This window comes from Tachyglossus aculeatus, chromosome 1, assembly GCF_015852505.1.
Source record: "Tachyglossus aculeatus isolate mTacAcu1 chromosome 1, mTacAcu1.pri, whole genome shotgun sequence".
Classification (NCBI taxonomy): Eukaryota; Metazoa; Chordata; class Mammalia; order Monotremata; family Tachyglossidae; genus Tachyglossus; species Tachyglossus aculeatus.
Window position 1 is genome coordinate 107,380,856 of NC_052066.1, and position 72,089 is coordinate 107,452,944.

Genomic DNA, 72,089 nt, shown 5'->3' on the forward strand with positions numbered 1-72,089 from the left:
GATTGGATGAAGGAATGAATGAATGAATGAGGGGGGCTGGGGGTCCCCACGGGATGCCGGGGGCAGGGGGAGAGGGCAGGGGAGGGCAGAGGGGAAGGGGTCAGCCTCAGGAAGGCCCTTCGTGGGCTCCGGCCCCAACCTCGAGCTTCGAAGGCCTTGTCGGGTCCGGGGCTTGTCCTAGCCAACAGCGCCGCCCCGCGGCCAGCGTCGGTACCGCGCCGGCCAGCCGGGCCGCTCGACCTGAAGTCGGGTCGCTGTCGGTGGGCACGGGAGGGTCAGTCCTGGAGAATCCTAGCTAGAATCGCGGACCCTGGAATCCTACTACAGTACCCTCCCCGCAACCCGACCCAATCTCTGACCCTTTACTGACAGGCACACACTCTCAAGGACGCCCTTTACTATGACAGTGTGTGTGACTAGCATGAACATCAACTGTAATAAAGTTACACGCGCACTCACAAGTGCACACCTTACTCTGACAGTGTGTGTGTAACATGAACATATGTATATGGTCTTCTAGAACATAGTCTAGTCTAGTCTAGTTGGGTAGGGACCGTCTCTGTATGTTGCCAACTTGTACTTCCCAAGCGCTTAGCACAGTGTTCTGCAGACAGTAAGTGCTCAATAAATACGATTGAATGAATGAATGAATGTAATAAACAGTTACACTCCCATGCACACACACACACACATACTCGCAAGTGCACACCTTACTCTGACAGTGTGAATTCAAGGCCCTACTGAGAGCTCACCTCCTCCAGGAGGCCTTCCCAGACTGAGCCCCTTCCTTCCTCTCCCCCTCACCCCCCCTCCATCCCCCTCATCTTACCTCCTTCCCTTCCCCACAGCACCTGTATATATGTATATATGTTTGTACATATTTATTACTCTATTTATTTTACTTGTACATATCTATTCTATTTATTTTATTTTGTTAGTATGTTTGGTTTTGTTCTCTGTCTCCCCCTTTTAGACTGTGAGCCCACTGTTGGGTAGGGACTGTCTCTATATGTTGCCAACTTGTACTTCCCAAGCACTTAGTACAGTGCTCTGCACACAGTAAGCACTCAATAAATACGATTGATTGATTGACTGAATAACATGAACGTATGTAATAAACAGTTACATAGAAACATTCATTCATTCATTCAATCGTATTTATTGAGCACTTACTGTGTGCAGAACACTGTACTATGCACTTGGGAAGTACAAGTTGGCAACATGCATGCAGACAAGTCATGTAATCATCTTCCACACACACAAACTCTCACATGTGTTTGTTACTGTCTATATGACAGTGTATTTGTATAACATGAACATACATATAATCAACAGTTACATAGGAACATACATATCAACAAGTCATATAACAACCCACACATGTATACTATCATACACCTTCATGCACATTACCATGCATACATGGACACAGTCTGACTCAGATATCGTGGCTTGGTGGAAAGAGCACGGGCCTGGGAATCAAAGATTGTGGGTTCTAATCCCAGCTCTGCCACTTGTCAGCTGTGTGACTTTGGGCAAGTGACTTAACTTCTCTGTGCCTCAGTTACCTCATGTGTAAAATGGGGATTAAGACTGAGAGCTCACCTCCTCCAGGAGGCCTTCCCAGACTGAGCCCCTTCCTTCCTCTCCCCCTCGTCCCCCTCTCCATCCCCCCATCTTACCTCCTTCCCTTCCCCACAGCACCTGTATATATGTATATATGTTTGTACATATTTATTACTCTATTTATTTATTTATTTTACTTGTACATATCTATTCTATTTTATTTTGTAGTATGTTTGGTTTTGTCTCCCCCTTTTAGACTGTGAGCCCACTGTTGGGTAGGGGCTGTCTCTATATGTTGCCAATTTGTACTTCCCAAGTGCTTAGTACAGTGCTCTGCACACAGTAAGCTCTCAATAAATACAATTGATGATGATGATGATGATGATGATGTGGGACAACCTAATTGCCTTGTATCTGCCCCAGCGCTTAGAACAGTGCTGGGCACATAGTAAGCGCTTAACAAATACCAACATTATTATTATTATTATATACAAGCATGGTCAATCAATCCGTCATATTTACCAAAATCCACAGGCTGCAGAGCACTGTACTGAGCTCTTGGAAGAGTAAAACAGAATTAGTAATTACTAATTAGAATTAATAATGACCTCAAGGACAAGACACAAATATATTTTACAGGAAATGATAAGATATGAGAGATGCAAAGCATAAGTCACATGGGGGGTTGTGAGTACTTTAGAGTTTAGGTGACCTGGAAGTGCTGGAGGGGCAGGTGGAAGGATGTAAGGTAGGAAGAGTAGGCCTTCTTGGGAAAATATGATTTTAGTAGGGCTTTGAGGAGGGGAAGAGCTGTGGTCTGTCTGATACAAATGGAGATGGGGACTTCCAGGCAGGACTGAAGATATGAACAAGAGATCGGAAGCAGGACAGCCAAGAATGATACACATTGAGTTGGTTAACTTGAGAGGAATGAAGAGTGTGGGCTGGAGTACAGTGGGGAAAAGAGTGTATTAAGTAGGAGGGGAAAGTACTTGGTGCAGCTAAGCACTTATTATGTGACAGGCCCTGTACTAAGAGCTGGGGTAGATACAAAGCTAATCAGGTCAGACACAGTCCATCTCCCACATGGGGCTCACAATCTTAATCCCCATTTTACAGATGGAGTAACTGAGGCACAGAGAAGTTAAGTGGTTTTCCCAAGGTCACACAACAGACAAGAGGCAGAGCTGGTATTTATAACCCAAGTACTTCTGTCTCCCAGACCCATGCTCTATCCACCAGGCCACGTTGATTGAGAGCTTTAAAGCCAATGGTCAGTAATTTCTGCAGCACTTAGAACAGTGCTTAGCACATAGTAAGCGCTTAACAAATGTCATTGTTATAATTATTATTATTCTGCTTGACATGGAGAGGAATGGGCAACAGTTGGAGTTTTTTGAGGTGTGGGTAGATGGGCAAAATCAATCAATCAATCGTATTTATTGAGCGCTTACTGTGTGCAGAGCACTGTACTAAGCACTTGAAATGGTTTAGGGCAAAATGGTTTAGAAAGACAATCCAGGCAACAGAATAAAGTATAAACTGCAGAGAGGAGATCCTGGAGGCAGGGAGACTAGTGAGGAAGCTGATGAAATAGTCAAGATGGGTGCCTGGGTGTACCAGTGTGGTGAGCATTCAGGTGGAGAGGAAGGGGTAGATTCTGAAAATGCTGTGGAGAAAGAATGGACAAGGTTTGATTACACATTCATCATGGGGGTTGAAAGAGAAGGGGGAACTGAAGATAATTTAAGATTATGGTCTTGAAAGATGGGGAGGATGGTGGTGTTGTCAACTCTGAGGGGAAAGATAAATGAAGGAGAGAATTGGGGAGAAAAGATGAGCATCCAATTTCGGACGTGTTGAGTTTGAGGTGCTAGTGGACATCCACGTAGAGATGGTCCAGAGGCAGGAATCAATGTGAGATTGCAGAGAAGGAAAGAGATCAGGGAGTCATCCACATAGGGGTAGTAGTCGAAGTCATGGAGCAGAGGAGTTCTCCAAAGGAGAAAGTGTAGACTAAGAAGGGAAGGAAACTCAAATCAAAGTGTTGAGGGAGAAGCAGGCAGATGAAAAGCCAGTGAAAGAGACTAAGAAGGATCATCTAAGAAGGAAAGAGGAGAACCAGGAGAGAACTGTGTTAATAAATCATCATCATCATCAATTGTATTAATTGAGCACTTACTATGTGCAGAGCACTGTCTTAAGCGGTTGGAAGAGAACAATGCAACAGAGTTTGCAGACATGTTCCCTGCTCACAATGAGTTTACAGTCCCCAAGATTAACTTGTGTTTCCAGGAGAAGGGAAAGGTCCATGGTGTCAATGGCTGTTGAGTCGTTGAAGGGGATTGGAGCAAAGTTGATTCTTGTTACATTTAGCAAGAAGGGGACATTGGTGATTTTGGGGAAAGTGGTCTTAGTGGCGTGAAAGAGACAGAAATTGGATTGTAGAGGGTCAAGAAAGGATTGGAGAAGAGGAAGTGGAGGCAGTAAATATAATACAACCCATTTGAGGACTCTGAATAGAAATGGGAGGAGGAAGATGGGTAGGGTAGTATCTGGATGGGGCAGAGGGGTTCCAGGAAGGGTACTTAGAGACAGAGGAGATGTGCACATGTTTGAAAGCGAAGGGGAAATAGACAGAGTGAGCATTTGAAGATGGTGATAAATGAGAGAATATGAGTGGGACAAGTGGGTTTTTTAATGGTACTTATTAAGCACTTACTATGTGCCAGGCACTAAACTAAGCACTGGGGTAGATCCGAGCTAATCAGATTGCGTACAGTCCACATCCCACATGAGGTTCACAATCCTAAACCCCATTTTACAGATGAGGTAATTGAGGCATAGCAAAATCAAGTAACTTAAAGTAACAGCAGACAAGCGGCAGAGCTGGGATTAGAACCCAGGTCCACTAACTCCCAGACCCAAACTCTTTTCACTAGGCCCCACTACTTCCCATTTTTTTAGAAGACGAGACGGGATAGGGTCAGAGGTGCAAATGTAGGGGGTAGATTTTGAAAGAAGTTGGGATATTTTGATGGCCAAGAAGGCTAAGTGAATGGATATGGGGTTGGGCAGGAGCTAGAGTGGTGAGGGTTAGCTCACACGATGATTTCAATTTTTTCAACAAAGAGGTTGTTAAGGTTATCAGTGGCAAGAAGAGTGGAGGTAGGGACACAGGATTTCAGGAGGGTGTTATGGCTCTGGAATAGACTGAGAGAGGAGAAGTAATGTTTCTAAGTGGAAGTTATAACAAATAAAGCTGAATTTGAAATGGCTGAAATCGTCCTGGTGCCTGTGCCTCAATTGCCTCATCTGCAAAATGGGGATTGAGACTGTGAGCCTCATGTGGCATAGGGACTGTGTCCAACCCAATTTGCTTGTACCCACCCCAGTGCTTAGTACAGTGCCTGGCACACAGTAAACATTTAACAAACACTATTATTATTATTATTATTATTAATACTAAAATGTGGCAGGGCCCCAGGGCTAGAGTTGGTGAAGTGAGATTTATTCATTCATTCAATCATATTTGCTGAGTGCTTACTGTGTGCAGATCACTGTTCTAAGCTCTTGGAAAGTACAATTCAGCAACAAATAGAGACAATCCCTGCCCACAACAGGCTCACAGTCTAGAAGCGGGGAGACAGACCTTGAGGTGTTAGAGGGATGAGGGAGTGGAGTTAGGCAGAGGAGGCAGGGATGCATAGATCAGGAGAGGGACTGTTGATTAGGAAGTCCAAATAGATAAGTAGAGGACTTACTAGAGTATAAGCTCCTTGTGGGCAGGGATTGTGCCTACCAACTCTTTTGTATTGTACTCTCCCAAGTTCAGTGTTCTGCACACAGTAAGCACCCAGTAGATAAGGTTGATTAAGTGACTGCTTGAGGTATAGAGGTCCAAGGTCTTCTGGGTAGGGGAGGGAACAGTTTTGCAAAAAGGAGACTGGGACACAGAGCAAGTTAGTATTGACTGATTGATTGATTAGATGACTGTAGGGAATGGGGTGGGGCTAAAGCCGCAGGCCTCCTCCTCCTCCTCCCCCCAAGAGGCAGGGGAGTGGGAGAAGGGGAGATCATTCTCGAAAAAGATGCCATTGACAGTGGACTTCACCCATGGGTCCATAAATAGTTGAAGAGGTCAAACCGCACAGGGTAAGACAAAGACTTTCCCCTGCTGTGCACTTCTCTTTGTTATTTGCAGCACCTGGCCCTTTTTTTACTTTTGCTTTCTTGCCTTAGAAGCCTTACATTGTTTCTGCTCAAAAAAGCCACTCCTTTCTCGACTGCAGTATTCCATATTGGGCTGTCAGCAGCAACGGATTCCCAGTTTTGAGCTTGGCAGCTTTGTCTGAGACTTTATGTTACTCAGTCTTTAAATTGTTTCCTCTCTCCTACTTGCTTCCATTTCAGCTCACCCTACCGTAACACATACAAACACATACAAATACAAGATGGATGCATATACACACACTTTAACAGGCACACACAATATTGTTATGATACACACAATAATGACATACTAAAACACTTAAGCATGTTCTCACAATAGCCCAGTGTACACACTCACTCAACATGACAAGACAAGCACACAGACCTACACCCTCTCAGAAGCACAGGTTCACAATAACATTCTGTAAAAAAACAGACACACAAAATTCTGTATACACTTGAGTACTGTTTACAATGACAGACACAAGTAGACAGACAGATACAAAACAAATTCACACAGTTAGACACACAAATATACTGCCTCATTATGCACATTTACACATTTTTTTAATGGTATTTGTTAAATGCTTACTATGTGCCAGGTCCTTCACTAAGCCCTGGGGTAGTTACAAATTAATAGCGTTGGACATAGTCCCTGTCCCGCATGGGACTCACCTTCTTAATCCCCATTTTATGGATGAGGTACCTGAGACCCAGAGAAGTGAAGTGATTTGCCCAAAATCACACAGCAGACAAGTGGCAGAGCAGGAATTAGAACCAGGTCCTTCTGACTCCCAGGCTTGTGCTCTATCCTGAGAAGCAGCATGGCTCAGTGGAAAGAGCCCGGGCTTTGGAGTCAGAGGTCATGGGTTCAAATTCTGGCTCCGCCAGTTGTCAGCTGTGTGACTTTGGGCAAATCACTTAACTTCTCTGGGCCTCAGTTACCTCATCTGTAAAATGGGGATTAAGACTGTGAGCCCCCGTGGGACAACCTGATCACCTTGTAACCTTTCCAGTGCTTAGACAGTGCTTTGCACATAGTAAGCACTTAATAAATGCCATTATTATTATTATTACTATATGCTAGTCCATGTTGCTTCCCATGCACAGACACTCAAAATAGCAGACAATATGCATACTCACACACACACACACACACACACACACACACACACACACACACACACACACACACAATGTGTTCCTTATGGACAGCTTCAATGAAGGACTGAAACCAATCAGTAAATTCAAGTAATTGATTGAAGGGGAGAGCTAGGGCCTTTTCACCTTCTGCCTTGACTCAGCTTGGCCTGTCCCTTCTCCTTATTGACCTCCCCACCTCGATCCCTGCATACTTTGCCCTGGCCCAGCCCGGGAGCAGAGGAATGAGTTGATGCTCACACCCATCATCTCCTTCTTCTGGCAGTCTCTGAGTTTTTGAGAGCTGAAAACTGAGGCCTCAGGAGAAAGGACAGCAGACAAGGGGAGATATGGGACAGGGACTGTGTCCAATGTAATTAGCTTGTATCTAATTAGGGTTTAGTACTGGGCCTGGCAGAGAGTAAGTGCTTAACAAATACCATAAAAAATTTTTTTAAAAAAAAAGAGAAGTCAGTGGAGTGAGTAGCATCAGGAATATCCACTGGGTAAATGGGAATAAAGTAAACTGTGAATGTGACTAGTGTGTATGCAAAGTGAACAGAATGTGGATGGGAATAGTACTTAAACCTAGAGTGTGGAATGTGGGAATAGTGACTACACATACAGATATACACAGTGTGAGTGTGGGAATTGTGTGTGTGTGTGTGTGTGTGCATTATAGGGTATTTAGTATATATCTACACAAAATACACTAAATATAGTAATATAGTAGACTGTGAGCCCACTGTTGGGTAGGGACTGTCTCTATATGTTGCCAACTTGTACTTCCCAAATGCTTAGTACAGTGCTCTGCACACAGTAAGCGCTCAATAAATACGATTGATTGATTGATTGATAGTACTACTATACTTCTACTAGTAATATAGTAGTATAGTATAATATTATATACTAAATACATTATTTATATATATATATTTAGTATATATACTGACCCTATTCAGGATGTGGATGCCTAGATCAAAGATAAGGAAATGGAAGACTAGTACATCCTTTAAGGGACTATCAGGCCAATACGGTGGTAGCAGGGAATTGGACTCTGACCAAACCACAAGTAGGAATGCCCAACCTTCTCTGAAGCTGGGAAACTTGGAGCATCACACAACCTACCTCTGACTCTTGAGCAGTTCCAACGGCATCACTTACCGGAGATACTCAACATCAAATGTCAGACAGGATAGGACACAGACCAAGGTCTTAGAATGAGATCTGTCTCCCAGCATGGAAAATGGTATGCCCCACTCAGCCCAGGTATGCTGGGCTGGGCACTGAGAAGTATAGGAGTCAGTGGGATACTCAAACAGCTGTAGGCTGGTGAGATGAAATTCTCCTTACTTCTCAGACTGTGGGCTGTGATGGACTGGGCTGTGTGTGAGCTGATGATCTTGACAGTACTGCAGTATTTAACATGTAGTGAGTGCTTAATAAGTACCCTAAAGGTAACCATGATTATTAAGTTGGGCAACAGGAGCAAGGGGGATAGAAGAGAAGCTTTTTAAGGTTGCAGGAAAACATGTCCTCGGGCAATGCTGCCTCTCACATGGAAACTGGGAGACAGTCAGGAGAGACAGACTAGCATGATCCACTGCCATCCAGAAAAGAACAGCTCTTTTTTAAGCAGAAGAGGGTTGTGAGACAGAAGCTAAAACGAAAACAGCACCAGGCACTACAAACAACAGACAAAACAGCACAAGAAAGAGCAAGCTGTGTGTGGGCACAATGTGGTCTATCCTGAGAGTCCCCCATTGGCCTGTTCAGCCACACACACACACACACACACACACACACACACACAAACACACATATTAATTTCACTCATGATGATGCTATCTCTGAATATGAACAAGGAATACATACCTGCTGAGGTGAATAGTCTATATATGCCAAATACAATGTGAATGGGAATAGTGGGTGCACATACATTACTCAGATTGTGGGTGGAATAGTATTTTTACAGCTAATCAATTAATTCATTCAATCATATTTATTGTATTTACTGTGCAGAGGACTGTACTAAATGCTTGGGAGAGTACAATATAACAGTAAACAGATACATTCCCTGCCCACAACGAGCCTACAGTCTAGAGGGAGAGAAAAACATTAAAATAAATAAATATAAAGAAGTAAATTACAAATACGTACATAAGTGCTATGGGGCTGCAGGGGGGCAATGAAGAGAGGGAGCAAGTCACAGAAGGAAGTGGGAAAAGAGGAAAGGAGGGCTTAGTCAGGGAAGGCCTTTTGGAGAAGATGTGCGTATAATAAGCTTGTGATAAGGAATGGTGTGTGTGTGCCCACAAACACAGAATACATTTTTTGCTGGTATGTATTAAGGATTTACTATGTGCCAAGCACCATACTAAGCACTGGAATAGATACAAGATTACCAGATTAGACACAGTTCCTGTCCCACATGGGGCTCACTTCAAAGGGGAAGAGAGAAATACATGTTTAATCCCCATTTTGCAGATGAGAGTGACAGTATGTAACTCTCTACCTTTATGTAAAATTCGAAAGGTTGTGATTGCTGTCACTGTCTAGCTCCCAGATAGTTCCCCAACCTTTGATTGGCTAATTCGGCTGACTGTTGGGTGCACACTCACGACAAATCTGCCCATTTTGAGAGCGAGAGATATGTGTATCTATTTATCTTGGAAGCTGGGGGAAGGGAGCGGAAGTGAGCTGGCTGGGGCCATGGAAGAACTGGGCCCCTAAGCTGTCCCAACATTTCCTGCAGCCACCTGAGTCCAATGGAGCAGGTCAGCCCCAACTGAGGGGAATGGCAGGATGGGAGGTTGTCCTGGTGTGAAAAAAGAGAGGGAGAAGCATCCCTCTAGACTGTAAGCTCCCTGTTGGCAGGGAATGTGTCTATTTATTATTACACTGGATAAGACTTTTGCGAATACCATGGACTGCCCAAAAAATAGACAAATGGATTATGGAGCAAATTAAGCCAAAGTGGTCTTTGGAAGGCCAAATGACTCGACTTAGATTAGCATATTTTGGACACATTATCAGAAGGACTAATTTCCTGGAGAAGACACTAAGCTAGGAAAAGTCCAGGGAAAACGTGGAAGAGGCAGACCAGCAGCTAGATGGAGAGACCATAACAACGATAAAGGAAGAACCATTAGAAAGGTTTGCGGATTATGGCAGAGGACAGGACGTTCTGGAGAAAATATATCCATAGAGTCGCTATGAATCAAAAATGACTTGATGGCACTTGATAATAATACTCTCCTAAGTGCTTAGTAAAGTGCTCTGCAAACAGTAAGTGCTCTGTAAACATGATTGAATGAATGAATGGATCTTTGACCTAGGGGAAACTGGGACAGCCTCTGAGCTACAAACACGTGCATGTGTGGGTGTGTTTGTATAATAATAATAATGATGGTATTTGTTAAGGGCTTGCTATGTGCCGGACACTATACTAAGCACTTCAGTGATACAAGCAAATCAAACTGGACACTGTCCCTGTCCCAGGTGGGGCTCACAGTCTTAATCCCTTCTTGACAGATGAGGTAACTGAGGCAAAGAGAAGTGAAGTGTCTTGCCCAAGGTCACACAGCAGAAAAGTTTGTGAAGTCAGGATTAGTACTCACATCCTTCTGACTCTCAGGCCCATGCTCTATCCACTGGGCCATGATGCTTCTCTATGTTTATATATATATATATATATATATATATATATATATATATATATATATGTATATAATGCAGTGTGTGCAAGTGTGTATACCCAGAATGGAGTGGGCATGCCCTTTCACAATGTTTGTGTAATCATATAGTATGCATATATATTATATAGCAATTTAATATTATTGTGTGTGTAAATATGTGTACAGTATACAGAACGGAGGATGCGTGTCAAAGACAGAATTTATTTATCAATATAGAGTGCATGTTCAAATGGGTGAAATATGTGTACCCAAGCATGGGGTCTGTGTCTGTATATTCATATAGAATAAAGGATGTGCAAATGTATTTGTATATAATCATTATATAAATGCACAGTATACAATTATATAAACGTCTTCACACACTAAAAAGAGTGCATTATATATAATTACACAATGTTGGGCATGTGTAAATATGTATCGACAGTATATAGTGTGGGAATGTACGTACAATGCAGGTAAATTACGTTCACAGAATAAGAATACACAGAATTTAAGGTATCAATCAATCATATTTATTGAGCTCTTGGTTTGTGTGGAGCACTATACTTAGTGCTTGGGAGAGTACGATACAACAATAAGCAGACACATTACCTCCCCAAAGCCAGTTTACAGTCTAGAGAGAGCAAAAGAGAGAGAAATACAAGTATATGCACTGGATCATTCCCAGTGTCTCTGTCCTTTAAATACGATTGAATGAATGAATTCTCTTTTCCCTCCCTCCCTCCACCCCCATCCCCTACCACCTTGAAATTCTAGTCCTCTGAGGGTCAGGGATTGCGTTTGAGTTAATAATGATATTTGTTAAGTGTTTACTATGTGCCAGGCACTGTACAAAGCCCTGTCCCTGTATTCTTTCCCAGCACTTAATTAGGAGCTTTTGTGTAACACAAATACTCCCCTGTGGGTAGGGAGCATGTCCACTGTCTCCATCATACTGTACTCTCCCAAGTGCTTAATACAGTTCTCTCTAATCAATCAATCAATCAATCATATTTATTGAGCACTTACTGTGTGCAGAGCACTGTACTAAGCACTAGGAAGTACAAGTTGGCAACATATAGAGACAGTCCCTACCCAACAGTGGGCTCACAGTCTAGAAGCACAGTCTAGTGCTTACTCTACACAGTAAGCACTCAGTAAATATCATTGATTCATTGTTTCATTCATCAACATTGCTGCCTATTAACTATCTATATTCAGTGTATATGTACCTATACACTGGATATATGTATATGTACACACACTGGATATAGATTTACATTGAATATAGATGATAGATATACAAATTTATTCATTCATTCATTCAATCGTATTTATTGAGCACTTACTGTGTGCAGAGCACTGTACTAAGCGCTTGGAAAGTACAGTTCTGCAACAAATAATCTATCATCTATCTATCTAGTTGTCTACCTATCATCTATCTATATCTATCTATCTAATCTTATCTATCTATCTATCTATCTATCTATCTATCTATCTATCTATCCATCCATCCATCCATCCATCCATCCATCCATCCATCCATCCATCCATCTCCATGGCACACAGTGTCAGTTACATAACCACATTATACAACGAGTAAAACTACGTTGAAGGTGGGTAAATACGGGCCTGTAGTCTGTCACCTGTGACTCTTTTCACTGAGCATGGATAGACACAAACTGCCATCACCTCTTGGGCTGCCTCCTGCCCCCCTCCCACAGCAGCGCAGGAAGGGGGCAAAACCTCTGGGGAAGGAGATAATAATAATAATAATAATAATAATAATAATAATAATGGCATTTATTAAGCACTTACTGTGTGCAAAGCACTGTTTTAAGCGCTGGGGAAGTTACAAGGTGATCAGGTTGTCCCACGGGGGGCTCACAGTCTTAATCCCTATTTTACAGATGGGGTAACTGAGGCCCAGAGAATACTAATGATGGCATTTGTTAAGTGCTTACTATGTGCAAAGCAATGTTCTAAGCGCTGAAGTTAAGTTCAGAGAAGTTATGTGATTTGCCCAAAGTCACACAACTGACTAGTGGCGGAACCGACATTTGAACCCATGACCTCTGACTCCAAAGCCCGGGCTCTCTCCATTGAGCCACAATGGTAGCTACATGTTTCCTACAGAGAACAGTTTGCCAGCAATGGAGAGGAGGTGCCCCGCAACTGATCTCTCCGCAGTTTTTCCCTCCATTCATTCAATCGTATTTATTGAGCGCTTACTGCGCCTAAGCGCTTGGGAACGTACAATACAGCAATAAACAGTGACAATCCCTGCCTACAACAAGCTCACAGTCTGGGGGGCGGGGAGAGGACAGACAACAATAAAAATGAACAGGCATCAAAATAAATAAATAAAATGACAGGTATATACGTAAGTGCTGTAGGGCAGGGAGAGGGGGTGAAGAGCAAAGGGAACAAGTCAGGGAGACGCAGAAGGGAGTGGGAGATGAGGAAAAGTGGGGCTCAAGTCTGGGAAGTCTAGGGTTTCGATAGCTGAATTTTATTGTTGATTGGAATCTAGTCTCATTAGCACAAGCGTCTGTGCTCCCGCCCCGAGACTGTGACCCCTCCCCCCAGGGGCCAGGGCGACCGGGGGGGTCGTTGCGGGGGGCGGGGGTCCTGAAGGGGGTCCTGAGGGGGAGGGGTCGGGGATCATCATCATCATCATCACCAATCGTATTTATTGAGCGCTTACTATGTGCAGAGCACTGTACTAAGCGCTTGGGTAGTACAAATTGGCAACATATAGAGACAGTCCCTACCCAACAGTGGGCTCACAGTCTAAAAGGGGGAGACAGAGAACAAAACCAAACATACTAACAAAATAAAATAAATAGAATAGATATGTACAAGTAAAATAAATAAATAAATAAATAGAGTAATAAATATGTACAAACATATATACATATATACAGGTGCTGTGGGGAAGGGAAGGAGGTAAGATGGGGGAGGGAGAGGGGGACGAGGGGGAGAGGAAGGAAGGGGCTCAGAGGAAGGAGGGGTCGGGGATGGAGGGGACGAGGCCCAGGAGGGCCAGGTCTGCATTGTTAGCATCGCCTAGGACAGGGTATGGACTGGAGAGTCAGAAGATCTGGGTTCTAATCTGTGTGACCTTGGGCAAGTCTTTTTACTTCCCGGTGCCTCATTACCTCAATCTGCAAAATAGGGATTTTCCTTCCGTCTGTTCTCCCTTCTGCCTAAATTGTAAGCCCCATGCAGGGCCTGATTATCTTGTATTCATTCATTCAATAGTATTTATTGGGCGCTTACAGCGTGCAGAGACTGTACTAAGCGCTTGCAAAGTACAATTCGGCAACAGATAGAGACAATCCATACCCAACAACGGGCTCACTGTCTAGAAGGGGGAGACAGACAAAAAAACAAAACAAGTAGGCAAGCATCATCTGTCTACCGCATCACTTAGTAATCGCTTAACAAATACCACAAGTATTATTATTTATTTTATAATTATGCCGGGGCTTAACACAGTACCTGACACTTAGAACTGTGCTTTGCACATAGTAAGCGCTTAATAAATGCCATTAGTAGTAGTAGTAGTAGTAACGAGAATATTTACGATACACGAAGTGTGTCAATGATAGTCCGGTCTACGGCATGCGCAAGTACAGAGCGTACTTGCAGGAGTTTTCGGACTAAAGAGTATAATTTGGTGGATAATTATCGGATTTAAATATTGTAGAGTTTTAGGTTTCCAAACTGCTCGGTTTGGTCTTGGGTTCGTGTTCCGGTTCGGCAAGCAGCCTCGGGGGTCTGGGGCCTACTTTTCGGGGTTCGCAGGTGCCTCCCGTGACCTCGGCCTGGCCCGCGACGACCCCCGACCCCAGCCTCACCTCACCGGGGCCGGGGCGGAGGGGAGGGATTGGAATTGCAGAGGCGGGGGAGAGGGAAAGCGGGTGGGATCTGAACTGCAAGGTCGGGAGGAGGGAGGTCTGAATTGCAGGGGCTGGGGAGAGTAGGGATCTGAAATGGGGAGGGGGTGGGAATCTGAATTTGAGAGGCGTAATGGATAGAGGACAGGCCTCAGAGTCGGAAGGTCACGGGTTCTAATCCCGGAACCGCCGCATGTGTGCTGAATGACCTTGGGCAAGTCACTTCACTTCTCTGGGCCTCAGTTACCTCATCTGGAAAATGGGGATTGCGATTGTGAGCCCTACGTGGGACAGGGACTGTGTCCAACCCGATTTGCTTGTATGCACCCGATGCGTAGTACAGTGTTTGGCGCATAGTAAGCGCTTAACAAATGTAGAGTACGGGCCGGAGAATCAGAGGTCTTGGGTTCTAATCCCGGCTCCGCCACTTTCATTCATTCATTCAATCGTATTTACTGAGCACTTACTGTGTGCAGAGCACTGTACTAAGCGCTTGGGAAGTACAAATCGGCAACATATAGAGACGGGTCCTACCCAACAACGGGCTCACACTTGTCAGCTGTGTGACTTTGGGCAGTCACTTCTCTTCTCTGTGCCTCAGTTACTTCATCTGTAAAATGGGGATTAAGAATGTGAGCCCCACATGGGACAACCTGATTACCTTGTATCTACCCCAGTGCTTATACCAGTGCTAGGCTAGGCTAAGCACTTAACAAATAATATTGTTATTACTATTATTGACTGTTTGAATTTCAGGGGGCGGGAGGAGAGGGGGCCGGCCAGAGCCAATCTTTGCCGGGTGAATCGTGATCCGAACCGGTTCACCACTTTAGTGGGGACCCTGGCTCTCGCAGGGACCCAGACACCCCGAATCGGAGGGGCGGGAAAACCCCGAATTTGGAGGTTCCCCGGGCTGAACCCGAATTTTAAAGCTGAGTCGGGGCAGAGCCGGGTTAAATCGAGGTGAGGCCTTCCCATCTCCCGCGCCCGTGGGCCCCGTGGGGGTTAGAGCCGGGAGGGCCTGCCCACGGGACGGACATCGTGTGTGGTCCTCGGCCCCCTGGCTTCACCCCCCCGGTAGTATCCGAAGGGCGGGAGGGCGGGCGGGCGGACAGAGGACCGGGGAGGCGGTCAGACGGACGGATACACTGCGGACGGATGGAGAAGCAGACAGACAAACCCAGAGCCTCAGGACCAGACAGTCGGTCTCCAATTCCATCCCAGATCCACGCTCATCCCGATCTTTCCCTCCGCTCTGGCCGCACTCTCACCCCCACACCCCGTCTCTCTCTCTCTTTTACACTCAGTTACCCATAGAGTTACACACTCAAGACGGGAGGAGAGATGCTGCTTCTATCCAAGTGAAGTGAAACCATCGAAACCATTCAAACCAAAGAACACCCTAATCCTTCCTCTCGCTTCTCCCCTGCCCCTCTCTCTTGCTCCCTCTCCTTCTTCCTCCCTCCCCCTTCCTCTTCCTCCCCCTCCCTTCCTTCCTCTCTCCCTTCATCCCTCCCCTCTCTCCGCCCCTTCTCCTTTCCTCTCCCTCTCCTTTCCTCTCCCCTTCCTCCCCCTCCCTCTCCCTCTTCCTCTCTCAGCCCCTTCTCCTTTCCTCTCCCTCTCCCTCCCTCTCCCCGTCCTCCCCCCTTCCTTCCTCCCCCCTCCCTTCCTCCCTCTCCCCTTCCCCCCTCCCTCTTCCTCTTTCAGCCCCTTCTCCTTTCCTCTCCCTCTCCATCCCTCTCCCCTTCCCCCCTCTCCCTCTTCCTCTATCAGCCCCTTCTCCTTTCCTCTCCCTCTCCATCGCTTTCCCCTTCCTCCCTCTCCCCTCCCCTCTCTTTTCCTCTCCCTCTCCTTCCCTCTCCCCTTCCTCCCCTCTCTTTTCCTCTCCCTCTCCTTCCCTCTCCCCTTCCTCCCATTCTCCCTCCCCTCTCTTTTCTTCTCCATCTCCTTCCCTCTCCCCTTCGTCCCCTCTCTTTTCCTCTCCCTCTCCTTCCATCTCCCCTTTCTCCCCCTCTCCCTTCCTCCCTCTCCCTCTTCCTCTCTCCCCGCCCCTTCTCCTTTCCTCTCCCTCTCCTTTCCTCTCCCCTTCCTTCCTCTCCCTCTTCCTCTCTCCGCCCCTTCTCCTTGGCTCTCCCTTCCTCCCTCTCCCTCTTCCTCCTTCTCTCCCTCTCCCTTCCTTACCCCCTACCCGGGCCTCGCGGCGGACTGTGTGCGGCGCCGCTGGCCTAAAGAGCTCTGCTGCCCCCTGGTGGCCGTGAGGCTCCACAACGCCTTCTCAACCGGGCCCTCCCGAGGGGGGGCGCGAAGCTCTCGCCTTTTCCGACAGCCGCGAAGCCCCCTCTGCCTGCCTCCCCGCCTCCCCGCCTCCCCGCCTCCCTGCCTCCCTGCCTCCAACCCCGGCTCCCCCGAGACTCCGACTCGGCAGCATCGTGGGGAAGGAAGCCGCCGTGGGGTCGAGAGCCACAGGGCTCCTTCCCCTGCACCGTTCCCAGCCAGACTCGAGAAGCAGCATGGCCTGAAAAGAGCTCGGGTTTGGGAGTCAGATGACATGGATTGTAATCCCGACCCCGCACTTATCTGCTGTGTGACCTTGGGCAAGTCGCAGCTTCTCTGTGCGTCAGTTACCTCATCGGGAAATTGGGGATTAAGACTGTGAGCCCCACGTGGGACACCCTGATTACCTTGTCTCTACCCCATGGCTTAGAACAGTGCTTGGCGTTTAACAAATGGCTTAATTATTATAATTAATTATTAGACTGTGAGCTCGTTGTGGGCAGGGAGTCACTCTTTATTGGTGTATTGTCCTTTCCCAAGCGGTAAGTACGGTGCTCTGTGCACAGTAAGCGCTCAATAAATACGATTGAATAATAACAATAATAATAATAATAATAATAATAATAATAATAATAATGGAATTTGTTAAGCGCTTACTATGTGCCAAGCACTGTTCTAAGCACTGGGGGGATACAAGGTAATCAGGTGGTCCCACGTGGGGCTCACAATCTTAATCCCCATTTTCCAGATGAGGTAACTGAGACACAGAGAAGTTAAGTGACTTGCCCTAAATCACACAGCTGACAATTGGCAGAGCTGGGATTAGAACCCATTAAGCGCTTAGTACAGTGCTTTGCACATAGTAAGCGCTCAATAAATACGATTGATGATGATGACCTCTGACTCCCAAACCCTGGCTCTTTCCACTGAGCCACGCTGCTGGATTGAATGAACAAATGGTGGTGGTTGAGGGTGGGGGTAGGGGATAGGTGGGAAGTCCAGGCTAGATCCTGGGTCTCGGGTCTTGGGTCTTGGGTCCTGGGTCCTGGGCGCCGCCCTCCCCCCCTCCCCGTCGGTCAATATTGGATTAGCTCTCAATGAGCGCTCCCCAGCGCCTCACCCACCGTCGCCGCGGCTCCGCTAAGCCCCTCGGTCAACAGGGTGGGGTGGGGGTGGGGGGAGGAGGAAGATGAGGAGGAGAAGGAGGAGGAGGAGGAGGAGGAGGAGAACGATTTGCGGTGGGGGTCTCCTCCTGCATGCCAGGGTTTCCCCACGCCCACGACCGGACCGCGGCAAACAATAATAATAATAATGGTATTTGTTAAGCGCTTACTATGTGCAAAGCACTGTTCTAAGCGCTGGGGTAGATACACGGTGATCAGGTTGTCCCACGTGGGGCTCACAGTCTTAATCCCCATTTTTCAGATGAAGTAACTGAGGCCCAGAGAAGTTGTGACTTGCCCAAAGTCACACAGCTGACAAGTGGTGGAGTCGGGATTAGAACCCGTGACCTCTGACTCCCAAGCCTTGGCTCTTTCCACTGAACCACGCTGCAAAGGGTTGGATTGGGGGTATTCTCCCCAGACCTCCGACCTGGGCCCCTGACTTGGTCCCTGCCGGGGCCACCAAGAGTCCGGGGTCGCCCAGCCCGAAAGTTTCCTTTGGACCTGCCTCGGCCAAACCGGGAGCGAACCGTTTTACGGGCCTCTGGCCCTCCGGCCCTCCGGCCCTTCCAGGCCTGGCCTCGACGGTCCGGATCCGCGGGCCTGGGGAGCCAAACCACGGGCCCAGTGCCAAGCCTCGGGCCGTCACCGTGCTCTGGGGGGAGGGAAACCTGGTCCGGCTCCCTTCCCTCCTCCCCGGGAGGTGGGGAGGGCTTTCCCCAGGAAAAGTGCCCGAGAGTCAAGGGGCGTGGCTTGGTGAGGACCGAGCTGGGCGAGAAATCCTGCGAAGCTCCTCTCCCCCGCCCCTCGCCTCCCTCACCCCTCCTGGATGTAGGTGAGGTGGGACGGCTTGGGGAGCGATGAGGGCGAGAGCATAGGTGGGAACTAGGGGTGGTTGAGGACGGGCCTGGACAGAGGCCAGAAATAATATTCCTCCTCCTCCTCCTATTCCTTCTCCTCCTCCCCCTCCTTCTCCTCCTTCTTCTCATCCTTCTCCTCTTCCTTCTCTTCCTCATCCTCCTCCTCGTCCTCGTCGTCCTTCCCCTTCCTCCTTCTCTTCCTTCTCTTCGTCCTCCTCTTCCTTCTCCTCCTTCTCCTCCTCTTCCTTCTCCTCCTCCTCCTCCTCCTCGTCCTCGTCGTCCTTCCCCTTCCTCCTTCTCCTTCTCTTCCTTCTCTTCGTCCTCCTCTTCCTTCTCCTCGTCTTCCTCCTTCTCCTCCTCTTCCTTCTCCTCCTCCTCCTCCTCCTCCTTCTTCTCCTCGTCCTTCTTCTCCTTCCCCCTTCTCCTTCTCCTCCTTCTTCCCCTCCTCCTTCCCGCTATCCCGGTAACGTGGAGCTCACTCAGGCCCTGCCTATCCCTACCCGTCATCCTCTCCCTCCAGGGCCGTAGGTTGGGGTCAGGGGGCCAGATTTGGAGCCAGTGCGAACCCCAAAGCCCCAGAAAAGGTGCTGGCAGCGAGGAACCCCTGTCTCTGCGCACCAGGGAGCGTGGAGCTGGAAATGGGGTGGAGATGGGGCCTGGTCGAGCGCTTAGTGGAAGTAGAGATAAGAGGGGGAAGAGTCCTGGAGTCAGGGTCGCAGAAAAAAAAAAAAACCAGACTCACAGACACAGAATTCCAGTTACCCTCAGAGAAAGGCACACCCACAGAGATAATCCCAGTGACAGAGAGACACAGAGAAGCAGAACCTCGGCGGCAGAGATACCGAAACAGTGACACACAGATACAGAGAGACATTAATTCATTCATTCAATCGTCTTTATTGAGCGCTTACTGTGTGCAGAGCACTGTACTAAGCGCTTGGGAACTATAAAACGGCAACATATAAAGACGGTTCCTACGCAACAACGGGCTCACAGTCTAGAACAAAGTACTAGAGACACAGCGACATACGGAAGTGGAGTCCCAGAGGAGGACGCAGATTGAGTCCAAGGAGCAGAGATACCGAGACAGAGACACAGCGAGATACACAGAGGCAGAGACACCGAGGCAAAGGGAAAGATAAGAGACCAATAGAGGGAGAGAGAGGCACACAGAGGCAGAGTCTCAGAGAAGGAAGCAGTTTGTGTCCCCGGGGCAGAGATACCGAGACAGAGACACAGCGAGATACACAGAGACGAGAGTCCAGAGGCAAAGGCATAGGGGCAAATAATAATAATAATAATAATGGCATTTATTAAGCGTTTACTATGTGCAAAGCACTGTTCTAAGCGCTGGGGAGGTTACAAGGTGATCAGGTTGTCCCACGTGGGGCTCACAGTCTTAATCCCCATTTAACAGGTGAGGTAATTGAGGCACAGAGAAATTAAGTGACTCGCCCAAAGTCACACAGCCGACAAGTGGTGGAGTCGGGATTAGAGCCCGTGACCTCTGACTCCAAAGCCCAGGCTCTTTCCATTGAGCCACGCTGCTTCTTTAAGGCAAAGGTAGAGACAAGAGACCAACAGAGACATAGGGACAAAGAGAGGCACACAGAGGCACAGTCTCAGAGTTTCAGTCCCGGGGCAGAGATATTGAGACAGAGACACAAGGAGATACACAAGAGACAGAGTTCAGAGGCAGAGATACCGAGACAGAGACCCAGAGAGGTGCATAAAGTCAGAGCTCCAGAGACACAGAGGCAGAATTCCAAAGAGACAAGAGACTCACAGAGATACCTAGAGATACTGAGTTCCAACTACAGACAAAAGGCAGAGTTCTCTGGGAAGGAAACAGAATCAGTCCCAGAGACAAGGAAAGAGGGCACAGGCGAGCTACTTAGCTGGGCCCTGACAAGTCATCAGAGACGGAGCGGATTTTGTCCCGTCCCCCATCCATTTTCCCCTCCTCTACCTCCCCCCTCCCCAGCCCGCCTCCCCCGATGGACAGAGCACGAATTGGTAATGCGTCTTCCTTTCAGAGACAACAATGGCGGGTTTGAAGACCGGACACAATTTGGGGTTTGTGAAGGACCCTGCTCGCCCTCCCGCTGCCCAGCTGCCCATACGGAATCCGGCCTGTCCGTCCAGGCTCACAATGGCACCCAGTGACCGGGCCGCCCCCTCCCCCGACACTCCGGCCTGACTCCTGGCGTCACCGTCCGCTCTGGACTGGACCGGGCTGGACCGGGATGGGTTGGACTGGGCCGGACTGGGCAGAGCTGGACAGGACTGGGCGGGCTGGGCAGGACTGGGCAGGACTGGGCCGGGATGGACTGGGCTGGGCCGGCCTGGGCAGAGCTGGGCCGGCCTAGGCAGAACTGGGCAGGACTGGGCGGGCTGGGCAGGACTGGGCCAGGCTGGGCAGGACTGGGACGGACTGGGCAGGACTGTGAGCCCACTATTGGGTAGGGACTGTCTCTATATGTTGACAACTTGTACTTCCCAAGCGCTTAGTATAGTGCTCTGCACACAGTAAGCGCTCAATAAATACGATTGATGAGGATGATGACTGGGCCGGGCTGGGCCAGGCTGGGCCGAGCTGGGCGGAACTGGGCGGGCTGGAGAGGACTGGACAGGGCTGAGAGGGACTGGGCCGGGCTGGGCAGAGCTGGGCAGAACTGGGCGGGCTGGGAAGGACTGGACAGGGCTAGGCAGGACTGGGCTGGGCTGGAGGAAGAGGTGGAGACAATTGGGGGGTGGGGGGCGAGGGGAGACATTTTCCCTTTCTCCTTCCCGCCCCATCCCCTCCCCCCCTTTTCCTTTCTGGCCCTGGCCCTTCCCCTCCCCCTGTCCCCTGGGTGTCCGTCTACCTCCTTAATATGCACGCCTCTAACATCCTCCGCTCCCGGCCCTGCCATTGTGCGGGCGGGACGCCGCTGTCGATCGGGGAAAGATAGACTGCAGCCCCGGCCCCACGGCGTGTGGACGCCCAGCCCCCGCCCCCACCCCCGGGACTCGCTCCGCCGCTTGGATTGACTTCCGACGGGGCCGGACAGGCGGGGGGAGGGGCCGGCCGGGGCCACCACGCTCACAACGGCACACAGTTCATACTCAGACCCCCATCACATGCTCATGCACACACGCACGCATCGACACCTGCACACACGCGTGCGTACGAGCACACGCTACTCACCCCAAAACATTCGCACACGCCCGCACCTACATTTCTGCCCCCTTCACATTCAGTCCCACAATTTACTCCCCCGAAACACGCACTCACGCCCACACGGACAGCCGGGGAAGGGGAACGTGTATATTGCGTACAGCAGCCCCTACCCTGGTTGCATTCATTCATTCAATCGTATTTATTACGCCTGTGTGCAGAGCACTGTAATAAGCGCTTGGGAAAGTACAGTACAACATGGATTTATAACAGGTTGGGATTCGGAGGCCTACGTGGGGTCCGTTCAGTTTTGAGCTCCTCCTCCCCATCTTGTCAGTTCTCGGACTCGCTAAAAATTGGCCTGGGTGGGGAAAATATTAATAATCACTGTGGTATTTGTCGTATGTATCGAGCACTGTACTCAGCGCTAGGATAATAATAATAACAATGATGGTGTTTGTTAAGAGCTTACTGTGTGCAAAGTACTATTTTTAGCGCTGTGGGGGAAATACAAGGTGATCAGGTTGTCCCATGTGGGGCTCCCCATTTTACAGATGAGGAAATTGAGGCACAGAGAAGTTAAGTGACTTGCCCAAAGTCACACAGCTAACAAGCGGCGGAGCTGGGATTAGAACCTACGACCTCTGACTCCCAAACCCGTGCTCTTTTCACTGAGCCACGCTATGGGGCTCACAGTCTAAGCAGGAAGGAGAACAGGTGCTGAATCTGTTGAATCCCTATTCTGCAGATGAGGGAACTGGGACACCAGAGAGGTGAAGTGACTCGCCCAAGTGGTGGAGGCGGGATTAGAACCCGGGTCTTCCGACGCCCAGACCCATGCACTTTCCACTAGGGGAAAGGGAATCGGTGGGCAGGGCGCTCTCCGAGGTGTCGAGGCAGCAGGGACCAGCGCCCGCGGGGAGTTTGTGCTAGCGCTAAACCGGGGGCCTGGTGCCTGGAAGCGCCGCTCCCGAAGCCTTGGCTGACTGCGGGCCTGAGGGAAGCGTCGTGGGCCCTCGGAGGCCAGGCGAGGGGCAGGGACACGGGCCGAGGAAGATAGCCCCTGGTCTGAGACCAGCAAGCGGCCTCCCCTTCGGGTCTATCGGATTTAAAACGAGAGAAGCCCGCGTCCAGCCCGCGTCCAGCGCCCGAGCAGGGCAGGCCCTGCTGTGCGGGCCCGGCCAAGCCGAGGCCTAGCCTAGCTCCGGCGTCGCTCTCCGTCTTTCCCAGAAAAAAGAAAATAAACACGGGAACGGAGTCCTCTCCCGGGGCGAGTCCAGAGTCCAATTTCCCAACCCAAGAATCCCACACTTTAGAATCTCCATTAGCACCCCCTCCCACTCCCCTGTCCCAGCTCCCTGTCCGAACGTTTCTCTCAGTCCATCTTTCTGTCCGAACCCAACGCATGGCCATCCCTCACCCAGGCCGGAGCTCTCTCTCTCTCTCTCTCTCTCTCTCTCTCTCTCTCTCACACACACACACACACACACACACACACACACACATCATCATCATCATCATCAATCGTATTTATTGAGCGCTTACTGTGTGCACTCACATACACACGTACTCCTGGAAACTGACAAGCACAGACACTCCCGCCCCCTCCCGCACACTCACACCGAAACCAATTCACACTCCCCAGCCCAAACATTTACACACATACCCACTGAGACCCACAAGGGCGAGCACGTTCAAGGACACACACTCCCATTAAACGGCTCTCACATTCACACTCACGTGGACTCCTTCCGAGACCTAAGGTCATTAGGTCGATTTCGATAACGGTAATGGGGCGAAGGAATCAGTGTGGGGCTAGAGGGGAAGCGGGTTGGGGGGAAACCCGCCATCTCTCCGCATTATTATTATTATTATTATTATTATTATTATTATTATTATAGCTCGGTCCACCCCGAGCAGGAGGGACAAGAATTCCCGCCCCATTCCCGGCGGCAGCGGTTTCCCTGCAAACTTGTTCCCGTTTACCCCTGCTTTCCCCACTTAGGATTCCGCCCGGACGATTTCAGCGCTGGGGGGGCTCGGGGAGGTGTCGGAGGGGTACGAACGGAGGAGGGCGGAGACAAGGGAAGGGAGGTCAGCTCCCCGGGATCCTGTCCCCTCTCCCTCCAGCTTCCTCGGAGGTCTAATAAACTGACAGTAGCGAAGGGCCTCGTGGCGGATGACCTCCCGGCGATCTAGGGGTGTGTGAAGGCGGGGAGAGGCCGGCTGCAAGCAGGCGGATTTTTCTGCTTTCTGCTTCCACATCAGAGCCCTGGGGACGGCCAGAGTCGGGGTCCGAGCGGCGTCCTGAACCCCCTCCCCTCCCCATCCCGCTCCTCTCGGACCCTCCACCCAAACCCCTCGCCCCTCGAAAGCTCGTCTCGGGGCGACCCCCGCGTCCCCGATTGGCGACAAAGGCAAAGAGAGCGGGGGGGTGAAACACAGCATTTTTATTAAAATTCTTATAAAAAATCGAAAATCTCCCAGCACACAGGGTCCCTTCGGAACATGGCCCGCTCTCCCGTTCGCCCGGCCGGCCCGCCCCGGGCCGGGGTGTTTTCCAGGGCCAGGGGAGCTGAGCGAGGCGGGCTTCTCCCTCCTCCACGTTCGCATTTCCAATTCGGAAAATCTTTCCATCCACGCCCAAAACGGAGGACCAAAAACGGGGGGGGGGGGGGGGTAAGGAGAGGGCTAGGACTGGGCGGGAAGGAGGGAGAGCGGGCGCCTGAGGGATCCTTTGGCCACAAGCCCCACCGGGATTTTCAGCAGCAAAACCGAGGCATCCCAAGACACCCCCCACCCTTCCTCCCGGACCTCCCCCCGCCCCCAGCCCGGCAGGCCGAATCCTTCCAGGGCCGAGACCCCGCTCCCGCGTGGCTCACGGGTCTCAGCCGCGGGGTCGGGCAAGTTTCCTTCGAAAAAAACCCAATAAAACTCGCCCCGCGCTCCTGGGGTTTTTGGGGGGGGTGGGTGTTGGTTTTTTCCGGCGCTCCGCTTGCTGCAAACGGCGACGGACGGACGACATCTCCACGGCACAGACAGACTTGACAGAAATCACAAGGGCGGTGGGGCGGGAGGGGCTGTTTCCGCGTGTGGGTGTGTATGTGTGTGTGTCTGTGTGTTTGGGGGGGTGAAGAGGGGGAACGAGGAGAGGGGAGTTCGTTCCCGGGGGGCGGTTGATGAAACGTCCCCGGGTCTCCGGGAGTTTCCACGGGCGGTTCTGCGCGAAATCCTTGTAAACACGGCGCATCCCCGAGCCCGATCGGGCCGCCCTCCCGTCCCTCTCCGGACCCGAAGGACCAGCCCCAGCAGAGCGAGCCGGACCCTCCGTCATCATCATCATCATCATCATCATCATCATCATCATCATCATCACCATCAACATAATAATAATAATAATTAATAATAATAATAATAATAACGATAACGAATACTAATCACCCCCCTCGTGTCCTCCAGGAGAGCCAGCCTGGCCGCCCCCAGCTGGCCCCCGGCCCCTCCCCGGCTCACCAAGTCCACTGTTGGGCTTGCACCAGGGGGTGCGCCGAGGGGAACTGCGGGCCACCGGCGGCCGAGCCGTACTGCGCATTGTACTGCATATGGGGGAGCGACTGCGCGCTATAGGCGGGGAAGGGCAGGCCGGCGGGGAAGGCGGCGGCCGCCAGGTCCTGAGCTTTGAGCGCGTGGCACGGCTTGCCGTCCCTGACCAGCACGGGCACGGCCACCCGGCGGGGCGAGGGCAGGGGCGTGACCTCCATGCCCTTCTCGGCCCGCGCCCGCTTCATCTTGTAGCGGTGGTTCTGGAACCAGATCTTGACCTGGGTGGGCGTCAGGCGGATGAGGCTGGCCAGGTGTTCGCGCTCGGGCGCCGACAGGTACCGCTGCTGTCGGAAGCGCCGCTCCAGCTCGTACGTCTGCGCCTTGGAGAACAGGACCCGTCGCTTGCGCTTCTTGGCCGCGTCTCCTCCTCCTCCTCCTCCTCCTCCTCCACCGCCGCCGCCGCCTCCTCCACCTCCTCCGCCGCCGCCCGGAGCCTCCTTGTCGTTGTCCGGCGACTCGTCCGCCGACGGCTCCGGGGACTTGGGGGCCGCGTCCTGCGGGGGCGCCCCGGCCGCCAGCCCGTGCACTGCAGGGAGGGGAAGGCGGGGGAGCGGGGACCCCCCCCAACCCCACAAGCCCGTCAGAGGACCGGCCGGGACCCCCCCGCCCCGCGCCGCGCCCCTGGCCTCCCCTCCCCGGCCTCCCCGGACCCCTCCCGACGAGGGTCCCCCCGGAGAGAAGGTGCAGAGAGAAGGGGTCTTTATCACGATTCCCTCCGAGTCCAAGAGACCCAATCCGTCGTCCAGGACCCCTCGTCGGGTCACTCTGGAGAGACGGTGCAGGGCGCGGGGGGGGGGGGGGGTCTTTATCCCGAGTCTCTGTGAGCCCAAGAGACCCTGGACCCCCAATCCGCCTTTGCGGACCTCTCTTCGGGTCCCCCCGGAGAGAAGGTACAGGGGGCGGGGGAGTCTTTATCCCGCTTCTCTCTGAGCCCAAGAGACCCTTGACCCCCAATCCGTCGTCCCGGACCCCTCGTCGGGTCCCTCCGGGGGAGAAGGTGCAGGGCGAGGGGAGTCTTTATCCCGATTCCCCCTTAGCCCAAGAGACTCTGGACCCCCAATCCGTCGCCCCGGACCCCTCGTCGGGTCCTCCCGGGGGAGAAGGTGCAGGGAGAGGGGGGTCTTTATCCCGATTCCCTCTGAGCCCGGGAGACCCCGTTCCCCTTCCCCGGCCATCACCCCTGATTGACCCTGAGAGAGAGAGTCCCCCCCCCCGCCCGCCACCCTCACTCACAGACTTCACACGCACATACACAAACACACACGCACACACACACCCAAGCCCGTTCCCCTGAGAGAGAGTCTGATCGACCCAACCGCAGGCTGCGGGGCTTAGGGACGGGACCCTTGGGTTCCCGGGACCAGGGATGCGGAGGGGAGGAGGAGAAGGTCCGGGAAGCGATTCTTGGGGACTCGCTGGAGGGGGTGTAGGGCGCCCTTAAGCGATTTCCTCCCTGGAGAGACGTGGGCTGGTTTTTAAAGAATAAACCGACAATCCGGGCATTGATCAGCGCCGCCGTTTAAGGCAGTTTTTGTTTTGTGTTTTGTGTTTTTGGACCGTCTCTAAACCAACCGATACCCGGAGCCGCACAAAGCGGCCTCTGTCTGAACAACCAGCGGGCTATTTATAGCATCTCCGGGGACATCCATCTGCATTTCAGACCCTCAAATATCGATATCGCGCGCACTCACCCACAGCCAGCGAGCCTTTCCTTCCAAACACACATTCTCTCCTAACACTAACCCAGAAGGACACATCCCCTACCCCCCCACCCGCCCTCTGCCCCCACCCCCTTTCCTATCCATGCGGGATCCGAAAATAAATCTCGAAACTGCAGACAGTGTTTCCTCCAGAACCCCTCTCCTGAGAATCTGGGAGCTTCGGTGGACTGAAATTGTCCCCTCCCCGCCACCACGACCGCAACCTCACTCATAACCGCAATCGCAGCCACAGCCTCAACTACAGTCGCAGCCTGGCCCACAACCACAACACCTCAATCGCAATCGCAACCCCAACCGTCACGTCAAACGCTTTGGCAACCACAACCACCACTTCACCCACCATCCTCACCTCAACCCCAAGCGCAGCCTCCACCACGATGGCAGTCGCAACCTAGATAACGACCACAACCAAATCCCCGGCAAGGCAGGGGCGGCGGAGGGGGTGGGTGGGTGGGTGAGGTAGGGATGGGGGGTGGAGGTCTGGACTGGGGCTGCCCCTTCCCCAACCGGTGGGAGAGCGAGCGGGCAGCGCTCCCTACTCACAAGAGTACTGGATGCTCTCGGTGCTGGCCAGCCAGCGCGTGTATGGGTTGTCGCTGTGGTCGTAGAAGGGGGCTTTCAGGGGCAGAGTCTGTATTGCCTCCAGGGCGCCGGGCCCTAGCCCGCCGGGTCTCCTGGGGGCCTCCGACCCTTCGTTCTCCTCCTCCGCCCCCTCGGCCGCCGACCCCTCCTCGTCGTTGGTGTCCGGGAGATCCAAGATATCCTTGACCGAAAAGCCCGTCTTTGTGTTGGTCAGCGACATGGTCTGGGCCCCGCCGTTCGGGTAAGAACTTGTGCTGCACCAGTTTGGCAATCTGCACTTCTCCAGATACACACACTCACACCCACACACCCACCCACCCACACACACACACACACGGGAAGGGGCAGGTGGGGGAGGGAGGAGGGGGAAGGTGGGTTTTATTAAAAAGAAGACACCGAGCGGTTGAAGGAAATCTCTCTCTCCCTCGCTCGCTCGCACTCTCTCTCTCTTGCTCTCGCTTTTTCTCTCCCTCTTTCTTTCCCCGGAGGGCTCGGATGGCAGCAGAGGAGAGGGATGCCCGGCAGTCGCGGCCGCTGCACTCGGAAGATAGTTTGTAACTCCAGGAAGGGCCCGGGGCGGCTGGCTAGGGGCTCCGGAGGCACGATTGAGCGCCGTGGCTGGCGGCGACGGGAAAACGAGCCATAGCTGCTGCTGGGAGTCTGGATACGGCTGGTCCGGGTCTACCAGGAACCTGAGGGAGAGAAGGGGGGGGGAGGAAAGCGGGGGGTGGGGGAGGAGGAAGAAAGAGAGAGACAGAGAGAGAGAGAGAGCAGAGACAGAAAGCGAGAGAGGGAGAGTGAGAGATAGAGACAGCGACAGAAGGAGAGGGAGAAAAAAAGAGACATTAAAAACGCAAAAGGTTGGCCACGTGTGGGCGGGTCTTGGAAGTCAAGTGGATGAAGACAGTGTTTGCAGATGTGAAATTGTGGGTTTTGGGGAGATCCGCGCTCCAAACCATTGGTGCACTAGCACATGATGAGTGGTATAACGTGTCAATTAATTGCCAAGACGGAAGAGCCTTTTTACCCGGTATTTACATACAAAGAGCCACCAAGTAGCATGATATTCTACACACTTGAAAGTGCCGTTTTAACAAATTGCCTCTTAAAGAAAAGGGGGAAGGAAAATATCCCCGTTTGCGTCTTTTTTCAATTGCTTCCCGGCCAGCCGGGACTCGGGAGAGACGGGGCCGGAACGATTCGCTCTGAGGAAAGGGGAAGAAGAGGAGGAAATCTCTCCCTCTCTCTCTCTCCCTCCCCCTCCGTCCTTCTGACTGTGCCAGTCTATCTGTCTCTGCTTTCCCCTCTCCCTTTTCTTTTTCCCTCCAATTCTCTGTGTCCATTTTCTCTCTCAGTGTCTATCTCCTTATTTCTCCGTCTGTCTCGGTTTTCTGTCACTCTTTCTCTGTCTTTGTTTATGTTTCTCTATCATTCTCTGTCCTTTTTATTCTGTCTCTTTTTCTCCCCCCACCCACTTCTCTCTTTCTCTCCTCCTCCTCTGTCACTCTCTCTCGAATTCCTAGAGGCTACCTAAACAAGATGCTGTTCAGATGGCAAGAGACCAACTTATGTAAACCTCCTAGGTCAATATTTTGGTTGAGGCTTAAGGACGAGGGCTAGAAATTAAACAGGCAAGTAATTGATTCTAGTTCGCTCCGGAATAGCCCGGCCTGGCGGGCGGAGCGAGCCCTCTGTCGCCCACCCTATCCCCAAGGAAGACACCCCCCCCCCCCCTTTATTTGCCGAGGACTAATTCATTTCGTTCGTCTTCCTTTCTCCCCTCCCCCTCTTTCAGACACAGACAATCGGTTCTGTTCAAGCTTCTTCAACGTGAACTCTGAGCGCTAACTCCAGGACGACACTGGGTTCTAGAGTAATTTCCCCTCTGATGAACCCAACCGTTCCATTCAGTCCCCCCTTCTCAAATTGCCTGAGAAAAAACCAGGGATTTTCTCCCTGAAACACTGTTTCGGAAGGAAATCCTCATTGAAAAATGGCCAGTGCGCCGGGAGTACGGGCACGACCGGCCTCCCTTTGGGCCAAGTCCGTTCCAGAGCTCGGGGCAGAAGGTGTCGGAAGGGCAGAAGGAAGAAGAGAAAAAATGAGGAGGAGGAGGAGGAAGAGGATGGAAGAGGAAATGGATAGAAAAGGAGGAAGGGAGGAAGGAAGGAGAGGAAGATGAGGCAGAGAAGAAGGGAGAGGAAAAGAAGAGGAAAAGGAAGAGGGAAGAAAAGGAAATGGATAAAAGAGGAGGGAAGGAAAAGAGGAGGATAAGGCAGAGGAAAGGAGAAGGGGAGGAAGAGGAGGAAGAAGAGACAGAGGAACAGAAAGAGAAAGCAAGAGAGAAGGAAGTGGATCAGTGAGTTCTTCCACCCACACTGCTGGGGGTCGGATGGGCTCAGGATCTCCCGAAAACCCTCACTCCCTCTTTTACTTCTTTCCAGCCCCGTGACTTTCTTTACAGCGACGGGTTTAATGGACTGGAGCTCGGAATAGGATGGGGCGAAATCCCCATTCTCTCCCCGCCCCGTCCCGTCCCGTCCGGGCCCGTCCCGCCCCTCGCCTCCCTCCCCGCCCCGCCTCGCCCCGCCCCGCCTTGGGGGCCGTGCCAGCCTCGGCTCCGACGGATGCTACGAGGGGCACAACGGTGGGGCTCGCCTGTTACCCGTCGCTTCCCACCTCCGCCATAGTGCCAGGAGGTGTGTGGGCAGTCAGGTGGCCGGCTGTTTGGAAGACACCGTGGCGGCCAGATTAAGCTCGAGAACTCTCCTCCCCTCTCCCTTTAAGCCACTCACCCACCCACTCACCCTCATCTATTCCCAACCTCCTTATAAACACACCACACACACACACACACACACACACACACACACACACACACACAAGCTACTCTTTCCTGACCCACCCTCACCCTACTCTGAGCTGGCCCACAGCCAACCTCCCCCTAAATACACACACACACACACACACACACACGCACACACACGCACACACACGTACATTGATATCCACACTCACTCCTTCCGCCCACACATCCATCCCAAACCCAGAACCTCCTGCACTGGCACACAAACACACTTACACCCTCTCCATTCACCTGCTTCCCTCCCCACGCACGAAATCGGGAGCTCAATAAGTGCTGGGCCCTGGCCGGTCTCGCCTCCCCACCGAAACCTGGGCCGTGGCCCTTGCGTGGAAGGCGCAGCCACAGCGATTTATTATTGTTGATCAGTTTATCTGTTCTCCCGGCCCCCGCCCCCTCCCCCGCCTCCCATCTCGTATGTGATGTGGGTGACAATGTCCCAGGTCTGAGCGGGTCCTCGGCGCATCCTGGGTGGTCGGAGCGGGGCAAACACAAATACAACCTATTGCTAAGCTGCGGACAATGGGCGAAATGTAGACAAATGTCCTGGTCCTGTTGGAAGCCTTTGTCCGCCCTCGGTTTTTGCATTTATTTCAGTGGCGAAATAATGCGTGATTGACGCCCCCTTTCAAAGGGCCCTAACTGTTTGGAATAAATCTGGGGCTGGGGCTAGTTGTCATGGCATTCAGCCGCTCTCAATGGACCCATCTCTTCATTCAGAGCCGAATCCGGCCTCGATATTAAGGAGAACCCCCGCCCAGCGGCGCCCCGATTCTGCTCCTTCCCTCCCCCACCCCACCCACCCCCCTCTTTTCTCGAAGGGGAAACGGTTTGAGGCCGCGTTTTAGCAATCCCCCTTTTCCCTCCTCGCCTCCTCGCCCCGGGGGCGCGGCTCGGGCCGAGGTGCGGGATGGAAGGGAGACGAGTGGAGCGGGAGGGGAAGTGCGGAGGACGGGGAAGAGGGGGTGAGGAGAGAGATGCGGGAAGGAGCGGGGCCAGGGAATCCTCCCCAGGGCTCTCTGGACTAAACCCCGCAATTCCGGGAGAGTCAGCCGCGGGATCCTCGCCCCGAGAGCTGGAAAGGTGGCCGGGTCTCCTGCCCAGGGAGGCGGGGAAGGGAGGACAGTCCCACCGCAGAAGTCGCTATTTTTTGGCTCGGGCGAGGGAGGGGAGCTTGAGGGGTGAGTCGGCAGGGGGATCGCTTCCCATCGCCTCCCCCAAGTCGAAAAGCATCCCTCTCCACCCGGCCGGACCCGGCTTGGGTCTCCCTAGTCCCGGCCAGGTTCTATCCCCGAGGTCCCGGCGTTCATTCGTTGATTCAATCATATTTATCGGGCGCTTATTGTGTGCAGAGCACTGTACGAAAGCACAATAAAGCAAAAAAGAGAGAGACAAATCCTGCCCTCAACGAGCTCACAGTCTAGAGGCCGGGGGAGACAGACACCAATCCAAATAGACAGCAATATAAATAGAATTACAGATCTATACACAAGTGCTGAGGGGTGGGGAGAGGGGAGAAGAGCAAAGGGAGCGAGTCAGACTCAGCCTCCTGCCCAACCCCCAGTTCGGCCGGGTCAGGACGGACCTACCCCTCCCCCCCTCCTCCTTCCCCCCTCCACCCCCATCCCGAGGGCCACCTGAGAGGTAAACATTTCCCTGCGGGAACCGAGGCTCCTCTGGAAATCAATCACCGCGGGAAGGAGCCCTGACAATAGCCCTTTGAGAGTCCTCAGCGACCGCCCAGCCCCGGGGGCCCAGGGTTCGGCCCCGGCTCGGCCAGGCCTCGAAGCCGCTGCACGCTCCCGCTCCGCCCCGGAACCGAGCCGGCTCCTCCGGGGAGGAGAAGGGAGGGACCCCGTCAACTCAATCTTATTTATTCAGGGCTTACTGTGCGCAGGACAGTGTACTAAGCGCTTGGGAAAGTACGAATCAGCAATAGTGACACAACCGGAGTTCCCCTTTCCCGCTGTAGACTGTAAGCCCACTGTGGGCAGGGATTGTCTTTCTTTATTGCTATATTGTGCTTTCCCAAGCGCTTAGTACAGTGCACTGCACACAGTAAGCGCTCACTAAATACGAATGAATGAGTCAAGTTAACCTCACGGTCCTACTCGCACACTCACTCTCGATCTCACACACGGATTCGCGGTCCGGCTTGCACGATCGCATTCAGAAACTCCCGCTCCCACACTGCGCCGCCACAATCCGCTACACCCGCACACTCCCACGCGCATTCACACCACGCATCCCAGAGATTCACACCACGCATCCCAGAGATTCACACTGGTATTCACACGTAAACATTCTCTCATACATCACCTCGCACATTCAAGCACACCTAGTTTCCCACTCTCACACTCATCGTCTCGCTTTACCTATCCCTCTCTCCACTCATTCATTCATTGAATCGTATTTACTGAGCGTTAACTGTGTGCAGAGCACTGTACTAAGCGCTTAGGAAGTACAAATCGGCAACATATAGAGACTGTCCCTACCCAACAACGGGCTCACAGTCTGGAACCGAGCGCGGGCGTTGGACCCTGCAAATAGTAGCCCGCTGTTGGGTAGGGACCGTCTCTATATGTTGCCAGCTTGTACTTCCCACGCGCTTAGTTCAGTGCTCTGCACACAGTAAGCGCTCAATAAATACGATTGATTGAATGAATGAATGAAAATAGTAAAGAGGAAACCGCGGGAGGGATGGGGATGAGGGACGGGGTGGGTGCCCGACTTCCTTCCCCTCCCCTCCCCACCTCACTCGGCCAGGTGCCCACGCGGGGTCGTGCGTGGAGAGAAGGTGCCACGGCTCTCTGGTGAGTACGGTGCTAAGCGCTTAGTACAGTGCTTTGCGCGCAGCCAGCGCTCAGTAAATACGATTGAATGAATTAACCTAACCCGTGTCGCACCTAGCCTGTCCCCAGGAGACGAGCTGGAGACACCCGAGGTCGGCCGGGGCTCTCCCGCATGCTGGAGCCGCGGGGTTTTCATAATGAGAGTAAGGCTCCGCGTTGATGCCGTCGGCATCCTTCCCGCTTCAGCTTTTCTCCTCCAGGCCCTGAAGCCGCAATCTCCTCTCTTCCTCCCCCAGAGACTTTTTGGGACTCCCCGGAACTGTGTGTGTGTGTGTGTGTGTGTGTGTGTGTGTGTGTGTGTCTGTGTCTGTGTGTCTGTGTGTGTGTCTGTGTGTGTGTCTGTGTGTGTGTGTGTGACTGGGGGCGAGGGCAGGGAGCGTGTCTCTAATTCTATTGTCTCCCGAGGGCTTAAAACAGGGCCCTGCACACAGCAGGCTCTCAATAAATACTACAAATTTGAGTGTTTCTGTGGTGTCTGTATGTGCGTGGGCAGAGATGCGTCGGGCTTGCGTTCAGCGCTCGGTTCGTAGAAGTGGGTTGGGAGGCTTTAGTGGATTTTTTCCTTCTCTCAAGAGGCAATCCCAGCTCCAGCGGGAGGGAGGGAGGGATGGAGGCCCGGCCCGAGAAGCCCGTGGATCGATCTGCCCCTCGCCACCCCAGGGAGGACGGCTCGGGCCTTCCTGGAACCCCTTCGTCCTCGGAACTCCGCAGCCTTAGCAGGAACACGGGAGGGGGCAAGCATAGAGACAGGAGCGGGGGGGAAGGGGGTATGGGGTAAAAGGTTTTGGGGGGGGGGGGGGGAGAAGGGCGGCACAGCGCAGGGCCAGGCGGAGGCTCGGGGTTATTTGAACAATTGAACAAGAGGTTGAAAAGAAGCGGCGAATGTACACAGAGTAAGTGGCTGCACTTGAGGACAAGTGGCCCTGGGGTGTCTCAGTGTTTACCTGTTTCCTTTCACAGGTAGCCCCGACGCAAGCCCTCCGCCTTTTCAGCGCGGGCTGGAGTGCGGCCTTCTCGTATAACACCCCCCGCCCCGCCCCGCCCCCTCCCTCCGGGGTCCGGCCTCCGACCTCCGGCCTCCGACAGACGGACGGCGAAGGCCACCACAGAGGCCACCGTGGAGCTGACTCGAACACGGTTTTCACATTTTAAAGCAAGGAACGAAACGCGCACCCTCCACGACTAGAGCGTACTCATGCCCACCCTCCCTGAGTTCACTCACACGCCCAGGAGGCATTCACCTGACCCGCACAGCACGGCCCCGTAGTCCCCGAAGGGGGCGGACAAACACACACACCCCTACAACAGACACACACACACACACTCACACACACACACACACAAGTGATCTCTCGTTCTGTTGACCTCAACACTTGTTGGGGGCGACGGCGGACCCGTTTAGACGCGTTTGGGCCTGTGGCCCAAGGGCCCATCAACAACAGAGTAAGGGTTAGGGACGAGGCTGGACAGTGCCTCGAAGTTTGGATCTGCGGTCTCCACCGCTGGATCTTTTCCTTTATATTCGGGGTTGGTTGGCCGCCACCCGCGGCTCGCAGTGACAAGCAATTTCCCACCGAGCCTCTCCCCACCCCCCGGCCCCGCACGCTACCGCGGCCTCCAGCAGAGCCAAGGAGCAGCAAGCGAAGGGCGCTCCCTCTCGGGACCCAGCAGGGGGTCGCCGGACAGCCCCCGGGAGCCAAGGAGACGAGAAATCCAGTCTCCCCCGATTTCCGTCGAAACTGGGTTCCCTCATCCACCTCCCTCTCCTCCCAAAGCCCTGGCTGGACCGGAATTGGAAAATTGTAGGGCCGAGAATCCAGGCTGCCCTCCCGCTCCCCGAGAAAGCTCACAGGGGATCAGGTTGTGTCTTCTCTTCCCCGCCCTCCCCTTTCCCCAATCTCTCCTTCCCATCCCCCCCTCCGCAGCCCCTCCTTCTTCGCCTCGCTCCCAGCCACATAACGATAACACCTTTCCCATTCTCTGCCAACCCCCTGAGGGGGTAAAATTGAAATCGAAATTGGAATTTCACTCCCTCTGAATCGGGGCCTTTGTGTGGGGTGTACAACCTGGGGGCATATGTTAGGACTTTGATAAATGCACTTTAATGAGGTCTTTGACGGCGCGCTGGAGATCCGCGCCGGCGAGGAAAGCCGCTTCACCCGGCCCGGGTGGGCCCAGCTCGGTCCGGCCCGACCCGACTTCGGGCCGGCGTGGAACGGCCCGGCTCGGCCCGGTTCGGCCCGGAGAAGGAGACTAGAACCCGCTCCGTCGGATGCGTTTTCCGTGTTGCTCCTTAAGCCGTAGCCCGGGGCCGGGCTTTCAGTTCCAGCTATTAGGGCCGCTTCCTTCCGAGACAGCGGCCCGTGCTGCCGGTTCAATCTGCCCAAAGAGATTAGCCCCGACCCAGCCCGGCCCGCGCTGCCTTCCCCCGCCGGCCCGGCACTTTAGAAAGCCAAGCCGGGCCAGCTGGGCTGGGTAGGGCGCTCTCCATCCCCCGGGAGCCCCTCAGAACCGAATACCCTTTCCTCCTCCGACAGCCAGTCCTGACGGAACCTTTCCTAATCTACACACACACAGCTCCCAAGTGGTTTTTTTTTTTATCCTCGGCCGCAGGAGCCCTAAAGGTCGTGACGGACCTGTCCGGAGGAATGGCTGAGGCCGAGGGTTTGAGAGGGCGGGCCAGAGGCCGGGGAATGGCCAAGCTCCCACTCGGACCCCCGGGAAGGGATCAGTCCGCCCCGGCTTCGACTTCCAAAGGGCTCTGAGGCTCGCTTCCGCGGAAAACAACTACTTTCTAGTCCTGGAAGACGAACCCCCTCCCCCAGGGAAGGAAGGGACTCCCCTCCACCCACATTACCCCCCAACCTGCCAAGGCGTCACCAGAGCCACCGCAGCGGAACTAACACGCGCGACCAGACCCGCGACGGGCACACCCACTCCTGCGTGTCAGCCACCCCTCTCCCCACGCCCCCTCCCCAGCTCCCCCCCCCCCACCTCGCCACCCCCCTCCCATTCCTGATCCTCGGGCGAACTCTACTGACTCGAGCGAGAACTGTTCTGCTCCCGGCCTTGACAGAGACCCTCTCATCAGAGAGCACAGACGCCCCCTCCCCTCCTTTTCCCTACAACTTCCCGCCCCCCCCCAACTCCCCATTCCAGGACCCCAGGGCCCCAGGGGTCCTTGTTCCACAGCTCCTAGATGGATCCAATGTCCACAGCCTCCCCCGCCCCCAGCTCCCAGGATCTCCCAGCCCCCTATTCCCCCCCCAGCCTTCAGGTCACCTCCACGCTCCCACGGACCACAGATCTCCAAGATGGGAGGCCTCGCCCCAACTCTCCCCGCCACTTTTCCCTCCCCCCCACATTATTGGGGGACCACCTCTCCCAGCAACTGCCATCACCGACAAGGCCGGCTTCCCCAGGCTGGTCCCCCACCCTCTTCCTGCGCCCCCCTGGTGAACCTCCCCTCTGGCCTGGGCCGGACACGGCGCGGTCTGGGGAGACGGACTTACTCGGCGGAGGCGGGCCGGGCCGGGCCGGACCGGACCGGGCCGGGAGATGGACAAATCCTTCGATTCCCACCTGCCCGCAGGTTGGTGCAGGTGAGGGGGCGGCGGGGGAGGTGGGGGGGAAAGCCGGGAGGGGCGGGGAGAGGGGCGCAGAGGCGCGGCTTGGCGCTTTCCTGGCTGGTTGGAAAGAGAACCCCAGGTCGGTTCCGATTTCTCTTTATCTAGTCCCCTCTCCCCTCCCTCGCCCGCCTTTCTCTCCTTCCTCTCCCCTCCCCCCTCCTCGCCCCCATTCCTGTCTAGATGAGCTCAGTGGAGCCAACAGGAGAGCAACCCTCCCCTCCGGTTAGGGGGCCCCCTTCCCCTCTTCCCCCCTCCCTGGAGAGCCCTCCCTACAGCCCGTCCTTCCTCCTCCTCCCCTGGGGCGGGCAGCGCTTGGCCAGGGCGGCAGGTAAAACTTTTCCCCGGAGCTTGGGCTCCGGGTTTGGGGGGAGGATTCCTGGGGGGCAAAGGCGTGGGGGGACCCCGGGGTGGGGGTTTGGGGAGACTCTGGGGGTTCCACCTGCTGCTTTCAGCCACCTCTCCCTCTGCCCTGAGCCCGTTGTTGGGCAGGGACCGTCTCTCTATGTTGTCGATTTGTACTTCCCAAGCGTTTAGCCCAGTGCTCCGCACACAGTAAGCACTCAATAAATACGATTGAATGAATGAGTGAATGCGAGCCGGGCTGGGTGGCAGACTCCCCCGACCCGCGGCCCAGACCCGGGCCAGGACCGGCTGCGCCTCCTTGGCTGGGGAGGTTCAGAGCCCTCCAGGGGGACACAGGGCTTGGCTCCTGGCTCGGGACCCCCTCCCAGCCCACACGGCTCTGCTGTGCCCGCCCACGCCCGGGTCTTCTCCGGACGACCCCCGCCCCGGCTCTCCACCCTTCCACTCCGCCCCACCCCTCTGCAGTCCGGAGCCCAGGGCGTTCGAGAAATCGAGAAAACACCGTGCAGGCGGGCCAGGAGGTGGGGGTGGGGGCTCACCTGTCCCGGGGTGAGGAGGGGGAGCTCCGGCGTGTGTCCGGCACCTGGCGACCGGGCTGCCGTTTGGACAAGGCCCGGGGGGGACTCTCCCTCTCGGCGTGTCTGCCTGCGCTCAGTCTGCGCTGGGCCCGCCTCGTCCAGTCCTGGCTCTGCCGGGTCCCAGAGCCGCTCCCTTCTCCTCCTCCTCCTCCTCCTCCTCCTCCTCCTCCCGCCCCACCGCCCCCCACCCCCAACCCACCCCCGCCCGGCCGCGCTGTTTGTTTTCCTCCCGCCTGACGGGAGACGAAATCCCGGCCAGATGCTCCGCGGCCGTAAATCGGGGCCGAGAGCAAACACACTTGTTCCGTGACGGCTCTGTCAGCTGCCACGGCCCCCGCGTCCCCGCTTTCCACCCCCAACCCCCCAATCCAGCTCCTCGGCCAGCCTCCCCCAGCCTCCGGCACGGCCCACGCCTTCTACCTCCCCACAGCGACCTTCTTTCGTGGGGGCTCCCGGACCACTGTCCTGCCTCTGGGCCCTCCCGCCCTAAATCGTCCTTGCTACCCGCCAGGGACCAGAAGAACCCATTTTGCCCGTTCTCCTTTGATGCGCGGATCGAGCTCCCATAATCATAAAAATAATAAAGGTATTTGTTAAGTGCTTATTATGTGCCAGGCACTTTATTAAGCGCTGGGGTGGACAAGAGCAAATCGGGTTGGACAACAGTCCCTGTCCCACCTGGGACTCCCGTCTCAATCCCCATTTTACGGAGGAAGTAACTGAGGCTCAGAGAAGTGAAGTGATTTACCCAAGGTCACACAGCAGACAAGTTGCAGAGCCGGGATTAGAAACCATGACCTTCTGACTCCTAGGCCCGGGCTCTATCCATGCTGCTTCTTTAAAGCCTCAGGCCTCGAGGAAGGGGATTCTGGCAGCGGGAGGGTACGGAAGGGTCTCGTTCTTGGGGAAGCAGTGTGTGTGTGCGGGGGGGGGGGGGGGTCTGACTCCCGAGGGTCTCCCGTTCCTTTCTCCACTCGCTTTCTCCTCCCAGGCAGTCCTTGCTTCCCAGGCTGCTCCTCGCTCGGACGCGAAGGAAATCACATTCATTTCGCGATTAATAATCAAGGAGGAAGCCCCCTATCTATCCTTTCATCTTTCGAACCCCTGGACCGCCCTGAATGGCATCTTCAGACGGAATCGGTCCCGGCCGGCGATTGGGGGTTGGGGGTTGGGGGTTGGGGGTTCCAGGGGGACATGGCCGGAAAACCCAAAACATTTAACTTTGCTAGAGCCAGTACTCCGGGCCTGCCCCTCTTCCTCTCCCTGCCCTGGCTAGCCATCCACTGGGCAACCGCACTGCCCGGGGAGGCGAAGGAGTGTGGAAAGAGACTTTTCACATGTGGCAAGGAGGCTATGAAAGTGCATCTCTTTTCAACTTGAATGCCCAGCACAACGGTTCTCCAGCCTCTGCAACTCCCGGAGAGCCCGGCCACCTGGAAATAGTTACGGCTGCTCTTCACACCTCCTCCCCACGGAAATCCAGTCTTGAGCTGGGGCTTAAAGCAGGTAATAGAGTTTTATCGGAGGGCTTATCTGGCAAGGCTCCGAGTCCTGAGCCCTGGTATGAGTCCCCCTCTTCCCCTCCCCCGATCAACCCCCCCGGTCCACACCCAGCCCAGTACTCCATTTCGGGCAGGGAACAGGATGCCAGAGGAACTGTGCAACGACTGCTTCCCTGGACACTTTTCCTTACCCTTGGGCACAGGGGCTGTGGGAGGTGAAGGGCAGTTTGCACACGAAGGCTTTCTGTCCCAAACAAGCATTGGGCTTACCGTCAGGCCTAGACTGTCCTCCCTATTCATATCCGACAGACAACTACTCTACCCCTCTTCAAAGCCTTATTGAAGGAACATCTTCTCCAAGAGGCCTTCCCTTACTAAGCCGCACTTTCCTCTTCTCCCACTCCTTTCTGCATAACCCTGACTTGCCCCCCTTATTCATCGCCCGTCTCAGCCCCACAGCATTTATGTGCAAATCTGTAATTTATTTAGATTGCTTGTCTCCCCCCTCTAGACTGTAAGCTCGTCGTGAGCAGGGAATACATCTGTTTATTGTTATATTGTACTCTCCCAGCTGCTTAGTACAGTGCTCTGCACACAGTAAACTCTCAATAAATACAATTGATTGATTGATTGATTGATTGAATGAATGAATGAATGAATGAATGAAAGACCCTCAGCAGCAGGGTAGCAGTAGCCACAGCCACAGCTGCAGCGGCAGCAGCAGCAGTAGTCACAGTCACAGTAGCAAGCAGCTGCTGCAGCAGTTGCAGCAGCTGCAGCAGCAGTAGCAGCAGCAGTCATAGCAACACGGCTCTCGATTTTTCTTCAAGCAGGATGAAGAGAGCATTATCATTAAGGTGTGAGGAGCAGCTTTAGAAAGATGTCACACCCAATCAGCCCTATCTAATGCCGCAGTGATGGTAGGGATCATCTATACCCAAAAGGCCAGGAGTTCCAATCAGGACTCATTTTGTTTATAGCCAGCCTAATGACGTAAGGTTTTGTCAACAGGGATTCCTAAAATGTTGTGAGCATTTGTGGTTTGCTGGACAGCAACAGCTAAAACAGCCTTGCAGTTAGCCCTCTTGCTCAGGGATCCTTACAGAAGCCAGAAGAAAAAGCTATTCCCCTTGAAAAAAAATGCAGTTTTAGGTGGCTGGTTTCACACCCAAAGTTCTAACACCCCCAAATCACAGATTCGGGTAGGATTTTCTGAGGAAAATAAAAACAAAAGATCGAGAGTTTTAAACCATTTCAAAGAATTGCGGTGCTGTGGCCCAGTGGTCCCTGTGCTTCAGTAGCACAGGGGGAAGAATTGTTGGGGAGAGCGGGAAAGAGAACTCACCCGTGGGCATGTAGGGCTCTAACTGGGTGTGGGCTTTCCTGAAGGTTGATTGGTTTTCACTGTATTTTTCCAGTCAGTCACCACTGCTCAGAATGGACCTGTCTCTAGGTGTACACGGTGTCAGCCATTTATCTGTTTTTTCAGCTTCACCTGCATACGAGGGGTGAGTCTCAATGTCAGCACCTTCATTTTTGAAAGCTACTTGCATTACATTTCTCCATCTATAGCTTTTCCTTATTAAAATTAATTATTGCCTATTATTCCCTGACTTTTATTTGCACACATTTTCATAGCTTTAGGCTCGTATTGATTAATGGAAAGTCTGGTGGAAGACAATCTAACACCTCTTTTTATTTCTCATTGAAAGGATGGCTCACCAATGTATTTCTCATTGAAAGGCTGGCCCCCCAATGCCAATTTCTCTAGAAAGAAGCTCTCTTAAAAACACAAATGTCGGGATTAGGGAGACTATTCAAGAACTGGCTGCTAATTTTGGGGAGTTACTGCCAATCAAGAAGCAGCAGTGGCTTAGTGGAAAGAGCACGGGCTTGGGAGTCAGAGGTTCTAATCCTGGCTCTGCCACTTGTCAGCTGTGTGACTTTGGGCAAGTCACTTAACTTCTCTGTGCCTGTTACCTCACCTATAAAATGGGGATTAAACCTATGAACCCCACGTGAGGCAACCTGATTACCTTGTATCTACTTCGGTGCTTAGATCAGTGCTTGGCACATAGTAAGTACTTAACAAATACTATCATTATTGTTGTTATTGTTAATCAGTGGTATTTACTGAGCACTTACTGTGTACGAGCAGTAATCCATTAGGGAAGGAGTACCAGGGAGGGGAAAGAGACTGGTTAAGACATTTTGGGGTGGCATATTGCTTTGTTGTGTGGTGATAATGATGCAATACAGAAAAGTTCAGGCTCAAGTGCTACCTGAGGACTAGAAGTCAGAGCCAGAGAGGGAGGAAGACAACAGAAGTTAATCGTTTTTGCCGTGTTACTGCTTTTCACATTGCTTCACCTTTAATTTCCTCACCAATAAAGGGATTCCTTCTTGGTGTTGCACTGGGTGGAGCAAGTGGTTATATTTTGGCAGGGAATGTGCCTGCCAACTCGGCTGTATTTTAATCAGTCAATCAATCAATCATTTTTATTTAGTGTTTACTACAAGCAGAGCATTGTACTAAGCACTTGGGGGAGTACGATATTACAGAGTTGTGCTCTCCCAAGCGTCTAGTACAGTCCTCTGCACATAGTCAGTGCTCAATAAATACCGACGATGATTTCTGGAAGCCCAAGGGTGGCTCTAGTAGGCCGTGGACTTGACGACTGCCTGCCCAACAGCTACCGGCTCAAATCACTTATTGCCTCTACCCACCACTCAAGAGTGAATCCCGTTCTGATTCAGTCCCCTCCTCTCCCACCACTCTGAAACTGGCTCTGTCCTCCTCCCAGCCTCCCAGACTTCCTTAGTGTGGGCGGTAGCAAAACTGTGAGCTTGGACCTCGGCCGCCGGGAAGGGTGGGGGGTCGTTCAAGTTATCCCTCCTGGGAGCAGCTGGTGAGACTTCCCCCCCAGCCTGGCGGGCAGCCATCCATGCAGGCTCGAGAACCTTTGATTGAATCTTTTCAAGAGGACACTGGAGAAGCCTTTGCATCCCGAGATGCTGTCGCTTTGTTTGCTCTCATTTGTTCCGGACAAAAGAGCTTTAAATCTTTTAAGGGGAAAGTCTACCAGTCAGTTCCTGCCTAGCTCCCAAATCTGGGTGTGTGTATGGTATTTCACCTTTACCAGCAGCCCGGCAACCTCCTCAGTTCGTTCAAGCGGACAGACTTCGAGGGTTTGGTTGACTTTAATAATTCAATACAAACACATTCAGCCTCATGTCCAACTCTGTTCAAGGATTGCTTGAGACAGGGCAAGTGCCAGGTCAAACACCTATAGTCTTCAGGTACCAACTGTCCATGCTTCCAAAAAGTAAAGTGAAATGGTCAACAATCTCCATTGTGAAAAAAGCAAACCACAAACAAACAAAAAAACAAAGCGCTTTTAGACCTAGGGTGAGGATTAACACAAAGATTAAGGTTAGGACTAGGTTTACAGTAGGATTCAGGCTAGAGCCGGGGTTAGGATTTGGCATTTGGGTTAGGGTTAGATTTAGGGGTTTGGTTTCAGAATTAATTAATTCATTCACTCAATTGTATTTATTGAGCGCTAACTGTGTGCAGAACACTGTACTAAGCATTTGGGAAGTACAAGTTGGCAACATATAGAGACGGTCCCTACCCAACAACGGGCTCACGGTCTAGAAGGGGGAGACAGACAACAAAACAAAACACGTAGACAGGTGTCAAAATCATCAGAACAAATAGAATCAAAGCTTTAATAAGCGTCAAGGGCGGGGTTGGGGCTAATTGTTATAGTTACATGATAGGTATCATCATCATCATCATCAATCGTATTTATTGAGCGTTTACTATGAGCAGAGCACTGTACTAAGCGCTTGGGAAGTACAAATTGGCAACATACAGAGACAGTCCCTACCCAACAGTGGGCTCACAGTCTAAAAGGGGGAGACAGAGAACAAAACCAAAAATACTAACAAAATAAAATAAATAGGATAGATATGTACAAGTAAAATAAATAAATAAATAGAGTAATACATATGTACAAACATATATACGGGTGCTGTGGGGAAGGGAAGGAGGTAAGATGGGGGGGATGGAGAGGGGGACGAGGGGGAGAGGAAGGAAGGGGCTCAGTCTGGGAAGGCCTCCTGGAGGAGGTGAGCTCTCAGCAGGGCCTTGAAGGGAGGAAGAGAGCTAGCTTGGCGGATGGGCAGAGGGAGGGCATTCCAGGCCCAGGGGATGACGTGGGCCGGGGGTCGACGGCGGGACAGGTGAGAACGAGGTACGGTGAGGAGACTAGCGGCGGAGGAGCAGAGGGTGCGGGCTGGGCTGTAGAAGGAGAGAAGGGAGGTGAGGTAGGAGGGGGCGAGGTGATGGAGAGCCTTGAAGCCCAGGGTGAGGAGTTTCTGCCTGATGTGCAGATTGATTGGTAGCCACTGGAGATATTTGAGGAGGGGAGTAATATGCCCAGAGCGTTTCTGGACAAAGATAATCCGGGCAGCAGCATGAAGTATGGATTGAAGTGGAGAGAGACACGAGGATGGGAGATCAGAGAGAAGGCTGGTGCAGTAGTCCAGACGGGATAGGATGAGAGCTTGAATGAGCAGGGTAGCAGTTTGGATGGAGAGGAAAGGACGGATCTTGGCAATGTTGCGGAGCTGAGACCGGCAGGTTTTGGTGACGGCTTGGATGTGAGGGGTGAATGAGAGAGCGGAGTCGAGGATGACACCAAGGTTGCGGGCTTGTGAGACGGGAAGGATGGTAGTGCCGTCAACAGAGGTATTGAAGATTTCAGAATAGTGTTAACGTTAGGGTTGGGCTGAGGGTTTTGATGATAGATTTAGAGTTGGTCTTAAGTGTTGAAGAGGTAGGATTAAGGTTAGAGTTAAATGTTGAACAGTTAAGGTTAGGGTTAGGTTTGTGTTGAAGAGGTTTGGTTATGTTTAGGGTTAGGATTGGGGTTAAACCCTTTAGGTTGGATTGTTGATGATTGACCTTTAACTGTTTGGATTTTGATAATTTGTATGACCCAATGTGGTCTTCGTTTTTTAAGTCCAGAGTTAACAAGTTTTCCTGGGGATAAAGGCCATCCATCTACATGGGTGCATTTGTGTTTTGTGTGCTCCACTTGTCTGCTGAGTGACCTTGTGCAAATCACTTCACTTCTCTGTGCCTCAGTTACTTCATCTGTAAAATGGGGATTTAGACTCTGAGGCCCGTGTGGGACAAGGACTGTGTCCAATCCAATTTGCTTGTATCCTCCCCTGGGCTTAGTACATTGCCTGGCACATAGAAAAGCACTTAACAAACATCATCATAATTATTATTATTATTATTATTATTATTGTGTTCTCCTGCCTAGCTGTCTTTTGACTTTCTTTACTTTTCTGCTCTCTCTCTGTTTTTCTAGGCCCCCTTTTCTCTTATTCTGCCTCTCTGCCTATTTTCCCTTTAGATCAGTTTCTCTGTTTAGTTCCTTTTATGTTTTCCTTCGCTTCCTTTACCCTGCCCGTCCCTCTCCTCCGTGTATACCTGGACCACTGTATGTATTCCCTCTGTATACTCATCTGCTCCCCATTTGAGCTCCAGAAAATATGGTCCATTTACTCCAGAGGCGCTTGTGAAATTCTAGTTGCCAGGAGAGGTTCTCGACAGATAGAGGGGGAGTTTACAGGGTGGTACGGTTGCTGTACTTGGATGAGGTAGTGTCCTTTGAATTCCTGGGAGTCTTTGCTAGGTGGCTGAACTGCCACAGCTTCCTTAAGCCTCTGTCCACATAATCAGAGCTCTAAGTGCCAAATCTGACACTCAAGAAAAACCCTGTGGATTGCTCACGTTCCTTCCTCCCTTCCAGGCCCTCAATCATTGAAGGGATTAGGGGGAAAGATGCAGTGTTTTCATCTGACACCTCCGATCCCACTCCAGCGTCATCCATGTTGTAAGGACTATGCCACTCGACTATTGGGTGCATCCAGGAAGACATGGAGCAATTCACCCAACATTCTTTTCTGAACTCCAGCTTGTTGGGAGAACAGATTTCTCTGACCTTTTGCCAAGGGCCAGGTGTGAGCAAACATCACAGAGCAGAGATTGTCACTTTAAAGCCGAGAAGGAGCCGCAGAGCTTGGTGACATATGCCTGGGCCGTTCAGGAAGTGAAGAGAACATTGCGCACCTGTTTGGCATCTGGTGGCTTACCTGGAAGAGGCCCAGCCATCGGCTAGTAGGGAGCATTGGGGGCTGCATCCCCCCGACCCCCCGGGGCCGGGATCACACTTGAAACCTGCCTCCCATAGGATCTTGTGGCAAGTGGTGTTTACCTGCTCCTAGCTTGCATTGTGTTTCTGTCCTGTCTTCTGAGGTGGACTCCAGTCCCTGCATTTCCTTTGTGGAGTAGAGTGGTGCTGAGTATCTGGGACAGTGATGGGGATTAAGAAGGTTTCCCCTTCCAGGAATCCTTCCTCGATTGTCACAACACCCTAGTTGCTTTGATGTAGTCATGACCTAACCTCAGCACTTATGTACATATGTATGAACAACTGTCCATTCAACTGTTTATTCAGTTAGTTCATCTTGGCATATTTATCTAGACTGTCAAACTCATGTGGGATGGGGACTGTGTCCAATCTAATTAACTTCCCCAGTACTTAGTAAAGCATTTTGCACATAGTAAGCACTTAACAAATACCACAATTATTATTATTAATATCATATTTGTATTATATCATAGTGTTCTGCACACAGTAAGCACTCAATAAATTCAATCCATGGATTGATTTCCTGTTATATCTTTGTTCTTCCTCCTGCTCCCAATATTGCTAATTCACTTTTGTCTCTTTGTTTTTAAATTGTAAACTCCCTGAGGATATGGACTGTATGTCTTGTCTCTATTTTACTGTCCTATTTTCCCCCTATACCTGAAGCTGAATGTGGACAGGGAACAGGTCTACCAACTCTTTTATGTTGTACTCTTCCAAGCACTTAGTACAGTGCTCTGCACATAGTAAGTACTCAATAAATAGCATCAATTCACTTAATCCAGTGTTTTGCATTCAAGTGCTCAATAAATGTCACTGACTGATCAAGTGAGTGAAGAAATCACCATGGGTCTAAGGATCCTTGAGGGCAGGGATGGAAGTTTTCTTTCAGTAGTGTAAATCCTTCAGCAATTTTCAAATGCTGGGGTTGGGGTGGCTGTGGCATTGGTGTTTGGGCCTGGTGAACTCTGAACAGCACTGCCTGAGTGCTGAGGAGCAGGAAACTGCTCCTTTAGACACAGTGGTCTGGAGCACCTAAGGCATCAATTATTGCCCCTGTATTTTTCTGTTTTATATTATTTCATCTTTTCCTGTGTATCTGTCACCAACCTCTGTCTTCTTATTCTTAGACTGCGAATCTAGGGGAGAGTCAGGGGCTGTGTCTAATTCTCAACCATAAACTTTTACCCAGAGCTTAGCCCAGTGTTTTGTGCACAGTAGGTACTTACTTATGGCATAGGATAGAGCATGGGCCTGAGAGTAAGAAGGTCATGGGCTCTAAACCCGGTTCTGCTACTTGTCTGCTGTGTGACCTTGGGCAAGTCACTCCACTTTTCTGAGTTTCAGTTACCTCATCTCTAAAATGAGGATTGAGATTGTGAGCCCCATGTAGGACAGAGAATGTGTTCAACTTGATTTGCTTATATCCACTCCAGTGCTTAGATCTGTAGATCGTGGCACATATATCAGTACAAATAAATAAAGTGACAGATATGTACATAAGTGCTGTGAGGCTGGGAGGGGGGAAGGGCAAAAGGAGAAAGTCAGGGCAATGCAGAAGGGAGTGGGAGATGAGGAAAAGAGGGGCTTAGACTGGGAAGGCCTCTTGGAAGAGATGTGCTTTCTATTGAAGGCTTTGAACAGAGGGAAGAGTAATTGTCCATTAGATTTGAGGAGGGAAGGCTTTCCAGGCCAGAAGCAGGACTGGGGCTAGGGGTTGATTGTGAGACAGATGAGATCGAGGCACAGTGAGAAAGTTAGCATTAGAGGAGCAAACTGTGCTGGCTGGGTTGTGAAAGAAGTGAAGTGAAGTAGGAAGGTGCAAGATGGTCTTGTCTTGTCTTATACCGTTGAGTTGTCTCTGACCCATAGCGACACCACGGACACATCTCTTCCAGAACACCCCAACTCCATCTGCAATCATTCTGGGAGTGTACCATAAGGTTTTCTTGGTAAAAATATCGAAGTGGTTGGTTTACCATTGCCTTCTTCCATGCAGTAAACTTGAGCCTCTGCCCTCTGCTCTCTCCCATGCCACTGTTGCCCAGGAAAGGGGAGTTTTGACTTGCAGCAGATTGCCTTCCACTCACTAGCCACTGCCCAAGCTAGGAATGGAATGGGTAGGCCTCTGCTTGACTCTTCCTCCTGTAGTCGAGACTGGTAGAGTACTGGAAACTCTCCAGGTGTGACCCTGAGAGGGGAGCAAGGTGGTGGAGTGCTTTTAAGCCAACGGTGAGGAGTTTTTTGTCACCTTCACTGTAGACTGTAAACCTATTGTGGGCAGGGAATGTGACTGTTTATTGCTTTACTGTACTCTCCCAAGCATTTAGTACAGTGCTCTGCACACAGTAAGCTCTCAATAAATATGATTGAATGAATGAATGAAGAGCATAGTAAGTGCTTAACGTATAACACAAATTATTATTACTATTACTAGTACATACTATTACTACTTTGTAAATTCCCAAATGAATGCAAGTCAGACAGAGGCACAGATGCATGCCCATAAATGTGTGTCAGAATCACATAACATGCATACACACACACACACACACACACACACACACACATATGAGTCAGACATTCAGGGAAGTCATAGGCTGGAGAACAGCTACAGAGAGAGGGAGAGATTGAGAGACCAGAAAGGGAGAAAGATTGAGAAGTGGCCCAGCCAGACAGTCTGACCAGAAGGAGATGACTCTGAGAGCTGAGCTACCTAATGGAGAGGAGGCTCTTTCTGAGGGAAGGTCCTTCTGAGAGAGAACTGGCACATAGCAACCACACCACGACAATGATTCCGGCTCTAGGACCGTGGTCCCTGATCTGACTAGAAAAGTGAGTTAGGAACAATGGGTTTGCCAGATACATCTGCCCCTCCTCATCTGCCTGCAAGAGTCAGCTAATTTGTTGGCACAACTGCCAAGTTTCCTTCTGTCAGCAGAACCCAGAGAGCACACGAGAAAGTTAATATTTATCCCGTCCTACCTCAAAAGCCCCCCTCCCTGGGCCATCTCCTGGAGAAACCAGGCCAGCAGCACACTAAGACAAACAGAAGAACCAGCTGGACTCAGCCAATGAAGTTTTGATTGCCAGGTACTAATCATGGGTGCTGTTGAGCTAGGAAAAAGGGCAATTCAGCTTCAGCCTCAGTCACCAAGTTGGAAATTTGCAGAGGGAGCCAGAAAAAAATTAGACTGGGGTATGGCTGAGTGAGGCAGCAAGATCCCGGGGTAAGAACATGGGTTTGGGAGTCAGGAAAGCCAGGCCCTGCTGCCATCACTGACACTTGCTTGTGAAGTGACCTTGGACAAGTTACTCAACCACTCTGTACTTCAATTTGCTCATCTGTAAAATGAGATAAAATTAGCTAGCTTTGATTTTGCATGTTTTTCCTTGCTTTTCTCCCCATCTCTTGCTCTTATTGCTATTAATCATCCAATCAACAGTATTTATTGAGCACTTACTATGTGCAGAGCACTGTACTATGTACTTGGGAGAGTACAATATAAAAATATAACATTTCCTGTCCACAAGTTTAACTCCTCTTACACCGTCAATACTTCTGATTCCTTCTGAGTGAATGGGGAATATTTAGGCTTTCATAAATGATGCAATGGCTACTGGAAATAGTTATACAGGAATAGCTTATTTTTATAGAACCATGACTTCAGGAGCTCACAACTGTACAGAAGTAGTGATTCTCTCCTGTTTATAATAATTGTGGTTCTTGTTAAATGTTTATTATGAGCCAAACACTTTATTAAGTGCTGGGGAAGATTCAAAATAAACAGAACCCATATGGGGTTCAGTCTAAGTAGGAGGGAAAACAGGTATTGAATTCTAATTTTTCAGAGGAGGTAACTGAGGCACAGAGATGTTAAGTGGCTTTTCTAACAAGCAAGTGTCAGAGCCAGGATTAGAACCCAAGCTCTTTGCCTGTGCTCTTTCCATTAGGCCACACTGCTTCCCTGTTTATGCTTCTAAAACTGGATAGAAAATACAGTACTTTAGTAAGGACATGAGGGAACTGGAAAAGGAACTGAAAAGGGCAACCTAGTGGAGTCAGAAGACTTGAGTTCCAATCCTGGCTCTGCTAATTGCTTGCAATATGATCTTGGTCAAGCCACTTAACGTCTCTGTGCCTCAGTTTCCTCATTGGGGATTCAATGTCCATTCTCCCTCCTACTTAGGCTGTGAGCCCCATATGGGACAGGGACTGTGTCTGGCCTGATAAACTTGTATCTACCCTAGCATTTAGAACAATACTTGACATAGTAAGTGCTTAACAAATACATTGTTGATAATAATGATGATAATAACAACAACAATAATAATAACTAGAATGATTGGAGGGGAGGAGCAACTTCCTTAGGAGAAGAGACTGAAAAGATTAGGACTCTTAGATCTGGAAAGGGGGCATGCTGAAAATAAAAATGAAGAGAAAATGAAGGATGTGGACAGTGTGAATAAGACAATTGTCTGAAATACTACAGCATCAGAATGTGGGTGCATCCTTTGAAGTTGGAGGATGATGAATTTGAAACAAGTAAAAGGAAACACTTCTTCATACAAATATAAATACACAGCACTACATTCTCACTAGGGGGTTTGAAAACAGAAAATGTCATAATGTTCAAGAAAATTTTGAAGAAATTATTGGATGAGGGACACATAGTATGCTATTAAAAGGTAAAGTTGGGGAAGTTAATGGAAAAGTTAGGGATATTAGATGACCCAACCCTAATTATGATGATGGATGTCAAGGATGGCAACTATCACATGGTTCCTTCAAATGTTCAATAAATCTATCAGTCAATCAATCTGTGGTATTTACTGAGTGCTTACTGTGTGCAGAGGACTGTACTGAACTCTTGGGAAAGTTCAATACAGCAGAGTTTGTAGATGCCAGCTCTGCCCACAAAGAGTTTACAGTCTATGTGGGGAGACAGGCATTGAAGTAGATTACAGATAGGGGAAATAGTAGAGTATAAGAATATTTACGCAAGTACTGTGGGGCAGGGGTAAGTGTCAAAGTGCTTAGGTATTATTGTCAAAGAGCATCTCCTTGCAGTGGAGGGACAATTGGATTCACCCACGTGGCATGGATCATGATCTTATCTTCTTAATTCCCATTTTACAGTTGTGTAGTTTAAAGCCCAGGGCAATGAGGTTATTTTTCCAGTCACACTGTAAATCAGTGGCAAGACTGAGGGTATCTTAACTCCAAAATGTTGCTCTACCTCCCCTGCCCCCTTGAATAATATCAACTCATAGTCAAGAGTCTTCCAACTCAAGTCTTTATGTTGAATGTGACTTTGAAATTAGGAAAGCAATATTACAAGAACTATCTGAAGTCATGGTGTATGGTGCAAGGGCAGGTGTGGTTGACTCACAAAGCAACGATTAGAAAAAAACTTCTATTGTGTTTCACTGTTTATTATTGGATCAATATGATTGATGACCACCTGTCAAATCTGTAGCATTATCTGGGAACCAGCAGATGGAGCTATCCCAGATAGCATTCAGAGGTCTGTTTATCTTTAAGTGCAAGAGCTTAGGTCTAGGGGCGGGGGCGGGAATAAGGTTTCATTGTTAGGGCAAAGGTGTTTTTTTGTAGGAAGATGTTGCGTTTGGTAAAACCTCCCAGTCCAAACCTGTCTAACCAACCCCTCAAGTTCAGTGCTTTTTGGCTGGAAGGAAGGTGCGGTTAGAGACTTGTCACTTCCCACCTGGTGGTCTTGCTCTATGGGTGTTCTTTCCAGAGGATTTAAGTGTGGGGCGTTTTAGTGAATGCAATGGGAACCGGGCTTTTTTTTTTACAGAAGGGAACACCGAAGAAAGACGTACTGATGTTTTCCCAGTATATCAAGAGTCATTCTGCACTCCCTCTCTACTGTGGACAGGACAAGAGGAAAGAACCTGGGACTGTAGCAAGAGGACTTAAGGTAGACTTAGGGAATAACATCCTGCTGCTCTTCTGCCTCCATCCAGGTACACCTGTTTCTTAAAGAAGGAGGAAGAGAAAGAGAAGGAAGAAAATAACGAGAAGGTGGAGGAGAAGGAGAAGAAGGAGGAAAACTAGGAGGAGAAGGAGGAAGAGGAAGAGGGAAAAGGAAGGAGGAGAAGGAGGAGGATTGCTCTGACATCACTAATCTCCTGATTTCTCTTTGGTTCTACTTCTATCAGTCTCTGTGTCTGTCTGCCTGCCTCTCCATCTGTATGTCTGTCTGTCTCTGTCCTTCCCTGTCTCTCTGTTGATGCTAAACCTTCTTTCTCCCTTTCTCGCTCTTTGTCTCCTTTGAAATCTTTGCCTTTGAAATCCCTACATAACACTCATGCTTGAAGGTCCTTCTCAGAATTACTGAACTAGTCAATGACCATGTATTGTGCAAAATTTCTCTTGGAGCTGGAGTTGATGCTGGGTGACAGTGTTCCGTATTCTGAGTTTGGTTTGTCAAATGTGAATACAGCTAGGGATTAAAGGAATGTTGGGTTAGATTCCCTCCAGCTCTCCAGTCCTCTTGGCAGTAAGTCTATAGTGAGAGATGTGCTTTAATTCCTTCAGACAAGTAATCAATCAATCAATGGTGTTTATTGAGAAAAGATGAGGGGTTCCTTATTGGACATTTTGAGCTTGAGGTGCCAGCAGGACATTCAAACAGATATGTCCTGGAGGCAGGAGAAGATGTGAGATTTCAGAGGAGAGTGGTTGGAACTAGTGAATCATCTAGGTAGAGGTGGGACTTCAGATCAGGAAAGGGTGTGAGGTCCCAAGAGAGTGGTTATAGATTAAGAATAGAAAGGCACCCTGAATGGATTGGGAGGCAGAGGAAGACTTGATGAAAGAAACCAAAAGGAAGTGTCCAGAGAAGTAAGGGGAGAGCCAGAAGAGAATTCTGTCAGATAAACCCAAGTTAGGTAGTTTCCAGAAAGAGGGGGTGGTTCACAGTGCCAAAGGCTGCCGAGAGGCAAGGAGGATTAGACAGAGAAGAGTTCATTATGTTTGGCAAGGGGAGGAGGGTTTTACTGACTTTAGAGATATCAGTTTCAGTGGACTGAAGGGGGTGGAAGTTGAACTGCAGAGGGTTGCGGAGAGAATTGGAGGAAAACGGAAGCAGCAGGTTTTAGTTGAGGAGTTAGGACAGGAATAATAGGTAGGAAATTGGAGGATAGATTCATTCATTCCTATTTATTGAGCACTTACTGTGTGCAGAGCACTGTACTAAGTGCTTGGAAGTACAAGTTGGCAACATATGGAGACGGTCCCTACCCAACAGCGGGCTCACAGTCTAGAAGGGGGAGACAGACAACAAAAGAACACATATTAACAAAATAAAATAAATAGAATAGTAAATATGTACAAGTAAAATAGAGTAATAAATCTGTACAAACATATCTATGTATATACAGGTGCTGTGGGGAGGGGAAGGAGGTAAGGCAGGGGGGGATGGGGAGGCGAGGAGGGGAAGAGGAAGGAGGGGGCTCAGTGTGGGAAGGCCTCCTGGAGGAGGTGAGCTCTCAGTAGGGCTTTGGAGGGAGGAAGAGAGCTAGATGAATAATGATGGCATTCTTATTAAGCCAATTATTTATTTTATTTATGTGCAAAGCACTGGTCTAAGCACCAGGGAGGTTACAAGGTGATCAGGTTGTCCCTTGGGGGGCTCACAGTCTTCATCCCCATTTTACAGATGAGGTAACTGAGGCATAGAGAAGTTAAGCGACTTGCCCAAAGTCACGCAGCTGATAATTGGCAGAACTAGGATTCGAACCCCTGACCTCTGATTCCAAAGCCCGGGCTCTTTCCACTGAGCCACGCTGCTTCTCTATTCATTCAATCGTATTTATTGAGTGCTGTGTGCAGAGCACTGTAAGCACTTGGGAAGTACAAGTTGGCAACATATAGAGACAGTCCCTACCCAACAGCGGGCTCACAGTCTCTGGGCCTGTCACCTCTTCTGTAAAATGGGGAACAAAACTTAGAGCCTCCCTGTGGGACAACCTGATCACCCTGTAACCTCCCCATTACTTAGAACAGTGCTTTGCACATAGTAAGCACCCAACAAATAACATTATTATTATTATTGCCCCAGCGCTTAGAACAGTGCTTTGCACATTGTAAGTGCTTAACAATACCGCCATTATTATTATTTAATATCAGTCAGTGGTATTTAGTGAGCACTTACTTAGTGATGATAAGTGCTTAGTACACAGCTCGGCACACAATAAGCACTCTATAATAAAAAGTAATAATAATAATGATAGCACTTGTTAAGGGCTTACTAAGTGCAAAGCACCGTTTTAAGTGCTGGGGAGGATGCAAGGTGATCAGGTGCAATGAGATTCAGAGAGGGTTTTTTGTTTTTGTTATGTTTTAAGGAGACACAAGGATGTATTTGAAAGCAGAGGGGAAAGAGCCGGTAGAGAATGAGAGGTTGGAGATGACTGTCAGGGTGGAAAGAGTGGCACAAGTACTTTTTTAGGCTATGAATGAAAGGCACTGGGGTTGCAGGTGGATGCGGTAGATTTCAAAAGCAGGTGGGAGGTCTCATCTTGAGAAAGACTGGGAAGGATGGGAAAATGAATGGGGAGTGGAAGGGAGGTGGGGTGGCAAGGGAGAGATTTTGTGGCATCCGTGCCCTATGGTTTCAATTTTGTTAACAAAAATATTGGTAAGGTAGTCAAGGGTGAGAGAGTGGGGAGATGGGGACACTGGAGGTTCAAGGAGAGAGTTGAAAATATTGAAGAGTTGGTTTGGGCACTGGGCATTGGAGAAGTAGGGTGGAGAGTGGAGAAGTAGTGCTACTAGGCAGAGGAGAGTGCAGAGTTATGGCAGTGAGGATGAGGTTGAGACTGATAAGATCAGCCTCATGTAGGCTTTTCTGCCAACAATGTTCGCTTGGTGAGTGTATGAGTGGAGGAAGCATACTGTAGAGGTATTATAGGCCTGGGGTTGGTGGTGTGAGAGTGATGGAGGGACAAGAATGCAAAGGAGTTGAGTTTAGCCAAGAGGAAAAAATTGAGGGTGTGGATTTACACAAAAAAAGTGGGAAGTTTGGATACGGAGTCCACATAGGGCATGAAGGCCTTGGAATGAGTGGAGTGGGTCAAGAGATCAGAGACCTCTAGGCACTGCTCAGCGCAGGTCACAGAGAGTTGGTTCAGAGATGGTGAAGGTTACCAAGGTCCTAACTTAGTGCCAGGAGTGCTTTAGGCCTCAGGGAAAGTTAATGTGCCTGGCAAGCACTACATGGTGGAATGGAATATTAGGGCCTACAAATTATTGTTATTATTATGGTATTTGTTAAGCACTTATTAGGTGTCAAGCACTGTTGTAAGCACTGGGATAAATGCAGGTTGATCAGGTTGGACACAGTTCCTGTCCCACATTGGGCTTATATTCTAAGTTGGATGGAGTTATTATACTGTACTCTCCCAAGGGCTTAGTGCAGTGCTCCACATTCAGTAAGCACTCCATAAATATGATTGATTGATTGAGGGGGAAAACAGGTAATGAATACTCATTTTAGAGTTAAGGAAACTGAGGCACAGAGAAGTGAAGTGACTGGCCCAAGGTCACCTAGCAAATGCACTCACTGCTGCAATGTACTAAAAAGGGGACAAAAATGGGTCTGACTAGCTATCAGGGCCTGGTAGTTTGTCAGATGATTTTTAAGGCACTGGGAAATTTGGACTCATATTACTACCACATAGTGTCTTTATTGAACATTGGCAGGGAAGAGGAGTTTTTAGTTGGATGTATGTTTTCCATGTTCACTGTTCCATATCCTTCCAAGCCTGTCCTTTCTCATATCACAATAGGGAGAAACAACAGAAGTTAATCCACCACAGAAATAAAGCTCCACTATACCCTTGTAGTCAGAAAACTGTACCATGGAGGTGCCAGCCTCTCCTGTACTTTGGCGATGACTCCCCCTTGAACTATGAAGATAAATCCTCAAGGTGATATCAACCAATGATTGCAGATGGAGCTGGGGCTTCCTGGGAGAGATGTGTCCATGGCATCACTATGTGTTGGAGATAATTAAATAAATGATGGCATTTGTCAAGTGCTTACTATGTGCAAAGCACTGTTCTAAGCACTGGGGGGATACAAAATGATCAGGTTGTCCCATGTGGGGCTCACAGTCTTCATCCCCATTTTACAGATGAGGTAACTGAGGCTCCGAGAAGTTAAGTGACTTGCCCAAGGTCACACAGCAGACGTGTGGTGGAGCCGGGATTCAAACCCATGACCTCTGACTCCAAAGCCCATGCTCTTTCCAATGAGCCACGCTACTTCTCTGACAGCATGACAAGATAATGATGAATGATATTTATTGAGCACTTTGGATGTGCAGAACACAGCACTAAGCACTTGATTTGGTTCTCCATTATACCATGGAGGTACCTCTCAATTCCACCATGGCACCACAGGGCCACATAGGTTAAGTCCCGTTATGTTACAAAGCAGCATCTCAGAAAGATATAGGAAATCACCTCTGTGAAAAATGGGGCGGCATCTGCACAATAGTGTGGAGAAACAAATTCCTATTATATCACAGTAGTCTCTCCACTCTATCATGCAGATGACTCCCCATTTTTCATGTAGAGGAGTTCCTATATTTCTGAGATGACTCTCCATTGGTACTGAAGAGAGTCATCACTGTGCTACCCTAGTGTACTAAAGAGGATCATTGCTGTGTTTCCCCATTGTACCAAAGAGCATAATCTCCATGACACCACAGTGTACCCCTGAATTATCAAGCAGTTACTGTGTGCAGACACTGTACTAGGTGCTTGGGAGAGTAAAATAGGACTTGTATACTGAGCCCTGCCCTCAATCTGACCTTGCAATCTAGGGGAGATAGGCACTAAAATAAATTTTGGGTAATGGGGTAGTTGTAGTATTGGTGGCAAATATCATTTATTGAGTTTCTTCTGGGTGCACTTTAATAAGAGCTTGGGAAGTACAAAACAAGCAAGCGAGACATTCCCCACCTACACACTTTACACTCTAATTGGGAAGACAGGCATGAAGGTTATATGAACAGACTCATCAAAATTAAGTCTATCATTGAACAAATATACATACATAATTGTTGAGGACAAAGCTTGCTGTGGGTAGGAAACATCTCTACCAATTCTATTATACTGTATACTGAGAAGCAGAGTGGCTTAGTTGAAAGAGCACGGGTTTGGGAGTCAGATGTTGTGGGTTCTAATCTCGGATGTGCCTTTTAGCTGTGTGACTTTGGGCAAGTCACTTAACTTCTCTGTGCCTCAGTTACCTCATCTGGAAAATGGGGATTAAGAATGTGAGCCCCACGTGGGACAACCTGATTACCTTGTATCTACCCCAATGCTTGTAACAGTGTTTGGCACACAGTAAGCGCTTAACAAATACCATTATTTTTATTATTATTATTATTATTACTCTGCTAAGCAATTAGTACAGTTTTCTGCACCCGGTAAGCACTCAACAAATATGATTAATTGATTGACACATAAATGCTAGAGACGGCAGATGGATTCATAGGATTTGGAATCCTGGAAATTAACTGGGGAAGGCATGTAGAAGGGAGTTATAGAATATATGACTTGTACATGAGTGCTATATGATGGCATTTAGGTGGGGTGGAAATGTCAAATAGTAGTAGGGAGGGACTTGCCCAGGGTCACACAGCTGACTAATGGCAGAGCGAGAATTAGAACCCAGCTTCTCCTGACTCCCAGCCCATGCTCTAACCACTAAACATCACTGCTTCTCCACGCTGCTTTCCTTTGGAATCTCCCCATCTCTCCTTACAGCTGTTCAGCTGTAGGCACAGAATAATTTCAGGGGCTGAGCTGGGAGGGGGTGATTTCTTTGCAAATGCAAGCCCCCCAGAGCTGGGCAAGGCCCTATTTGGAGGGGTTTGTCAATGTCTGAACTGACATCTACCAAGTGATTTCCCAGTGAGAGCTGCATTTTCATGAATGCATTAGCCTGTACTAATGAATGTCCACACTGCCAACTAAAAGTCATTTAAAATAGAGTCCTCAGACATCAGAGCACCACTCACAAATACTTCACTCCAAAAGGCCACTCAGCTACACTTTAAAATATGGTAGTCAAATAAAAGCAGAATAGTCAAACTCTTGTCTGAATGGAAGAATAGAGGAGAGTCTTGTCTCTCATTTGGCATTGCCAGAGGGTACACACACACACACCTGAGGGGCCAGATGGCTGCCTGCTGCCTTGGTTATTCAACAATTGTGGGGCGAGGTAAAGGCAGGATTTTAAATTTGTTGTTAAACAGTTGATTATGTCTTAGAAGAAAGGGTAACACCAGGGCAGTTCTTGTTGAAGTCAAGTATGGTTTCACTTTACACCTAAAGTACAGTTAAGCTTAGATGTCCTGAAGAAGTAATTTATGACAATTATTCTTAATGCATTTCCCAGCCACAGTCCCGGCTGACAATAGGGAAAAACAGATTGACTTCAACAGTTTATTAGCTTCTTGATTGTTGCTCCACGAGTAGGCAAGACTGCTCAACTTTCCCTGCTCGGTTTCGATACCCTCAGCAGTTTCAATGACTACATTGGCCAAGGAGATACATGGAGGGCTAGATTTTCTATTTGAAGTTTGCACAGTGCAATTTCTCTGCCCAGGGATGTACACTGACTGTGTTGGACTGCAGTATGGAGTTCTCAGGCCGAATCAGGTGAAAGAAGGACACTGCCAAGGGGTATTACTTCTGCACAAACAAATAAAGCTAATTTGGGAGAAGCTAGGTTGAAAAGTTAGTGTTGTTTCAGAATACTAAACTTCTTACAGATATACTGTCTTACAGAAGTGACATATTTCAAAATTGATGTGCCAACAAAGCTAATGCATATTTTCTTAGAGAGGGAATATGACTCATGTTAATGGGGTGAACTCCCTCTGCAGCCAATGAAAACCCCCCAGACAGTGAAGATTAGAATCAGAAATAACTCTGGTTTAGGCTGAGATTACCACTGTATTGTGATCTAGTCTCATATTAGAGAAGTAGCATAGGGTAGTGGATAAAGCACGAGCCTGGGGGTTAGAAGGTCACATGTTCTAATACTGGCTCTGCCACTCGTATGCTGTGTGACCTTGGGCAAGTCACTTCACTTCTCTGTGCCTCAGTTACCTCATGTGGAAAATGGGGTTTGAGACTGTGAGTCCCACGTGGGACAGGGACTGTGTCCTACCTGATTTGCTTGTTCTCACCGCAGTGCTTAGTACAGTTCTTGGCACATAGTAAGTGCTTAATAAATACCAAATACCATATTAATAATTGACATTTTACTTTCCAGTGATTCCAAAGACATCTTCATCACCATGCTTGTTTTGTCCCTTTTAGGAGACAGGATTTTCCTTAAGTAGATGGAGCTAAAGTTCTGGTACACAGATTCTAGGATATTTCTCTTTTTCTGCAGTCTCATATCTCCTCCTGCCTTCAGGATCTCTCTACTTGGATGTCTCACCAACTATTCAAATTTAGAATGTTCAAACAGACTCTCACCTTCCCACCTAAAACCCACCCTCCATCTTCTATCACTGTAGACAGCACCACCATTCTCCCTATAATAGTAATAATAATAATGATGACATTTATTAAGCACTTGCTATGTGCAAAGCATTCATTCATTCAATTCATTCAATCATATTTATTGAGCGCTTACTGTGTGCAGAGCACTGTTCTAAGCACTGGGGAGTTTACAAGGTGATCAGGTTGTCCCATGGGGGGCTCACAGTCTTAATCCCCATTTTACAGATGAGGGAACTGAGGCATGGAGAAGTTAAGTGACTTCCCCAAAGTCACACAGCTGACAATTGGCAGAGCTGGGATTTGAACCCATGACCTCTGACTCCAAAGACCATGCTCTTTCCACTGAGCCATGTTGCTTCTCCCATTCTCCCCCTTTTAGACTGTGAGCCCACTGTTGGGTAGGGACTGTCTCTATGTGATGCCAATTTGTACTTCCCAAGCGCTTAGTACAGTGCTCTGCACATAGTAAGCGCTCAATAAATACGATTGATTGATTGATTGATTCTCCTATACATTGTCCTCAACTCATCTCTCATTCAACCTACACATTCAATCTGCCACAGATTGTTGATTCCACATTCACAACATTTCTAGAATCCTCCCTTTCTTCTCCATCTAAACTGCTACCACACTGATCCAAACACTTAGTATATCCCATCTTGTCTACTGAATCAGCCTCCTTGCTGACCTCCCTGCCTCTTGTCTCTTACTTCTCCAGTCCATATTACATTGTGCTGCCTGGATAATATTTTTGAAAAGACATTTATTGCATATTTCATCCCTCCTCAACACCCTCCAGTGACTGACCATACACCTCTGTATCAAGCAAAAACTCTTTACCATTGGCTTTAAGGCCCTCAATCAGCTCTCCCTCTCCTACCTTATCCAGCTGATCTCCTATTAGAACTTTACCGTCACACTCGCTCCCCTAATTCAGTCATTCATTCAATTGTATTTATTGAGGGCTCACTGTGTGCAGAGCACTGTACTAAGCACTTGGGAAGTACAAGTCGGCAACATATGGAGACAGTCCCTACCCAACAACAGGTAATGTAAACCTACTCTCTGTACTTTGACTTTGTCTATTACCACCACCGACACCTTGCCCACATTCTTCCTTGGGCCTGGAACTATGTCCCCCTTCATATCAGACAGCCCTCACCTTCAAAATCCTTAACAATACATCTTCTTCAAGGGGCCATTTCAGATTAAGCCCTTTACTTCCTCTATTTGCCTACCCTCTGTGCCAACTATGCACTTGGATGTGTATCCCTTAAGCCCTATGATATTCACCACAATCTCAGAGTACTTATGAAAACATTTTTATGCTCTATTATTTCCCCTATCTATAATCCATTTTAATGTCTGTCTCTCCCTTTAGACTGTAAGCTCTTTGAGGTCAAGGATTATGTCTTTTGCATTGTACCTTCACAAGCATACTCAATTCTGTGTGCTTTGCATACAATAAGTGCTCAATTAATACAGCTGATTAATTGGTTGATTAATCTGGAATCCTTTCCACATGCGTGTAAGTAATTTACACTTTGTCTATGCTAATCAAATAAGTGAAGAATTGAAGAAATTATCTAGATCATCCAGTCCCCCCAAATCTCCCCCTTTCTTCAACAATATGGTAATTCCAGGTAAAAGTGCCTACAAAATCCAGATAATTGCCTCAGTTCCCCACTTTTCTTCGTGGGTGGAGGCCTGGCTGCAGATGAAGAAATCAAGTCCTAGTTCCGGGCTTCCATTAAGCTGGTTTTCTAACACCTACACTTTATTGTCATGTGATTCGCTTCCAAGGGTAGGAGATCTTCTCGTAGCTCTGGACCACTAAAGCCCTTCCCCTGTCCTGATCCTGACCCACTCCCACCTCCTGCCCTTGATTCCTGTGTCTGACTTCCCAGAGACTCCCTTCTGCGACCTAAATCTGCTGAAATGGACACTTGAACACCAAGCTCCCATTGGCAAGGACAGGAAAAGATATTTTTTGACACTCATTCTGCTAGTCTCTCTTTAGGAATCCTGATGTCAGCATTCCCAAACAAGGAAGGGTTCCTGTTTGGGTGCTGGCTGGACAAATTTCATAGGGCCAGGTCATTGGACAAGGCTTGAATTATAATAACTGTGGTATTTGCTAAGGGCTCACTTTGTGCCAAACCCTGTGCAAAGCACTGGATTAGATATAAGATGATCAAATCAGACCCCATCTGTGTCCCAAATGAGGCTCACAATCTAAGAGGAAGAGAGAACAAGTATTTAATCCCCATTTTACAAATGAGGAAACTGAGATATAAAGAAATTAAGTGATTTTCCCAAGGTCACACAGAAGGCAAGTAGTAGAGATGAGATTCAAACCCAGGTTCCCCGATACCCAGGCCTGTGGTCTTTCTGCTAGGCCATGCTACTTCCCCTCTTTAAGGCATGAAGGGAACTCATTCCTTGTGAGAAGCAGCATGGCAGAGTAGATAGAGCATGGGCCTGGGAATCAGAAGGTCATGGGTTCTAATCCTGATTCTGTCACTTGTCTGCTGTGTGACCTTGGGCAAGTCACTTCACTTCTCTGGGCCTCAGTTACCTCTTTTGTGAAATGGTGATTGAGACCGTGAGCTCCATGTGGGACAGAGACTGTGTCCAACCCGCTTTGCTTGTATTCATTCATTCATTCAATTGTATTTATTGAGCACTTACTTTGTGCAGAGCACTGTACTAAGCACTTGGAAAGTACAAATCAGCAACATATAGAGACGGTCCCTACCCAACAATGGGCTTAAAGTCTAGAAGGGGGAGACAGACAAAAAAACAAAACAAGTAGACAGGTTTCAATGCCATCAGAATAAATAGAAGCGCTTGTATCCACCCCAGCGTTTAGTACCATGTCTGGCACATAGTAAGCACTTAACAAATGCCATTGTTATTATTATCATTATCAATAACTCTAAAGGACCAGAGCAGGTTTCCCACCTCAAACTTTCTCTCCCCACCCTGTTTCCCCCTAGCTCTAACCTCCAGCTGACTGTTCCTTACTCCCTTGGGGACTATCAGGTGGAGCTGCAGAGTCCAGTTATGGGCTTCAGTGGGTGGGCTTATGGAGAGGAAAGCTTAGGGGGGAAGGAGACTAGGGGTGAGCCTGGGTTAGGGTCTTGGAGTTAGTATTGGCCCAAAAGCAGTTCAGGGAAACCAAGAGGTAGTGATGGACTGTGTTTCTAAGTGGCTGGAAGCATTCTACCAAATCAGAACGAGGACTGGAACCTGATTCTTGGAACTCCTAGTCCAGTGCTGTCCCTCTTACCAGGTTCCTTTCTCTGCACCCAGAGAACTCAACAGTTAGGTTACCTAAAGTCAGAATGAAGGTTCTCTCAACACACAAACTTTGCCCTCCCCCTTGAGGCATTTCCCCCAAAGAATCCTGATGCCCACCGCAGGGAAAGAAATCCCCACTAGGACCTGTGGTGGGCAGTGTAAGCTCCTTGTAAGTAGGGAACATATCTACCAATTCTGTTGAAATGTACTCTCCCAAATGCTTTTTCCAGTGCTAGGCATACAGTTAAGTACTCACTAAAAACCATTGATTGACTGGAGGGGAAAGCGTGTTTGTAGGCTTGGGTAGAGTTTGATTTGGACTTTTCTCTAGGCCACTGAAGGTCCATTTGAAAGCCATGTTTCAATTCTAACAGATTGGTAATCCAATGACTTAGGTTAGGCTCTGCCACTGGCCTGCTGTGTGACCTAGGCAAGTCCCTTAACCTCTCTATGCTTCAGTTTCCTCATCTGTAAACTGGGGTTTCAATCCCTATTCTCCCTTCTACTTAGACTGGGAGCCCCATCTGGGACAGGGATTGGGTCTGACCTTACTTATCGAGCATCACAGTTATCATTAGAAGTTGTTCACTAAAAAAACCCTTCCAGCCAATTACTATTCCAATAGTATGGAAATCATTACTGGGTGAAAAAAAATGCCAACAATTTGTTGATTTCAGCCAGTTAGTTTTTTGACTAGTGCGGGCATTGCCCAGGGAATAGTGAACACCCATTTACCTTTGAAATTGGAGAATAACAAAGATAAGCATCATATTCCCTGTCGGTCACTGTCATGCACCCCCCATTTTTATTGCAGATCCAGTTATCTGTTAAGTATGGCAGGGGGCTAGAGGCTTGTGTGTTTCCAGCAATTGAAAGATGCACTCTTGGTTCCAAAGATTTTTCATTCAAAGGGGACAGACAATGCCATTTAGTCATAAAACATACAAGGTGATCCCCAAGCCCATTCATTACCGTGGGACTCAGGACTGGAGGACTGTATTCAGAAGGGAGAAGACAGTATGACCTTGGGGAGCTTGACAGACTGAGTGTAGAGACAAATATAAGGTCTATAAGCTTAATGTTAATGTTTGACCTATAGGGCTGGGAAATGTAGGCCTACTCGGAAGACACATCCAGTTTCGCTAGTGATTTCGCCAAGGTCACCTACATTCCACAGTCAACCCCAAATAGCAGGACAGGATTGCCCACCATGAGATCCTGGAGGGCAGCATTGAGAGTGCTCATTTTTTTTATGGTATTTGTTAAGCGCTTACTATGTGCCAGGCATTATACTAAGCACTAGGGTAGGTACAAGCTAATCAGATTGTACACAGTTCATGTCCCATGACATGGGGTTCACAGTCTTCATCCCCATTTTACAGATGAAGTAACTGAAGAGAAGTGAAGTGACTTGCCCAACAGACAAGTGGCAGAGCCAGGATTATTATGATTATTATTAATAAACATATTTATTGAGCACTTACTGAAAGCAAAGCACCGTGCTAAGCACTTGGGAATGTACAATATAACATAAAACACATTCCCAGCCCACAGCAAGCTCACAGTCTGGTGGGGGCAGGGGTGGGGGGGTGGATCTATCTCCCGGTGGGCCTGAGTTGGTGGGGCTGCAGAGAAGCAGTGTGGCTTAGTGGTAAGAGCATGGGTTTGGGAGTCATAGAACGTGGGTTCTCATCCCAGCTCCATCATTCGTATTCTGTGTGACCTTGGTGAAGTCACTTCTCTGTGCCTCAGTTCCCTCATCTGAAGAAATGGGGATTAAGAGTGTGAGCCCCATGTGGGGCAACCTGATTACCTTGTATCTACCCCAGCACTTAGAACAGTGCTTGGCATATAGTAAGGGCTTAACAAATACCATTATTATTATTATTATTATTATTATTATTAGATCTCCCTGTGGGCCGGGGTGGGTGGGGCTGCAGAGATATATCTCCCTGAAGGCTGGACGGGGCTGCAGGTCCTTCTGACTTCCAGGCCTGTGCTCTAGCCGCTAGACCACACTGCTTCACTGTTGGACATGTGAGGAAAGTGGATCATATTCAATTGCTATGTGGTGAGCTAAAAGGAAACCCAGGAGATCTAGGGCTCTCTCCTGTTTGCATATAAGGTCTTCATGGACTGGTGGCCTGTAACGTTGTCATTCTGTACTTCCTAAGAGCCTAGTGCAGTGCAGTGGATGCTCAATAAATGCTACTGCTAACAATTCTCCCAGTATTTTAAGATATCTAGGTGCACTGCAGTCAGAAAATTTGGTTGTCAAAGAATTCAATCAGCCCTCCTGCTCTAAGTGGAATGTGGATAATTCCCTGAAGGAATGATTAAGACTTTAGCCTCAAACCTGGCTGTTTTTTAGGTTACCCAGCTCCATTTAGTAACATTGAAAACCTGTGAAAGTATTAAAGTAAATATTAAATTAAGTTGAATTAAAGGAAGTATTAAAAAACCACCACTCTCCTCCCTGTCTCACAAGTCCTTAACCTTGGCTATCCTCGACTCAGCTCTCATTCAACTCAACCATTCAATATGTCACCAAATCTTCAATCAATCAATTGTATTGAATACTTACTGTGTGCAGAGCACTGTACTAAGCCCTTAAGAGAGTATGATATAACAGAGTCGGTAGACACGTTCCCTACCCACAAGTTCTACTTTAACAATATGGCCCAATTCCATCCTTTCTTCTTCATCCAAATGGCTACTATGCTGATCCATGCATTTATCCTATCCTGCCTTAAATACTGCATCAGCCTCCTTACTGACCTTCCTGACCTCCCTGACTCTCTTAACTCTCTCCACTCCATTTTAAATATTGTTTATTTATTGTATTTGTTAAGAGCCTACTATGAACAAGACACAGTACACAGTACACTTTCCACAGTGACTTGCCCAAGTGGTAGAGTTGGGATTAGAATACAAGTCCTTCTGACTCTCAGGTCTGCACTCTATCCACTAAGCTGCTTCTTTTCTAAAAGTACAAGCAACATGGCATAGTGGATAGAGCAAGGGCCTGAGAGTCAGAAAGTCATGGGTTCTAATTTTGGGCACTGCCACTTGTCTGCTGTGTGGCCTTGGGAAAATCACTTCACTTTTCTGTGCCTCAGTTGCCTCCTCTGTAAAATGGGGACTGTGACTGTGGGACATGGGACAGAGACTGTGTCCTACCCAATTTTCCTGTATCCACCCCAGGGTTTAGTGCAGTGCTTGGCATATAGTAAACGTTTAACATATACCACAATTATTATTATTAATAATAATATTAATTCAATCCACATATCTTCACTCCTCAAGAACCTCCAGTGGTTGCTCATCCACCTCCACATCAAATAGAAACTCCTTATTGTCACCTTTCAATCACTCAATCAACTCACCTCCTCCCATTTTACCTCGCTGATTTTCTACTCCAACCCAGTCTGCACACTTTGTTCCTCTAATACCAACATGCTTACTGTACCTCAGTCTTGTCTATCTTGTTGCTGACCCCTTGCCCATTTTCTCCCTCGGGCCTGGAGGTCCCTCCGTTTTCATATATGATAGATCACCATTCTCCCCACCTTAAAACCCTTATTAAAAATATCACATCTCCTCCAAGAGACTTTCCCTCGTGGTGTCCTCATCTCCCCTATTCCCTCACCCTCTGTGAGGCCTGGATCTGTACCCTTTATGCACACTACAACCTCAGCCCTATAGGACTTAGGACTTGTGTACATATCCACAATTTATTTTAATGTTTGTCTCCTCCTCTAGACAGTAAGCTTCTTATAAGCAGGGACTGTGTCTACCAGCTCTATTGTGCAGTACTCTCCAAAGAGTTTAATCTAGTTCTTGGCACACAGTAAGTGCTCAGTAAATAACATTGGTTGATTAATTAATTGATTGATTGATTAATTAATTAGATTATTGGAAAGGCAGGAAGCAGCATGGCCTAGTGTATAGAGCATGGGCCCGGGAGTCAGAAGGACCTGGGTTCTAAACCCAGCTCTGCCACTTGTCTGTTGCGTGACCTTGGGCAAGTCATTTCACTTCTCTATGTCTCAGTTCCATCATCCGTAAAATGGGATTAAGAATGTGAGCCCCATGTAGGACATGGACTGTGTACAACCTGATTTTTCTTGTTTCTACCCCGGCACTTAGTACAGTGCCTGGCACAGAGTAAGCACTTAACAAATACCACAATTATTAGTAAGAATCAAGAACAATTACTTGAGATGCTAAGGCTAATGGTGACATCTAAATCTTTCAGCAGCCAAATACATCCTTATTCTGCTCCAGAATAATTTGCAAATCTCATCCACTGGTTACCAGTTACCATAGGCTGAGGAGTTAGGAGTTAGAATCCCACAGTGCTGTACAGATTTCTAATTAAGCTAACCCTAAGTTTAAATCTATGTGACCTCTTTTCATCTACCACCTCCCAGGGCAGAGACCTGCCAGAGGATACTGAGATCTCTCCACCTGGAGGCCAAAAACTGGCACAGACCATTGACCATCACCCGGGGCAGAGACCTGCCCAAGGATACGGATCTCTCTGGCAATTAACTTCAGCCTGGCCAGGTCATCAGCCATTGGAACCACTGTCTACCATCTGCCCTCCCATCAGGACTCTGACATTTCATTCCCGATCTGCTCTGGCTGAGAAATGATCATTTCTTCATCTTCCCTCTTTTTTCCGCAGTCAGGCCTGTCTCCTCAGGGGAAAACAAAGATAAGGGTGCAGCTGCCTAACCCCCAGGTGACAAAGGCCCAAATTTATATATCTGTATGTATCAACAGTCGCCTGCCTTTACACTTTCTCAGCCTCTGCCTTCTACTACGTTTACACCATCCCAGCCTGTTTTCTCCTAAACACTGGCCTCTTCACTATCAATGGCCCAAGGACAATTCAGCCATCTCCTCAGGTTTCTCCTAAACACTGGCTTCATCACCCTCAGGGACCCAAGGACAATTCAACCATCTTCTCAAGGTGTCTCCAGTTTAAGTTATTTCTGTCTTTTACCTCAACTACATTGCTTAAACTTCACCGACCCCAACATGACCCTTTAATCCCCCCCTCCAGCCAGCCCATCCCAGTCTCCCCTCCCACCACATCTCCCCTGCCTGCTCTGCCATCCAACTCCTCCCATCCCCTTGTGCCATCCCCACCTCTCCTCCCCACCCAATCTCTGTCATCCTGTCCCAGCGCCACCCCTTGTAGCCCTCCCCGTGCGTTGGCCCCATCAACTCACTCCCATCAATCAATCAATCAATCAATCAATCATATTTATTGAGCACTTACTGTGTACAGAGCACTGTACTAAGCACTTGGGAAGTACAAGTTGGCAACATATAGAGACAGTCCCTACCCAACAGTGGGCTCGCAGTCTAAAAGGGGGAGACAGAGAACAAAACCAAACATACTAACAAAATAAAATAAATAGAATAGATATGTACAAGTAAAATAAATAAATAGAGTAATAAATATGTACAAACATATATACATATATACAGGAATGAAGCACTGTTCTAAGCGCTGGGGGGGTTACAAAGTGATCAGGTTGCCCCCCGCGGGGCTCACAGTCTTCATCCCCATTTTACAGATGGAACTGAGGCCCAGAGAAGTGAAGTGACTTGCCCAAATCAATCAATCGTATTCATTGAGCGCTTACTGTGTGCAGAGCACTGTACTAAGCACTTGGTAAGTACAAGTTGGCAACATATAGTGACAGTCCCTACCCAACAGTGTGCTCACAGTCTAGAAGGGGGAGACAGAGAACAAAACCAAACATATTAACAAAATAAAATAAATAGAATAGATATGTACAAGTAAAATAAATAAATAAATAACCAGAGTAATAAATATGTACAAATATATATACATATATAATACAGGTGCTGTGGGGAAGGGAAGGAGGTAAGACGGGGGGATGGAGAGGGGGATGAGGGGGAGAGGAAGGAGGGGGTTCAGTCTGGGAAGGCCTTCTGGAGGAGGTGAGCTCTCAGTAGGGCCTTGAAGGGAGGAAGAGAGCTAGCTCCAAGCCCTCTCCCCCCCTCATAGCCCCATTCCCTCGAACGCCCCTCCTCCACACCACAGACTCAACTAAATGTGGCCTGTGGAACTCCCACTCCATCACGAGAAAGCTTCCTTTCATCCTTGCCAACTTGTACTTCCCAAGCGCTTAGTACAGTGCTCTGCACACAGTAAGTGCTCAATAAATACAATTGATTGATTGATTGATCCTTGACATGTTCCTGATCCAGTCACTCCTCCTCCTCGCCATTACTGAAAACTGGCTCTCCCCCAACGACACAATCTCCCCATTGCTCTCTCCAGAGGGTGTTTCATCTTCTCCCACTCCCCCAGACTCAATGGGAAAGGAGGAGGTGTTGGCTTCCTTCTCACACCTGAATACCACTTTTGCTCCATTCTACTTTCCCCATCTCTTTCTTTCCCTTCCTTCAAAGCCTATATCACCTGCCACTACCACCCACTCCAGATTCTAGTAACTGTCATCTACTGCCCCCAGGCCCCAACCTCCAAGACATGTCCAAGACTGAACTCCTTGTCTTCCCTCCCAAACCCTGCCCTCTCCCTGACTTTCCCATCACTGTTGATGGCACTACCACCCTTCCCATTACACAAGCCCGCACCCTTGGTGTCATCCTCGACTCCGCTCTCTCTTTCACCCCTCACATCCAAGCCATCACCAAAACCTGCCGTTCTCAGCTCCACAACATTGCCAAGATCTGCCCTTTCCTCTCCATCCAAACCGCTACCCTGCTCGTTCAAGCTCTCATCCTATCCCGTCTGAATTACTGTATCAGCCTCCTCTCTGATCTCCCATCCTCCTATCTCTCCCCACTTCAATCCATACTTCACGCTGCTGCCCGGATTGCCTTTGTCCAGAAACTCTCTGGGCATGTTACTCCCCTCCTCAAAAATCTCCAGTGGCTACCAATCAACCTACGCATCAGGCAGAAACACCTCACACTCGGCTTCAAGGCTCTCCATCACCTTGCCCCCTCCTACCTCACCTCCCTTCTCTCCTTCTACAGCTTAGCCCGCACCCTCCGCTCCTCTGCCACTAATCTCCTCCCCGTGCCTCGTTCTCACCTGTCCCGCCGTCGACCCCTGGCCCACGTCATCCCTCTGGCCTGGAATGCCCTCCATCCCCACATCTGCCAAGCTAGCTCTCTTCCTGCCTTCAAGGCCCTACTGAGAGCTCACCTCCTCCAGGAGGCCTTCCCAGGCTGAGCCCCCTCCTTCCTCACCCCCTCTTCCCCCTCTTCCCCCTCTCCATCTCCCCGCCTTACCTCCTTCCCCTCCCCACAGCACCTGTATATATGTATATATGTTTGTATGTATTTATTACTCTATTTATTTATTTTACTTGTACATATTTATTCTACTTATTTTATTTTGTTAATATGTTTTGTTTTGTTCTCTGTCTCCCCCTTCTAGACTGTGAGCCCACTGTTGGATAGGACCGTCTTTATATGTTGCCAACTTGTACTTCCCAAGCGCTTAGTACAGTGCTCTGCACACAGTTAGTGCTCAATAAATACGATTGAATGAATGAATGAACCTCTAACGTCTTTCACCATTTTGATCTCTTTCACACATTCTTCTCTCTTTCTCCATGCCTACATTGATCCTTGGGGACTTGAATATCTACATAGATGTTCCTAATGACCTTTCTGCTGCCTGCCTTATATAACTCCTCAACTCCACAGATCTCTTGCTCCACCCCACCTCACCTGCTCACCAACTTGGACATACACTCTATCTCATCATCTCTAGCCACTGCACAGTCTCCGCCCTCTACCCTCTCTATATGCATACATTAAGTGCTCAATAAATGATTGAATGAATGAATACTCTCACCAACTCTGAAACCCTGACTTTCCCATCACTGTAGACGACACTACCATCCTTCCCGTCTCACAAGCTTGCAATCTTGGTGTCATTCTCGGCTCCGCTCTCTCGTTCACCCCTCATATCCAATCCGTCACCAAAACCTGCCAGTCTCTCCTCCGCAACATCGCCAAGATCCACCTTTTCCTCTCCATCCAAAACACTGCCTTGCTGGTTCAATCTCTCATCCTATCCTGACTGGATTACTGCATCAGCCTCCTCTCTGATCTCCCATCCTCCTTTCTCTCCCCACTTTAGCCTATACTTCACGCTGCTGCCCGGATCATCTTTATGCAGAAACGCTCTGGGCATGTTACTCCCCTCCTCAAAAATCTCCAGTGGCTGCCTGTCAACCTACAAATCAAGCAAAAACTCCTCACTCTTGGCTTCAAGGCTCTCCATCACCTCGCCCTCTCCTACCTCACTTCCCTTCTCTCCTTCTACAGCCCAGCCCGCACCCTTCACTCCTCTGCCGCTAACCTCTTCTCTGTGCCTTGTTCTCACCTGTCCCACTGTCGACTCCCGGCTCACGTCCTCCTCCTGGCCTGGAATGCCCTCCCTCCGCACATCTGCCAAGCTAGCTCTCTTCCTCCCTTCAAAGCCCTACTGAGAGCTCACCTCTTCCAGGAGGCCTTCCCAGACTGAGTCCCCCTTTTCCTCTGCTCTTCCCCATCCCCACAGCCCCCTACCTCCTTCCCCTCCCCACAGCACCTGTATATATGTTTGTACAAATTTATTACTCTATTTATCTTACTTGTACATATTTACTATTCTATTTATTTTGTTAATGATGTGCATCTAGCTTTATTTCTATTTATTCTGATGACTTGACACCTGTCCACATGTTTTGTTTTGTTGTCTGTCTCCCCCTTCTAGACTGTGAGCCCGTTGTTGGGTAGGGACCGTCTCTATATGTTGCCAACTTGTACTTCCCAAGCGCTTAGTATAGTGCTCTGCAAACAGTAAGTGCTCAATAAATATGATTGAATGAATGAAATCCCTCTATCTGACCACCACCTATTCACTTGCCTTCTTTCCCACACACCTCCTCCCCATAAATCTGTACTCTTCCCTACAGAGACCTCAGAGTTTTTGATCTCATCTAATTTTCTCAACTCATCATGTCTCACTTAGCCTCCATACTCCAACTACCTTCCCTTGATGACCAAATAGATTCTCTCAACTCCACCCTCTCTACTGAACTTAACTCACTCACTCCCCTATCTCTTCATTGATCTTGTACCACTAACCCACAGCCCTGGATCACCTCCACAGTCCGCCTCTTTCACTCTTGTACACAAGCTGTAGAGCACTGCTGGCGGAAATCTAGATAGGCTGACTTCATCCATTTCAAGTTTATCTTTGTGTGCTTTAACTTTGCCCTTTCCTCTACCAGGCAAAATGATTTCTCCACTCTTATCGACATCCATGCCTTTCCCCCTT

At 49.6% G+C, this 72,089-nt stretch overlaps 1 protein-coding gene and 1 non-coding gene across 2 annotated transcripts; both read right to left on the bottom strand.

Moving 5' to 3' along the window:
• Positions 1-25,387: 25,387 nt before the first annotated feature.
• NKX2-2 (NK2 homeobox 2) lies at positions 25,388-28,133 on the bottom strand. Its single transcript, XM_038748661.1, has 2 exons — positions 27,819-28,133; positions 25,388-26,080 (listed from the first exon to the last, which is right to left on the bottom strand). The coding sequence occupies exons 1-2, from the start codon at positions 28,075-28,077 to the stop codon at positions 25,461-25,463; spliced, it is 879 nt and encodes a 292-aa protein (XP_038604589.1). The 5' UTR covers positions 28,078-28,133; the 3' UTR covers positions 25,388-25,460.
• A 19,807-nt stretch (positions 28,134-47,940) lies between these two features.
• Positions 47,941-48,078, bottom strand: LOC119936257. Its single transcript, XR_005453687.1, has one exon. It is a non-coding gene; the product is annotated as a small nucleolar RNA SNORA7 (small nucleolar RNA).
• Between the last annotated feature and the right edge of the window lie 24,011 nt (positions 48,079-72,089).

Bases quoted from the DNA above. Each gene is read 5' to 3' on its own strand.
- NKX2-2 (XM_038748661.1), bottom strand. From the start codon at position 28,077: ATGTCGCTGACCAACACAAAGACGGGCTTTTCGGTCAAGGATATCTTG. The intron at 26,081-27,818 runs GTGAGTAGGGAG...CCCTCCCTGCAG, and splicing joins CGAGAGCATCCAGTACTCTT to TGCACGGGCTGGCGGCCGGG.